General features: G+C 48.8%; 10 protein-coding genes across 11 annotated transcripts; 4 read left to right on the plus strand and 6 right to left on the minus strand.

The window, feature by feature from the left end:
• Positions 1–9383: 9383 nt before the first annotated feature.
• Positions 9384–10275, plus strand: AAFC00_004398 (uncharacterized protein; the record flags this gene model as incomplete). Its single annotated transcript, XM_069344038.1, has 5 exons — positions 9384–9480; positions 9535–9635; positions 9686–9742; positions 9797–10093; positions 10147–10275. The coding sequence occupies 5 exons, from the start codon at positions 9384–9386 to the stop codon at positions 10273–10275; spliced, it is 681 nt and encodes a 226-aa protein (XP_069204302.1).
• A 209-nt stretch (positions 10276–10484) lies between these two features.
• On the minus strand, positions 10485–11510 carry AAFC00_004399 (uncharacterized protein; the record flags this gene model as incomplete). Its single annotated transcript, XM_069344039.1, has 1 exon — positions 10485–11510. The coding sequence occupies one exon, from the start codon at positions 11508–11510 to the stop codon at positions 10485–10487; it is 1026 nt and encodes a 341-aa protein (XP_069204303.1).
• Positions 11511–15412: 3902 nt separating this feature from the next.
• Positions 15413–16890, plus strand: AAFC00_004400 (uncharacterized protein; the record flags this gene model as incomplete). Its single annotated transcript, XM_069348511.1, has 3 exons — positions 15413–15754; positions 15813–16477; positions 16557–16890. 3 exons carry the CDS (start codon positions 15413–15415, stop codon positions 16888–16890), a joined length of 1341 nt encoding a protein of 446 aa, XP_069204304.1.
• A 1159-nt stretch (positions 16891–18049) lies between these two features.
• On the minus strand, positions 18050–19191 carry AAFC00_004401 (uncharacterized protein; the record flags this gene model as incomplete). Its single annotated transcript, XM_069344040.1, has 6 exons — positions 18050–18210; positions 18287–18439; positions 18493–18787; positions 18840–18900; positions 18958–19106; positions 19159–19191. The coding sequence occupies 6 exons, from the start codon at positions 19189–19191 to the stop codon at positions 18050–18052; spliced, it is 852 nt and encodes a 283-aa protein (XP_069204305.1).
• Positions 19192–20098: 907 nt separating this feature from the next.
• AAFC00_004402 (uncharacterized protein) lies at positions 20099–21171 on the minus strand (the record flags this gene model as incomplete). The annotated part of the gene is made up of 3 exons (XM_069348512.1): positions 20099–20610; positions 20694–20985; positions 21103–21171. 3 exons carry the CDS (start codon positions 21169–21171, stop codon positions 20099–20101), a joined length of 873 nt encoding a protein of 290 aa, XP_069204306.1.
• Positions 21172–27180: 6009 nt separating this feature from the next.
• Positions 27181–27994, minus strand: AAFC00_004403 (uncharacterized protein; the record flags this gene model as incomplete). The annotated part of the gene is made up of 2 exons (XM_069344041.1): positions 27181–27686; positions 27790–27994. 2 exons carry the CDS (start codon positions 27992–27994, stop codon positions 27181–27183), a joined length of 711 nt encoding a protein of 236 aa, XP_069204307.1.
• A 6283-nt stretch (positions 27995–34277) lies between these two features.
• Positions 34278–36033, plus strand: AAFC00_004404 (uncharacterized protein; the record flags this gene model as incomplete). The annotated part of the gene is made up of 2 exons (XM_069344042.1): positions 34278–35805; positions 35879–36033. The coding sequence occupies 2 exons, from the start codon at positions 34278–34280 to the stop codon at positions 36031–36033; spliced, it is 1683 nt and encodes a 560-aa protein (XP_069204308.1).
• Positions 36034–37198: 1165 nt separating this feature from the next.
• AAFC00_004405 (uncharacterized protein) lies at positions 37199–39887 on the minus strand (the record flags this gene model as incomplete). Its single annotated transcript, XM_069344043.1, has 3 exons — positions 37199–39314; positions 39363–39682; positions 39762–39887. 3 exons carry the CDS (start codon positions 39885–39887, stop codon positions 37199–37201), a joined length of 2562 nt encoding a protein of 853 aa, XP_069204309.1.
• Positions 39888–40857: 970 nt separating this feature from the next.
• AAFC00_004406 (uncharacterized protein) lies at positions 40858–42523 on the plus strand (the record flags this gene model as incomplete). The annotated part of the gene is made up of 4 exons (XM_069344044.1): positions 40858–40968; positions 41016–41724; positions 41778–41960; positions 42015–42523. The coding sequence occupies 4 exons, from the start codon at positions 40858–40860 to the stop codon at positions 42521–42523; spliced, it is 1512 nt and encodes a 503-aa protein (XP_069204310.1).
• Positions 42524–48228: 5705 nt separating this feature from the next.
• AAFC00_004407 (uncharacterized protein) lies at positions 48229–49456 on the minus strand (the record flags this gene model as incomplete). 2 transcript variants are annotated; one of them, XM_069348161.1, is made up of 3 exons in its annotated part: positions 48229–48373; positions 48426–49300; positions 49355–49456. In XM_069348161.1, 3 exons carry the CDS (start codon positions 49454–49456, stop codon positions 48229–48231), a joined length of 1122 nt encoding a protein of 373 aa, XP_069204311.1. The 2 variants fall into 2 exon arrangements, with proteins under 2 accessions (XP_069204311.1, XP_069204312.1); XM_069348162.1 differs by having other exon boundaries at positions 49355–49417.
• Between the last annotated feature and the right edge of the window lie 2798 nt (positions 49457–52254).

A 52254-nucleotide genomic window follows, 5' to 3' on the forward strand; every position in this document is an offset into this window, starting at 1 on the left:
GAACCCATAGATTAACCTACAGACTGGGCAACTAGTTGATAGACTATAAGAGAAATGGAAAGCGAATGTCCTAGTAGTGAAAGCTGTTCTGAACTTCCTTCACAACACAGGAAGATTTGTAACTTAGAGAACACACACATGAGCGAGGAGGGGAAGCTAGAATGGAGTAAGGGCAAATGGAGACACGACAGGTAGATAGAAGGAGAGGGCTCATAGGTAGACTAGACAACCTCGTAGCCTGATTAATTAATCAATCAATCAATCAATCAATACTGGGTAGATGGCTGGTTGTCCTAGGCTGGGATATCTGACTTGATCGCTTGAATACGCAATGTCTGGCAACTTAATAACAACGTCTTTAATTGCTCGGCGAGTGTTAATGGGGATCTCTAGGTGGTGGTCCTTCAAATGTCGCTTGGCTTGACTGGGTACAACTGCATGTTCGCACTCCTTGCAAATTATGACTTGGTACTGTGCTAAATGGCTAAAAGTCTGCTTGAAACTATCCATCTCCATATGTATGATAATGACTTGTACTATTGTTTGATGTCTTAATGGGTATGTAATAATGTCCGACTTGGCTGGGATGCGACATACTTGTGACAACTGAGCTCCTGGTATGTGCGCTGGGCTTTTGGAACATTAAATGTCGCTCAATCTGCTTAACTTTATAAAGCTACCTACCCTCTCAATCTACATTGCTACTTCTGAAACTCTGGTTGCACGTATCGATTTAGCGGTTTTATATTACTATCAAGTTTGATAAAGATCAGCCATATACTTCTCAAACAATCTTCCGTCTATTTTCTAATGAATCTACCGTAAGCCAAGACTTAGACCCTGCCAAGCTACCACCAAAATTCAATGAATGTTCCGAACATTCATCGGGGCATTGTAGTTAGACTAGCGGAGCTATCGGCTTTATAAACGACTATACTGCGTAAGTAACTAGACCGACTGCAGAGGACAACACCCGCGTGATTTAAAGTACTATTATCTTAAAAGCGGAATTATAGGCAGCAGAGAGTAGAGCAATATTTAAAGTAAATAAGACAGGTTTCGTCCACTTCACCTAATAGGATAAGAGAAGGCTAGCTAGACATCTGCTAATCTTTAACAAGACAGAGATCTATAACTAAGACTAAATAAAGATCCTTAAGGTCACCTTAAACAGAATGCTCTAAATAGATGGCTATATTAAAAAAGTAGCGATAGCAGCTATAGTTAAGTGTCTAGCGCTAGCAAGACTAAAGAGTATACGCTTAAACTAAATGTAGCAGCTGTATTACTTAGTAATTATACTTACTATAAACTACGTAGCGTCTTCCTAGTTCAGTAGAGGTAAGTAAGGAACAGAACGACATATTAATAAACTACAGCGAGTTTAGAAGCTAAGAGCTTAACTTATAACAAGGTCCTTTAAACGAGTGTTAGCAGTAGTTCTCGAAGTAGAAGCCTTTCTTAAACTAGTAATAGACAGACTAGTAAGGAAGATAATTAAACACCTACAGACTATCTTTATAATAAAGAAGGATAATTTAGCGTAGTTAAGTATTTATTACATTAAATTTAAAGGAGAAACGTAGTAGTCCTTATTACATAGGACTTAGTAGCAGTATAAAGCGAGATATACTTTAAAAAACGGCTTAACATAAATACTACTACAGCTGTAAATAGCACCTTTATAGTAAGACCGGTTTACTTAATACGTTACAGATATAAATGAAGTAAGGAGACAGCTACGTACAGCATAGAATTACGGGCCTGTAGTTTTATATACTAATGCTTCTATGTAGAATAAGGTAAGCAGGTGTGCAGTAGTAAGAAAGGTTAGTTTATTTACACTACAAGTTGTAAATAAGGCGATTATCGGATAAGCTAAGACATACTCGGTCCTATCTGCGGAGCTATAAGCAATAAAGATAGCATTAAATTATATCCTTACCTCATATAGTCCGAACTGTAAGCATATAATTACTACAGATAGCTAAGAGGCACTTTAAGCTATAGTAAAGGGTAATAGTATTAAGCGAGGCAGGGAAGCACTTTAAGGCACCCTTTAAACGCTTCGAGACGCTGAATAGAGTAGACTTAACGTGACCTTTATTTAAGTACTAGCATATACAGGAAATGCAGGAAATAAATATACTTACTAAGCTGCTTAAACTACTATAAAGACAGGCACAAAACCATTTAAGAACTTTAACGTCTAAATTAAAGAGAGCAAGGTAGTTTAAATACTCCTTGTTAAGGACCTTATAAAACAAAGGCGTTTAAAAGCTTAAACACTAAGAACAAACAGATAGAGTTAATACACATAAAAGCTAAATGTAGTTCTCTTAAGTAAGCATACGCTTAAGCTTTATAAAGCGCTAAACTTTAAGCAAGCGGGTATTCTCGTATAAGTAAGAACAAACTATACTTATCTCCGATCCCATTTAATAAAGATTAGAGTTAAGGAAAGTAGTAAATGCGAATGCAGGCAAAAAGACAAGACAGTAGCTTATATGCTTCTCTAGTACTAGCGTTAAATAAGCATATAAGTAGAACTTAAGCAGATAGCAGGGAACAGATAAAGTAACTTGTCTTTTTTACTAAGAGGGTACAGTAAGAAAAGAGAAATGCACATAAATTAGCTAGTAAATAGCCCGCTTAAGTAGTAAAGACCGAATTTGAAAATAGTGAAAGCGATAGTCCAGTTTCTTTAACAGACAACCAGGATAGCAGCTATCCCTTTACAGCAACAGGAGGGTGGCGATTAAGGAACAAGGGGCGTTAAGGTTCTTCTTTTATTATCCGTGAGGCTAAGCAACAGACAAGAAAACGAGGGAACGACATTAGACAGCTTATACGGACGATAAGACTGTGAATAGCTTAGTAGACTAATCAATCAATCAATCAATCAATACTGGGTAGGTCTTTATCAGCACGAAGTCGATACATCATCTACCCCACAGGCGAGCATCTTTTTGATTGCCCCTCAACGATACAAGAACTCTACCGAATTAATTAAAAGCATCTTCATGGAATGACTGATCGAGCTTTACGAGGGATTGAATAGTGTTCCTGGGACCACGGCAAATTTGGATTCAGCGGCATTGCAATCCGAATCCTTAGGCCACCATCACTTAATCACCCAGCCTGTAAGACGCTATCATGGTCCTCAGTGTAGAGTCGAGATGGGTCGAATACTACCCTCCAGCTTTGCTCCAATGAATGAGATGAGAACCATTGACCATCACGTCTGATACAGACAACACTCAAATTGGTTGACCTTTGTCCTCAACCAATGGCTAATCCTCTCAATGTATCCATAGATCAAAACATAGGAAGGAAAGCAGTGGATCGGAGAGAGGTCTAGCTCGGACGGATAGGTATAGTCCTTCTCCAGTGAGATCAAGTAGACGCTCAGTCCTCAAGCGAGCATCTCGATGACCTTGAGTCTACCAGATCTATTTAGCAGCTATATGAATGATCTGTTCAGACCTACGCTACGTACCGAACGTGTGTCTCAGCAAGTATATCGGAGCTGTCAGAACAAACCGATTATAGTTTAGACGAAGACTGGCGCTGCGAGTATATCTATATCGATGCTTCCAGAGGAGTCTCTGTTCAAGAGTCTTGCTTCCATGATCAATTTGACAAAACAAGTAAGTGGAATTGTTTGCCACCATATAGAGGCGAAACCAAGCATTGTCGATAGATTCGATGTCGTAAAGTAAACGTGGTCGGTTCGGATAGAACAGTATGAGAGATTCCGAACAAATAGGAACATCAAACCATTACAAGCCGAGATGAAGACCAGAATAAGAAAGCATATCCAGACTTTCGAGATCCGACTTCCTGACTGATGAACAAATACCCTCGAGCGCGCGTGAGGTCTCTGCGATGCCTGTTGTTGCCCAGGACGAGGGTAGCCCATCTTTTCTTGTTGGTCGCTTCCTAATGTCAGAAAACCCACTGCTGGAGCGCCTCTGACCATTGCAATGATGTAGATGCTCAAGCAAAACGACAGGAACAGCATCAAAATGAATAGCATCGAGGCTTGTAAGTGCGACAGACGTGCTAGAGGTCAGGCTTTGGCTAGACATTGCCTCCCTGCATCGTCCGAAAGGTTCGCGAGCATGCGCAGCTGCTGTGAAGACGAGGTCATAGGCGAAGATGTAAATCAAAACTGTTTCGATGCAAAGATGTAGAACAGAGCCTTGGTTGATCTTTTCAGCTCGTGGGGAAGCGGCAGGGACTGCCTTGGTATCCTATTGTTTCCCCTGGCGTGATGAGAAAAGATTTGTGAGGCTCAAATCCGTAGGCATGAATGATGTCCTGGTCGGACGAAGATGCTGTGAAAGGCGCTCCCAAGCTGCATTCAATCTCACCCACTCGAAACATTCCAACCGCATCAGCGATGTGGATCCAGGAAACACGAGCTTTTCGGGCAGCAATTATTCTCAAGTTGATCTACACAACGATCCTGACGATCTCTTGTGGTCATATTATTGATTATTTATGCGAAGACCAGTAGCCATAATAAATGGATCCTGCTGACCCCACGGTGTTGTTTACAGGGAAACCCTGTTTGCCTCCAGTGTAGAGTCAGTTTCTCGGCACGTGACTGCAGCGTCAAGTTGAGGTTAATGACGTCTGTGGCTGGACACATGTGTATACAGATACCTTAGCTTCCATAGACACGATGGCGGCTTGTAATCATATAGTAATCACTGCAGCAAGAACAGACTAGTATGGGCACTCAATCGCAGATGTTCCAGGCATCCACAAGGCGCAGCAAGGCGGCAGCCGACCATGGGCAACAACGAGTATCGAAGGAGACTGAGGGGGCGCGTGTCAATAGACCAAAGAAGCTGCGCGATAACGACAAGACCGACAACACAACAAGTGATGATGGTGCACTGTCCGATCAAAATCGTCGTCAGGAATCGTCCAAGCTGTCACAACAAGCGCTGGCGGCTCAACAGAAAGCTCAAGAGTTGAGACAGGCAGCCAATGGCGTCGCCGATCCTGACGAGCGCCAGCATCTGATGGAAGAAGCGATCAATAAACAAATCGAAGCCGAGTCGTTTGGCAAGACCGCCAGGTATCTACAGTCTGGAGCTTTTCAAGGTATGACTGTCGGGACCGGTATAGGTACAGTCCCTGGCCTGACATTGGGCACCCTGACTGGAACGCTAGTTGGTGGGACTGTGTCAATAATCACCGGCGGCCTTGGGGGCGCAGTAGGCGCAGCGACTGGAGCGATCCATGGGCCCTTTTGGGATTTGGGAAAAATCGCAGGAAGGGGAATCCGAAAGGTCACTGGTGATCTGCCAGGGTGGAAAGCGACAGGAGAGCAAAAGGCGGCACTAGAGAAGATGATTGGACAAGTGAATGAGCAGGAGGTCCCCAGCGAGGCAGATCTGTCGAACATGGCCAAGTGGGACAACCAAACGCAAAGTGATGAAAAGTCGCAAACATGGATGGAAACGGGCGCTTCATACCTGCCTTCCATGTCAGCGGAAAACAAGCCGAGTAAAAAAGCCTCAAGTGCACGTTCAAGAGAGAAGGAGAATACTACACCAGCATCTTCAGAGCAGGTGCATAAACCAAAACAGAGTAGCTTACAATCTGGACAACGAAGCAATGTCCAAGATCTTTCTCGAGACCCAGAGTACAAGCGAGGTCAGACTTCATCAAGAATCGCAAACAATCATACTCGTCAAGACGGCGACAAAGCCGTGAACCAAGATGCTGCCACTTCTCAACCAGCTCCAGGATCCAGGAGCCGCAAAGCGCCTCGCAAACTCCGTCGGCAGCAACCCGATTCTTCTGCAAAGTCAGAACAGGTTTCGTCGACAGGAAAACGCAAAACACCCCGTAAACTCGAGGTAAGGACTCGGGTTAGCAATGATTGAAAGAAATTCCATACGTCGAGATCTTTATATGTTATTCCGTAAGCGATGATAGCCTGAGTACGGAATGATCATCCCTTGTGTAAAACTGGCTTCTGTTCCAGCTATCGCCGCACGCCAACCGTGAGAAGCCTGTGGGTGCGACATGCTACTAGAGCCACCAACGATAAACATGATGTTCAATTCAACAATCTTGGGTGATACAACAAACGTCTGCTCGATGATGCGTCAAGAAACTAGACGAATTTAGTGCTTGGATATTGTTAGCGTCAGATCAAGCCCAGCAGCTTTCTTGCAACTAAATGTCTGCTGGAAAGCCGGCTAGGAATAACTTAAAGAATTCGGGTACTGTACTATCTTTAGCACGGAGCACCTGCACCCCGGATTCGCTGCCCAAGCATCATGATACCTCAGGCCTGCACTAACATGCTTGACCGCGTCGGGGCGCACAAATGGTCTCGTTGTCCCTAGATCTCTGACACATCTTGAGACAAACGCACAACACGGCTGCCGACTATGTACATCGCTCTGGCGTGATCTACTAGATGAGCTGAAATCAGATGTGGGGGTACTTGCAGTCGGGTCTGATCAAATGCGTCCGGATATCTTCCTCCGGCTCAGAGGATACCTCTATGAAGACTTGGAGTCAGACACGGACACGGCGACGAGCACAGACATGCCTATGGCTATGGATCTGGATTTCAGATCTGTATACACCGAGTATACTGATAATACAAAGCTACGTCTAGATTTTGCACCGGACAATTCTGCCTGGAGGCCCGGTAAATTGTTCGAAGTATCAGTCAGGAGAGGTAATTCTTCTTGGTCTCACCACATTGTCATTTCATTCTCATCTGTCCACAGAAAGCGCAGCAGTAACTTCCATAACGAATAAACCGTACATCCGGCAGTACCAGTCTCCCAACGCTAGACGTAGCATCGAAGAGAAGATAAAGGATTGTAGCCATATTCACAAGAGATGCGTATCTATTGCAGCTCATCCTCTACCGCGGCGAGTGATAGATGTCACAGAACCATGCCATTTCATTGAAAGCAGCCTGGTCTCACATTACGTAGCACTCAGCTACGGCTGGGGTGTTCAAGCGCAACCGGTGATGGCGACCAACGAGTCCCTTGCATCCCTACGAGAAAGATTGCCAATGTCGTAATTACCATCAGCGATCAGTGATGCAATCAATGTCACTCGAAACCTGGGGATCAGGTATTTGTGGGTTGATTCTCTGTGCATAACACAAGACAACCACAAAGATAAGAGCTTACAGATTGCGGATATTCTCTCTGTGTTTAGCAATGCTTATTTGACAATCCGTGCGGCCAGCATTAGAAGCTGCCTGGAGAGCTTTGTAAAGACAGACACCACCGAGAGATTAGCGCTGATGGACTTTGAGCTGCCATGTCGACTGCCAGACGGCTCAGTAGCGGACTTGATTTTTCAGCAACGCCCAAGTCTTCATGCTTTCTTTGAGGCAATCAATACGCGAGCCTGGACACTCGAAGAAAGCCTGCTTTCCCCTCGGGTGCTCATATTCGGGACAGAAACGCTGGCCTGGCTATGTCAAGAGGGTTATTGGACATTCGAATGTCATGGTCGCAAGCCCGAGGAGCTCGAACTGCATAATCTTCGACTGGACCAAATCCTCGTTCAGGGGGCTAAGACGAAAGCTTCACCTGGAAAGTATAACGACTTGCGTGCTTTGTGGAACTACATCATCGAGGACTACACACATCGCAAGACCACGTATCCAGGTGACAGATTCCGTGCGGTAGCGGGCCTTGCTAGACGGTTTCACGATGTCCTCGAGGATTATGGATACAAAGCTGGTCTTTGGCATGGTATTGTTGATGGCAGTCATAAAAAAAAGGTTTCTATTCCCGCAGCTGCTATGGATCGAGGACCCAAATCAGCGAGGAGAGAACAGCTGTGTTGACACATATGCCCCAACCTTGTCATGGGCGTCCGTGGGTAAGGCATTATTCTGGACTGGGCTCCCATTTTCTCTCATGGAAGAACCAGATCAAGATGGTACTGCAGAGATCCTAGAATGCGTCACACAGCCATTTACAGAGAACTTTGAGCTCGGTCGTATCAAGCATGCCTGGCTGACTTTGAAGAGTCCCGTGCGGTATCTAGAGCATGTTCGGGCGATTGTCAAGGACTCTGGAAATATCTGGCTTGCATTTGACGAGAATGTCTACGTACGGAGTCATTCGGATGATAGACTCATGCGTGTAGCAGCTGCAAGTGGAGGCACATTGGGAATATTGTTCCTACATTTGATCACGTTCGGGGGCCTCTTGCTTGTGCCGCGGTATAAAGGTGCCGAGGCAGAGGACGTCTTCGAGCGCGTCGGCTGTTTCTCTCTCAGGAACATGGGAGGAGACTCATGCACAGAGGCATGTGATGACTTTTTCAGACAGGGTAGTTTACGTCGCGTGAAGATTGTATAGCTGCACTGTTAAGTAGAACATGTCCAGCAAACAGATTGCCCCGCTCGACGATCTTGCTGTTCGTTAAGCGAAGCTGTGATGCCATACTTGGAAAAAGCTTATATGTGGCGACATATGCGGCTTCCAAGTTTAGCTTATGTTGAAGCATTCATAATATGGATCCCTGACTAGAATCAGAATCTCGTCGGTTAACTTAGACTAGACTATTCGTCTTCGCAGGTTGACATAGAAAGCTATGTCGGGGATATACCGGACATGTGAGAGCAAGCCGTGCGACGGCCATCTGCACACCTCAATGCAACAGGGTCGAGGAAGGTTTCTGTGTTGACTTCTATTAGTAAGATGGAAGTTTGCTATCAAAATTGCGATCGGTTGACAGGCTTCTACTGTACAATACAAATCCTGTATGAACTAATAAGGTTACCACGGTATCTTGAAACAAGAAATACTTCCGAAAAAAGCTGTACCTGACAGAGGACACCCTGATACAATAGTCAAAAGTCAGATGGAATTACAGTTCAATCTGCCCGTCCCGTTAGAGTGAAAGATCGACAAAGCTCCGACGCCGGCTGTCTCCGCAGCTGGCCAGGCCGTCCGGTTTCACTGAGTCAACACACGATCGGCCGGGGTTTAGGCATTCCAGTCCTTAAACGAACACTGTGGACTGTCAGACGCTAAGTCAATAATCCGGAGTTTGTCCTCTGCATATGACTGTGATATGTCTGAAGATGGTGAACATCAGCCATGACGAAGCTATTGATTTCTCCTTTAGGTTTGACCCGTAAGCGCCCCGCAAGCCGTCATGGTTCTTACTGAGTAAGAATTCTAGTGGGCGAGTCAAAACATGTTCTAATTTATAGTAACCCCGCCCTCTAGTGTGTCCTTTTTATGCGAGGAATGCTGGAGACCATTTATATATAAGGGTATATAAACTCGATAAGTCTTTCGAGTGTCCATAGACAAAATTACCATCTCTCATTCTCGATCCGTTCTTCCAATCCTTCGTTCGATATGTTCTTCTCCAACCTTGCCGTCGGCGCCACTGTCGCACTCTCGATGACCGCTGCTGGCAGTCCCATCGAGAGCCGCGCAACCTGCTCCGCTTACAGTATGTTTGATAAAGTGACATGAGATGGTCAGGCAGACACTGATGATGTTGCAGCTATCATCAGCACTCGTGGAACCGGCGAGCTCCAGGGACCATCTGCTGGGTTTCGTACCATGAACAGCAACATCTTGTCTCAAGTCCCTGGCGGTCAGGTGGTATGTAGTTCTTACTGTATTATTGACATGATCTGATTGCTGGACCTTAGTACAACACTGTTTACCCTGCCGGAGCCGATCAGATCTCCACCCAAGGCACGAACGACGTAAGTTCTGTCGTGTATGCAGAAGCGAAAAAGGATAGGAGCTGAACAGTCTAGATTGTCAACCATGTGCAATCGACTCTTGCTAGCGACGCGAACCACTGCTTCATCCTCGAGGGATACTCTCAGGGTGCTGCTGCCACCGTCAACGCACTCCCCAGACTCACGGGAGCCTCGTTTACCGCAGTCAAGGGCGTCTTCCTCATTGGAGACCCAGAGCACAAGGCCGGACTCGCTTGCAATGTCGACGGCAATGGCGGTACCACGACTAAGAACGTCAACGGCCTCTCGGCGTTGATCTCGTCTGGAATTCCTGCAGACTGGGTGTCCAAGACTCAGGACGTTTGCATCTACGTAAGTTGTCATGTCTTGATTATATGTGAAGAAGACGGAGCTGATGTCAGCAGGGTGACGGTGTTTGCGACACCACACACGGCTATGGAATCAACGCTCAGCACTTGAGCTATCCATACAACAGCAATGTCCAGAGCATGGGAACCAAGTTTGCCACTGGCAAGTTGACTGCCACCAACTAAGAGGGGGTTTTGCGGATGAAATGTGGGGTTACAGTACATTAGGTCATTTGTTTCATTTGTCTAAGGTCTGGTAGCAGCAGATTGTACAAGCTGCATGTTGTTTGCTGATGTGTCTTGCACTCTAAAGCGGCTTGTCCGTTCCGTAGCCGAAGCTTAAATCCCACACATTGCAAGGTCTATTTATATGAATACATAAAGCCCGTGACAGTTCACAAGGCAAAGGCGAGTGCAGCAGCAACCACGGCGGCACCAGTGGTGGCTCCGTTCTTGATGGCACCACCAGTGTAGGCGCCCATCGTACCTGTAGGGCTTCCGGTAGCGACGACCGCAGTACCGTTGGCCGAGTTGATGGCGGCGGACGAGACAAGGGTACCGACAGCAGAAGAGGTCGATGCGGCAGGAGCCTTCCAGAGCGAGGAAGCGAGGAAGCCATTGCAGAGACCGTTGTTGCAGCTGTTGGTGGCGCACTGAGAGTCGGAAGTGCATGCGGCGTTGAACTTGCCGCAGGACTTGATCTGACCAGCGGTGCTGGCGAAACACTGAGCTCCGCCGGCGCACTGTTCAGTGGTGGAGCATTCCGCGCCCAGCGACAGAGATCCGGCAGCAGCGACGACGGTGGAGAATGGAGCTGGCAGGGCGCCGCCTGCTGTGACGGGAGCGGAAGCAGAAGTGGCGGCAGCGGACGAGATTATGTACAGAGAAGAAGCTAGGAATCCGCTACAGATACCACTGACACAGGTGTTGGTGGCACACTGGCTGTCGCCCTGGCACTCGGCGTTGAAAGATCCGCAGGTCTTGATGGTGCCGGCGGTGGTGCCGTAGCATTGAGCGCCGGCGGCACACTGGTCAGACGAAGAACATTCGACACCGAGTCCAAGAGAGCCGGAAGCAGCAGCAGCGGCACTGGTAGTGGCAGGGGCCGACGAGGCTGATGCTACGGAAGATGAAGCGGTGGCCGAGGCGGAAGTGATTCTGTACAAGGAAGTAGCGAGGAACCCGCTGCAGATGCCATTGTCGCAAGTGTTGGTAGCACACTGATCATCTCTGGAACATTGGGCATTAAAGGAGCCACATGTCTTGATGGTGCCTGATGTGGTGCCGTAGCAGTGGGCACCGCCGGCACACTGACTGTCTTCAGAGCATTGAGCCCCGAGTCCGAGGGTTTCGCTGGTGTTTTGAGCTGCGACGCTGACACTGGAGACGGCGACTACGAGAGCGAGGATTGAGGAACGCATGGTTTTGGAGGAGATGGGAGATGCGAGAAGAAGAATTGGGCTGGATACATCTTTTCACAGACACGCAGTCCATCATACCTTATATACATTGTGAGTGCTTGAGTATTGTCTTCATGGTGGTCACTGAATGGATCTATTGATAGACATTGTTCGTATAGAGCATCGATCAGTCCCAAGTCGAAGGTCGTATCCAGCCCCTTTGGCCCCTTGGCCGACGTCATTTCCCTCTGGATCTCTTCGTGTCTCCCGTGCAGAAACCGTTCCCCAAAGTCATAGACAAAAGCAGATCTATTCTTGTAACGGGAGTCTGCTTGCTCGCAGCATAGCGTACTGTCATTAATACATGATCTGTTGTATAAGGGACGCGAGGTGTCGACAGGACGACGATGCTATGGATAATCAAAGTAGCGGTCCAGGTCAAAGAGAGCATGGGGCAGGCCTTGGCGCACCGCCTCTCATCTATTATTCAGCACACAGGATCACGTGACACCCTGTCGTCCGACGCATCTCGCGCGTCGCTTTGCCTTTCGTCTTTCACTCTTACCGTCACTGAGGCCATCTTACCACGACATTATCCATCGCATTCCCGACACTTGCCTCTCATTTATTGTCAGACATCTGATCTGCATCTCTCATTTTTCGTATTCAGACGCTCATGCAGGAGAGAAAAGATGCCACTCGACCTGTGATCCAGCCGTTCGTTGTCGCCTGGTGGTCGCCTTAGTGTTGCCTCACTGGCTGTCCTCGCCGCTGCCTCGCTGCTGCCTCATATCGTTGCCTCACCGTCGCCTCATCACTGCCATATTGCTGCCATACTGTCGCCTCCCTGTCGGCATGTCACGCTCCCACCGCCCCCATTCTTTCCTCATCTTCTCATGCCGCCCCTGTCCTCTCTGTACCGTCTGTGGCTAGACTTGCAAAGAGCACAGAGTCAAGGCTCGCCGTACACATGGTCATGCAACCGGGACAACCAGACAGTGGACACAAGCCGCATACGCGTGCGCGTCTCAAGGTACACGTATCGTCGGAGCTCGTCTCACTGGGTCAATGGCAAAGTCTCTCAATCTACGCAAGGCGGTTGTCCAGACTTCATCAGCAGACCATGTGTATTACACTGAGCGTCGCACGAGATCTCGGGGTTTGTAGACGATCCGAAAGGCATCGTCGGCCGATGATTCTGGGCGCTGACCTCTCGCGAGGGACTTTCGTCGACTCTAGCTGGGACGGCGTGCGGCTTGACCACTAGTCTGCTTGTCTGCTTTTCTCCTCGACTGCTTGTATCTGAGCCAAGGCCGAGTCCATCTTGTTGTTTGAAGGTCATCAGCGCTGACCCCTGCTCACGCGTCGCAGGTTGCCCTCCTCGCTCTCGGACTGATGACCATGACCTCTCCGCCGCCCCCGCCGCCGCCATCTGGACTTGCACCCAGACAGGCCGTGAGAAGAGCCTCGGGATCAACGACGGCGCCTCGTCGTGCTCACCCGTCGCCGACATACACTTGAGCGAGACACAACGGACGTTCTCTTGCAGACTGCGCGTGGCGCTACGAGTCAAAAGGCAATCACAAAAGCATCTTCCTGTATCTCGTCGTCGAGTCGAGACACATGACCGGCGTGCGGCTCGCCACAGACACGGACATAGCACAAGACGTCGTCAACACCTTCGTCCAGGCCAAGAGCTGTGCTTCCTCGGCAGATGTATTGGGGTTCTGCTTGACCCTTTCGAGTCCACCGATACTTGTCGGACCAAAGGCCTCTCTGAGCCTGCGGACGCCCTCGTCAAAAGACATCATGGAAGCAACAATGTCACTCGCCCAAGCCACTCGCTTGACCATCTATTTCCCCTGCAGTCCTGCAAATCGCCATGTCTTGTCACGTTTGCCTCAGACGATCCACCGCGGACTGGCGTCAAGCCTGCCTCCGATAGGCACATTGTACGGCGGAAAAGGCGGCAGAATCATCCGGACTCCAGGCGAGTTCCTACAAACACGCTCGGACGAAAGAGAGGACACGTGGGACGTACCGCCTGCTTACGACCAGGTTGCTTCTTCGACCTCTGCTCAACCGGGCGTCACCAAGAAGCGCTCACGGGCTGCTCTCGCTACCTCAGACTCTGATGAACCTTGTCCGAGAAAGAGAGACTTCAAGCGCCAAGACGAGTCACAATCCTGGTCGCTGTCGCCTGGAATCGACCTTACGTGGAAGCTTGCTGTGACGAATCAGCTAGCGTCTCTAGCTGCCCAGATAGCCAGCATGCAGCAGGCATCGCCGTCTCGTCATACACAAATGGTCGATGCCGCAGCCCGAACAGACGCCGCCGACACGGCTTCTCCGACGTCGAGTACCTGCAGCACAGTCGAGGACAGCGTCGAGGATCGTCTGGCCCTTGCCGAGAACACCATCGTCGCCCTTCGGAGAGACGTCGCCATGTCATCGGCCACGCTCAAGAACGAAATTCTGGATTCCATGCAAGACGTCGTCGAGGATGCCGTGACGCACGCCGTACACACCATGTCCAGCGAGCTCGACCAGCGCTGCATCGCTCGATTCGATGAACTGGACGGTCTCACAGACGAACTCAACAGCCGTCAAAACGATGTCCAAGAGGAGACGCATGAATTACTCGACGATATGCTCAGCGGTGTCAAGCTCGAGATGCGCGATTTCATCAAGGATGAGATGGAAGAAGTCCAGGACACTTTCGCCGACCGCGTCAAGGCGCGCATCAGGTATGCCGCAAGCCGCACCGTCATGCACGTCGACTTCGAAGACGACGATGAACAGTAGATTCCATTGTCCCAGACACCTCATGGAACCCATCGCGTGCAGCATCTCTGTGTATCAAGTACAACGACAAAAGCATGTGATGCTTCGACACGGCAAGTCAGCCGATATGTAGCCTGAGAGGTAGGTCGTCTCGGTCCGGCATGTGAATTCCATCATGCCATCTGTCGTACACTTATGCTCGTATAGTGAAATCAGGGCTCTGCACTCTGATTTGCATAATAATCATCGATCCCGGCCAAGCATTTCGCTCATGTTTGTGAGCTGTGAACCTGTCCCTCTGTCCGCCAAGCAGCTGCTCAATCACCAACTACCTTGAATGTTTCGCAATCGGAATGAAATACCCATATCACGCCATGTTGGCAACGTCGCATGTCCTAGTTTCAGTTGTCATCATCAGCGTCGGGCAGCAGACAGCCATTGACAGACACGAGTGGGATATTTGAAGTAACAATGTTACAGGCGCGAAAAGACATCAACAGTCACCCATTCGCCGACCCCATCACTGAACAACCATTGAACAATACTTCATCCTCATTGTGACCGCCACGCATCTGGTATAATCTTCCTTCGATAGCCTGTATTTCTGCTTGAAGAATCTAGGAGGCCATGAGCCGCCCGATGGCTGAATGGTATGAGTTTACCTTGAACGTGATGGCAATGTCAACAGACCTGCCATCCAAGGGCGAATCAACTTACCGAGACAGCCACTCGCCAAGTCACACACACTAGCGCACCTATATCTTTTCTGCTTCCTGTAGAAGCGACAAACGCCTTCTTGCGACCGGTATACCTTAGATAAGACAGTCACATCTGATGGCTTCTCATGTCGAAAAAGCGGCAAGCATCGCAAAAGCCGAAGCTTAGCACTCCAGTCCGCATATCATTATAGGGCTCGCACCCTGAAATCCTGTCAACAAACGTTGACACTAACAGAAGAATTCCGGTAGAGGCGTTATACCAAGTCAAAATTCAATAGCAAGGGAAAACGGCCAAACAATGGATATCCCAAAGTTTGCAACAACTTAGGCGTCATCGTCAATACGATATCTATATAGAGCCTCTGCTGATCTCCATACACGGCATGAAACCGCTTCCCACTTTAGTGACTCCGCCCTGCCATGCGGCCTGTACGCACTCTAGCAGCCGGTCTTTCGACCCTTGCGCTGACCCTTGCCTCTGCACAACTCCTCGACATTGCCGGTATAGATGCGGCAGGTCCCCCGCTTCTAGTCGTCCCTGCCCTGGCCACTGCCAGGCAGACGGTGAGCGTACTGCCGGTTGCAGCACAGGTTTCAGCAGCCGCTGCCACCGTCTCTGCCGCTCTCGCCACGAGTGATCTCAATCTTCCATCCACGCCTGTGGAAAAGCGTGAAGGCAGCTGTGCCAAATTGGCAACAGGAGCAGGTCCGGTTGCATCGCCTGATACCCCTGCCGCCTTTTTGGCCAACAACGTCCTCTGGGTATGATATTTGAAAAACCACAGTCCAACGATAGTCGTGTTGATGTAATCACGTTCAGGGTCTAGCTCTGGATGCTGCTACGCCTTACGGATACTCCCAGGTGTTCAGTAATCTTACTGCCTCAATCATTACTAGTAATTACAGGGGACTTTTTACCATGAGCTCTTACGATCCAGCCATCTGCCAAAAACACTGCGATGCCGATTCGAGTTGTCTCGCTTTCAACATATATGCCGAGCGCGATCCAGCCATCAATCCGAACACAGCAGACTGCCCAAACCCCAATAGCACGACCAACTATGGCTGCACCTTGTGGGGCGTCCCTGTCACGGCGTCCCAAGCCACCAATGTCGGACAATGGCGCGCCTCATTCAAAGTTCTCATCGCAGCCTCCAATGCCTACAATAAGGACGCTGTGCCCCCTACTATTGCTAACTTCACTGGTCCGACAAGGCTGCCCGCAGCGATCGACGCTGTCTATCTCAACGGATACATCACCTACATGGGCTTCTACTATTTCCCATTCTCTCAAAACAGCAGTTATAACCCAGCGTTGTGTGCTGCCGCATGCAGCCAGCAAACGGCCTTCGACATGACCCAGCCGGACCCTGCTGGATATTTCATGGCGTGCAACTCATTCGTCGCTTACATTACGAGCAAGAACGGCGTGCCACAGGGCCTCTACTGCGCCAACTACAACTATACATGGGGCCCTTCCTTCGCGTAAGTTGCTCCAGGAAGACAATTGATGTCTCAGGGCGTTGTCAGCGTCAACAAAGCTAACGAGTGGCTGCTGTCATAGAACAAACTATGGACGAGAAGCCAACGGCGACCGTTACACCATCACCAACGTCTATCAATATTACCGCACTAATCCCATAGCGGGTAAGGTTAATGCATCCTCGGTATCCTCTACTGCTGTGTTGTCCTCGACGTCCTCCAGTACCACGCTGGTCTCAATATCCTCGACATTGTCGTCGATATCTTCCTCGACATTGTCAAGGATCTCCTCTACTACGTCATCAACGATATTATCCTTGGCTTTGTCCTCGTCACTGTCCGCGATGTCGTCCACTACACTATCCACGGCATTCACCTCGATCACTTCTACTAGAACAAACTCCACCTTCTCATGACAAGAAGGCTTACGACGGAAACGGATTTCAACGTGTAGAAACTACTATAGATGACATAGGGGACTGCGATAGTCCGAGAATGACTTAATAATGTGTAGCAAAGTGTTTACTAATTCATGCATACTGCTGCTCCTTCATGAATCCTCGCACCACATCTACTGGTATAGTAGCCACGCTTTCATGAACATGCTTGTCATCGGAACGCTTTCAGGTGCTTTATTTGTATATTGCGATATTGATGCGTGATGGGTGAAACTGTGAGGAGGACTCGTCAAGTATTGTCTTCGAGTCGATCAATCCCATATAGCAAGAAAATGGCGATCGAGGTATCACGAGGACACCAACAGGAGCGTGATAGTCGTTATATAGAACATCATTTCATCGGCGAAAGTTATAGACTGAATGCCACCTGCAGTGATAATCGGGATAGGATATGTGCGTCGCTAGTAAATCCCAGCGGACAGGCGTTGCAGCGTTGGTAATATCATTCTGGGATCCGAGGAAAAGGAGGCAACAACCACGTGTCTCGCATAAGGATGTCGGCTCCTCCAAACTATCTGCAGTAACCCCTGCATCCAGATGAACGGCACCAGCAAGGTAGCACGCGTTAGTGATGTACCTTGGCGTTTATCAGGGTCTTCGATTGTCTTCAATTGATTATCGACAAATTTACACAGCGCTCCGTTAGAGGCCACCGAGCATCTTCGACACGCTCGTAGTCGTCACACACATCTGCAATTACACTACGTGGTCGGCATTCCCGACGATCTTTGTCTCGTCAAGTACTATTCTCTTCATCCTGATGAGCTAATGGATAATCATCCGAGTCTTGATCGTGCTGACGGGATTGGTGTGACCCCCCAGCTGACCGTCAGACAATTGACAGATTACTTCCTATGTGTCTTGGTTCCCCATATCTACTCGCAATTATCATTACAGTGATCTTACTTGACAATGTACAGTAAATTTTATTGAATTAGGATTGTGCTCGCATGAATCTAATATTCGTGCAAGTATCTAGTCGCTCATGGCTCAACCTTGCCTTGTCTTTGTTCAAGATGTCCACATCGAATTTTTTTGCTAGTACCCGGTGAAGAATTTATTGTCCAGCCTAGCTATATGACAACGGACTTGACTGTAACGACATGATCCTCTGCGCCTAGATATCTGCACTCTTCTGCGTGTTGACCACATACTGCTCGTGAGCTTCTTGGTCAGATGCGTGACGTGCGTTCCAGGTGCGCTTTTCAAGCAGCGGCTTGAGGCCAGGAACAGACACTGCAGCGATCGCCGTAGCCATTTCGAGGGTACTCAAGATATCTATGTCCGTGTAAGTATACAAAACAAAACGTGACTGCTGACTATAGCAGCCGGGACGTGGGCAATATAAACTCACAAACCAAGTTCGGTTGGCCCTCGTCAGTGTTGAGAGTGATGAAGCGGATCATGCAAACCAGTGCAGGGATCACACCGAGCGAGAAGGTGAAGTAGATGGCCGCTTTGTGCTCTTTCTTCATGTTGGGAAGAAGAAACAAAGGCAGAGTATAGACTGCGACCGAGTAAGTCTCCGCTGAACATATCAGGGACCCCGACTGAACTTACCAAACACATATGAAGAGAGGTTGAGGGAGAAGTTGATGTAGAATGGGTCGTCCGCATAAAACACACTACAGGCATCAGGGTCCTGTGACCATTGGACCGAAACGTTTCCACCGCAATAGAATGTGTCAATCCAAAGGACAACGATATAGGCACAGCAGACGTAAGCCGTGACACCATACACGAACTTTCGCAGGACCGGACGATCTCTTGGGAAAACTCCCCAGTAGAAGGCCAGCATACTCATCTTTGGGAATCCCATGCCGACATCATAAAAGTAGTTGGATGCGAATGAGACCTAGACTGTGTCAGCACGATCAATCAATGGTACACTTTGATACTTTACTTACCTTGGACAATTTCACTGACGACACCCAGTTGTCCATGTCGCCATATGCATAGGTCAAGGTGCTGTGGTGCTGCGTCAGTGACTATGACTAAACGCTGATAGGTACTCGATCAACTTACTCGCATGTTATTAATCCCAGTGAGTCGACCGCTGAGAAGAGAAGGATATATTCTGACAGTCGAAGTCGTTGACGTTCAACAAATAACCGGGTATACACGCGCAGCGCGACAAAACACCAAGCAGCGACAAGAAGAATCCATTCTGCTATCTATTGCGTTGTCAGACATGAAACACTTGGAAGCAACACCAACGCCACGAACCATGCAGTCCTTGCCATCAATGAAGTGGCCCATCTTGAGAGAATGGATGCAGGGGTATGCTCAGGACAAAAATGCGGAACGAAAGTGATGGATATGCAGGCCAGCCGACTGTTATAAACTGTGTTCACTGGCGACATGTGTGGCAACCGTGGACTTATAGAATGGACATATAATTTCTCCGGGAGCCGCGTCTTCCATTGTTCGGCGGGATGGCACCGTCCTATATTCGCTTCAGCTACCGAGCTGCTGCGTTTTCCAAAGTCATATATCCCATATAGTCTATTGGCAGGCTCTTCTCAACAAGACGAGCCATGGGTTTCAACAACATGTCGGTCGGATAGGTTTATGCGTTTGCAATATGGCAGCGTCCCCACATGGTCTGGAAATTGATTACAACGAAGCGCAGACTATTCATGATCCCTGCACGATCACGCTTTCGCTTACTTATCCGTACGACGGCAGCTTCGTTACCAGTCCATCGGTACTACTAGTGCAGCAGTGCAACAAGTCCTGTAACATGATCTCTTGCGCCATTGCGACACTTGGATCTGCGAGTCAATCACGGTTCGTGGAAAATAGATTCGGGGAATATGTCGCATGTTCCCCAGCGCCACTGGTCCACTTCTCCCGTGATGAACCACACTACCCACCACCCACCACCTCTAGTTTGCACTAGTTAGAGACATTACACTAAGCATAGCACATGAGCAGAGCAGTACCCAACTATCTTTCGCAAATTGCAGGAAATCGATTCTCGAGTCGAGGACTGACCAAAGCTCGCTATGTGATGAAGGTGGGAGCGGAAAATTGTTTTTGATGTGCGTGCTATACCATGCGATCTACTAGCGTCCATCCAGCTGAGAAGTACGATAAGCCTTCTCGATCTGCCAGAGCGACGCAACAACCAGCTGACTGGTGTCATACTTGTACATGGGGCAGATCAATCACTCTGGAAGCGTGATTTGTCGTCTACCCACACACGAGCCGCACAATCCGTGCGCGATGTGCTGTCTATTGGTCTCGAAGAGACATTGACCTCCTCCGTCTTATATATGGCATGCATATCATGATTGCAATTCAGCTCGACATCGCTGGCCGTGTCGTCGACGGGAGGATCCATGTTACGAAAACCACCGTGCGACGACAACATGTGACGAGATCCACCAGAGTAATAGCCATTCGAGCGCGATCTAGAACCAGGTGTTGTGCGATTGGCGTGGCGGCCAAGCAGTGGTTTCAGCGCCGGGAGAGACACGACTATGATTGCGACTGCCATCTCTGCCATCGACCAAGCGTAGACGCCGTTCCAACCGGAGCCGATGTCGATGCTGATGAAGCGGCCAAGGTTGACCATGATGGTTATGACACCAAGCGCAAATGTTACTATCAGACCATACAGTTGCTTGCGCTTGAGGTGAAGGTGGCGAAGTAGCGGAAAAGGAAGAGTAAAGACTGATAAGTTTACCCGAGTATGTTAGTCAACATTATCGCTGATACAATTACGGAAACGGGAAACAGCCTAGGATCATACATACTCAATATATCAGAGGAGAAATTAAGAGCCCAGTCAATCTGGAAGACAAGTAATGAGTTGAACGTCGAACAAGCTCCCTCTTTGAGAGACCAATTATCCGGCACATGATGGCAGAAGAAAGTATCCAGTAGGCAAGTAGTGATAGCGCATGACAAGGTAAAGGCAGTGACGAAGTACAGAAATCGTCGTAGGTGAGGCATTGTTACTGGAATGAGTTTGAAGTAAAGAGCGAGAAGCGTCGCCTTTGGAAAGTACATGCCGGTGTCGTAGAAGTAATTAGAGGCAAATGATAACTGCAAAGTGCATCGTCAGTCGATGCGCAGCAATTGTGCGAAGACAAAATGAGATGGACATTGAAAGCATGTGGCCTACAACGTCTCGCGAGGCCTTCCAAACAATTGTCGGCTCACCTTTAGTAGGACGATCTCATTGGCCTCCTGGGATGCAGTCACCTCCTCGCTGTCATTAGATAGGTCCATGCCTCCAACCGTGTAGGTCCAAGTGTCGCCTTAGTTCTCTCGTCAGCCATTTATCAAGGTGCATGTGATGTGAGCAGTACGAACATATAATAAGCCCGAGACACACCAATGCTGAGCATGCCAGGAAGGCGTCTGAAACAACGACTCGTCGTTGCTCTTGTCGGAGGATCCTGACACCTATTCGAAGTCCGACCAGAGTATATGCTAATCCAAAGAGCGTCCATTCAATGGCCTAGTATGTATGAGAACAATGAGATAATTTCAGCCATGACATATACCCTAATGCTTACCATGACAGACCGTCCAGACAAGTCTGACACCATGTTTTACAATTCAGTGGGCTTTCGTGAGTAGGTGAACCGAGCAGTCGATCAACGACAGCGTGGGTGAGGAGTCAAGTACGAATGCAACGAAAGAATGAATAGCACTTTCACCACCACCAAGCCAAAGACAAGGGAAGTGCTTGCATATGAGTAGGCGTCCTTTATGCAAGGTACAGTGGGGTTTGCAAAGCGTGTCATGGCTTCGCTACTGGTAGCCACGATACATGTGATGGTGTGTAAGAATACCGCATTCCAGCAATTCGGGTTCACGTCCAACTGGTCGCAACATTTCGATGTTTCGTCCTGCCGAGTAGAGCTAGAATCGGCCAATCGACGATCACAACAGGCCATAAAGGCCTGTTCTTCGCGATTATACTAGGCGAATTAGCGTCGCGTCTCCGCAGTATATATTGATGCTCATTCAGGTCGAAACACTCGGTTAGCGGTAGCCACATCGTGAGTAAGGGTCCTGCCTAATCGACTATAGGCTTGCGGCACCCGGCACAAGATACTAGCTAAGATTGCCAACGCGATATAGACCTAGCTAGGATCAAAAGGATTGACTTCTAGCGCTGGCTGGACCGCTGCCCGAGTTTCTTACTGCGATGCGGCTAGTTTTTGAAAGACGAGTCGAGATCAAAAGCTGAGGATGACTAGATGATGGAAACCCTGTCAGAAGGAACAAAGACAAGGTGCAGCGCAACCGGGTCTGGACTGTGGCATAGGTCAGTCTACATTTCTCTTCATATTAATATGCATATTGGTTGCAGGGCGGTGCATATGCTGCAGCGGCCATTCCATCTTGCAAATTGTTCACTCGGTGCAGCACTCGGCAGCAGTCTCGGATAGCGGATGAATCAAGAATATGGAGGGGCGGCAGAGTATCGGTGATTCTTCATTAACGGAACTTAGGGCCCTGACTTCCATACCCGACGCTAATTCTAAACGATCCAATTAACGATTAGCCAATGCGTCCACCATGGTTGAAAGCGGGTAAGCTGGCCGTGAAAGACTACGCCACGGGTGAATAACGATAATTGCTTGAGGTCGATGCCAGAGCCTGTGTAGCTTTTCACTTGCGTAGCTTTCCACTTGTGTTCCGATTTATTATTGCGAAGAATTGCACAGTGAAACCAATTCTATCATGAGCGCGAGAGACTGACTCGTCGCTGGGTACGAGGCTGTGTCGCAGTTGGTCAAGCTAAGGTAAGAAGGTAGCCTGGTCTCTTCGACCGCGATTGCTATAGCGCGAAGACGCCACCAGGTGAATCATGGAAGAAAAGGAGTTTCCGAAGTACACACTAAGTGCTGATCTACAAAAATGACATATAGACAGTGCCAGTAGGGAAGTGTGCGGCATCTGAGAATGTGAAACATGGAGGAATCTGTGCAGGCGCTTGTCGAGCTCCACATCCGTGAGGGTTTACGACATGCGCGTGATACAAAACGTTCTGCAAATCATGAACCTGTAATTGCCAACACATGTCTCAGTCGTGCAATTGTTCAATGATGCGACACGAGCGAAGAACACTTAAGCTTTGAATGTGATGTCGAGGCACCAAGAATAGAAACGATATCGTGAATTCTCTCGCCACTATTTGAGAAACGCAGGCCATTGTGTTCATTCCCATTTTCGCGCCAGATCCAGTCCAGCCCATGGCATTGCGAATTCTCAAAAGTTTTGCTCGGTGCCAAAGGATTCTCACAGATATGCTGCAACCGATCTTCGAGTTCCGTTAGCGATCCTCTTCGATCGTCATATATCCTTCATCTCTTTCTCAATTGTGCGTGTCCAGCTCAGCATGTCATCATTATTCGTATATTCGTGATACTGCCACAGTTTCTCGATACATATCAGTCTACACCTTCATTATTCTTCTTGGTTTAGCAAGAGCAGGAACAGGATCGGCAACAAACATGTAGTTACCACGTCGTCGGCGCTAGCTTAGCTTATCGTAAATACCAGTCTGGCTACAGTCGCGCGCTCCGAGGATTACTTGCAACCTCTGTGCTACACACGAACGATAGTGGGAAATCCAGAGGCAATTTACATGTTATTCATCTATGACCATGATGCTGTACGTTCACAAGGTCGAGTCATGACCGGCATAGTAGGTTTCGAAGTATATAGGCGCTATTCGGCCAGATATCATCAGGTAGCACTGCAGGCGGTCAAGTTCTGGACGATACGATGGCTTTTGTGATATGGGAACATCCGTACTCGAGCTCCGATTATACAGAGACAAGTTTATTACATCACAGGCTAGGGACGTGACAGCCTGTCGTTGCAAGAAGCAGCATATCATGTCCTCCACCGTCCAAGTCCTTGCACCTACGGATCTCTAACAGTGGCAACTATCACGCGCGACCAATGTGGTAAAGGTGCCTGGTCTTTTGCCTAATGAGAGGTAGCTCCAATTCCGGTGTGAGTGTGAGATCTCATATCCATAAGTTCTCTTGCGTCAGACCTTTGGGAGGAGAAACGATTCTATATTAGAACAGTGGGAGACATAGAAAGGGATAGACACAATGTCTACCTGACCGTCTTAGTATGTCGACAGCGGAGGGGATTTCTGCCAAATAGCGCAACATGGGTGGCGTGGCAAGGGTCATCTGTGTAGTGTTCTGAATTTAAATAATAAAATTTGGGCAGCCTCCGAACCCACTGATCTACATCTCTTCATGCAAGCCGGTCGATTGTGACAAAGTGGACCTGTCTCGGCATCATGCTGCTCTGCTCTTGACCTCGAAGAAGTACTAACGACTACAACATCGTGTCGTCTGTATTGGTATATATAGATATAGCCACGCAGCCAGAGTGATGGATCTATGGTCCACCATATGTTACTTTCTCGACCGCTTAGTACAGTTGACGATTGCAACCTCTAATCGACCGGAGATATTGTGTTCGGTACGACTCGCTGCATGAACGCGTCCCTCGGACTTGATAGTGAACAGAGACAATGATGTTCCTCGGAACTGCATCAAGATAATACACCTTATGAAGATAAGACGTTGTGCCAGAATACTTCGTAATGAGAGTAGTCCCTGATACTAAAGATCCACAAAGTAGACTGGGGATGCAGTTTCCAAGCGATGATGATCTGCATGTGAAGATGTTTCAAGTCTCGACCTGTGTCTATAGGATTCCACGATGTCAGGGTAGATATGCTGCGCCAATTTACACGAAAGCAGACCAGATGTTACATAGGGTAATCAGAGGATATACGGCACTCCGTAAAAATTGATTCAGACGTTCTCTGAAAGCTCAAGTCCGTCAGACACCTTGTTCGATGCTGACGTAGCGCTCAGATCTGCACGACCGGTCTTGCTTCAACATCACAAGGTTGAAAGATTGAGACTTCTCCGAAGTTTTCGCTGTGCCGCAAAATGTTTTCTCGAAGAGAAGGCGCGAGAGGTCTAGCTTCCTACGTTGATGAATTCAACACTGAAGTTCGTGATTCTTGAAGGACTCTCCGTCTCAAGAGAAACACTCGTCCTCATAAGATCTTGGACCAATGATGACTTTCGTACACCTTCTGTTGGATACGCTCGAATATCATGCCAGAGATGTCGACTTAGGATCTAAGCAGCAGTCCGTATCTATAGCAGATACGGAGAGGTCACCTGATGAGGAGTCCTGCCTCACTCTATGCTTCCTGTGTAAAATTCTCTGAGCAGCGTCGATCATATCGATGGCTTTCTGAAAAGATGGCACAGAACGAGCGCGGAAAACTATGCTTCTACTGTGGCAGGGCACGATGTAGTTTGGCATTATTGCTTTGTATATCAGATAAGGTCATGCCTCTTACAAAGATCCATGCTCATCTCCGATCTTGATCTGAACAATGCGAATATTGATAGTGAGCTATGATGTGGTCGAGGCGTCCTTCTGCTATACTTGTTTTGCTTTCCATTCAGAGATGTCGTGACCCTGTCCTTTGCATTGAAACGAGGCTCAGGAACACAATGTTGTAATCAGGCAGATGCTTATGCAAACTACAGACATCAGAGGGCAACAGTGGCAGATGAAGCACAGTCTAGTGGCTAGCAAGAGTTGATTGCAACATTGAGCAATTGCTTCGATGTTCTTTTTCACTAGTGGAGAGCAGTACATGATGACTATCTGACACGACCTTGCCGCTTTACTGATCATCTTACTTGTTGGGGAGCCCTTGTCTCTGTATCAATGCAAGTAAGGTGGCCCAATGCCAAACTATGTCTAGACAACGTGCATACTGAGCCAGCCTTATATCCGGTTATATGACCGGTCATCAGAGACATGCCGACTGGTCGTCGCTAGTATCCAGATCTCACCTGCCCTTGATATTACGTTCTCTCACAACAACGTATTGATAATGTTCCTACTGACCGGGCTCCACATATACCGCTACATTGTCACAGCTTCCAGATGGTCGGAAATGATTCATCCATGATCTCATCCTCATACATTGGTATGTCTATCTAGGAAGTCTTAAGGAGGCTCTTTACTACAGCGATTGCGAGGCCACGATGAGACCGAACCATCCATACATTTCCCAGAAAGTATCGGAGTGTATAAGATGCGCGACAGAAGTTCTCACAACACAGTCTACCTGTGCAGCCCTACAAATTCCTCTCGTATCAATGCTTCCCAATACGATACCTAGAAGGTGTGCTCCCGCAAGCAGGAAGATAAGATGAGACTATTATCGGCCGGACTAATCAAGTAGCGATGCAGGACGTGATTTCCGGACTGTCTGTGATATTTACCCCCGGGAAATCATGTCGAACCATGACTCCGCTCATCTTTACACTCTGTAAGCATCCCAGCGTCATTCGATGTCACTTTTTACTATCGATCGTACTTGTGTACCAGACTCGCGGATATTTGAAGACATAGATACACGGCTCGAAGGGCTGACGGACTGCGGCTTGCATGGTCTTTGACTGAAGAACAATATCAGCTCCAAGGGTGTTGACTCTTGCAGCAGACCATATACTCTCTCTGATCTTCTTCGCTAGAACCTTCACTTTTGCTTGTGGGCTACTTTCGGCCTTTTATGTGCGGCGTCTCTGCACCCAACCTGGGTCGATCGTAATAAGAGCATGAGTTGCGTGTTTCAGAAGGCCCCACATTAAAGCTTTACTGTCTGGAAATAGCCACGATCTATGCACCGATCCGATTGCGTCAGCGCAGTTCAGGATGCTTTCGTACCTGAATGCTAATCACGTTAACGTTTGGAGCTAAGGCTAGAATGCGGTCCGCCAAGATCGAAGCACGACTACAGACACATATTGATCAATCGAGCTCTGGAGGAGGTATTTATATCAGTGGAAGACATGTGATGGCAAACACATCGGACTACATCTTTACTTGCATGACAGGGCCTTCGTGTTAGAGCTTAAAGCAACATGCTGCTGGATAGTATGAAGAGTTCTGCGCGTCGGACCCTATCGTGTCTCCGTGGCAGCTTTGCGGAAAAACCTCTACCCTAAATTCAAGCGTAAGCGCAACAAAATTTTGATGCATCACAACCAATATCACATGACGCTCGACATCGAATGGGCCCAAGGTTGATCCATTATTGAGTTCTATCAGACCTGAGCTAACACCGGGTTTTCCGACACATCCACCATGCTCCCACCATCAACCAACAGATCCACCAACCTCCGTCCTTCGACATTTCCATATAGCCACGGCCACTTAAGCGGGGCAGTAGCCAGTCTTGGGAGGCTCGCAGCCACCAGCGCATCCCTTGTACATCTGGCAAGGGTGGCTGACATCGGCACAGTTGTTCTTGAGGGTAGCGGTGTCTCCGTAGTTGGAGTTGATTCCAGCAAGGACTCCACCGTTCTTGGCAGTGACACCCTCGATGTAGACGTTGCGCTTGCATTGGCTCTTGCAGTTTCCGCAGGATCTGTAGAGCTTGCCGTAGTCCTCGACATAGTAGTTGAGAATGTTGACGGTACCGCAGCCGTTGTGCTGGATAACCTTGTCCTTGGCGTGGTAGGCTCCACCACCCAGGATAGTGCTCTCGGTGCCAGGCTTGTCGTTCTTGATGGAGATGGCGTCCTCGCAGACGTCCTCGAACCAGACGAACTCGAGGTTGCAGTGACCGTCGCAGTGGACACCTTCAGCCTGGTTGGCACCGATGATGGCGTTCTTCAGAGTGGCACCAGCGTGCAGGAGGAACACGGCGTCAGCAGAGCCTGACTTGTGAATTAGCTATGTCCATTGTAATTATGATTGCAAGGTCTGACTCTGGCTTCCTATAGAAGAAGCCAGGGTTTGGCAAAGGTGAAGATGACTTACCGCCCTCGGACTGGCCACTGCAGGCACCACTACCACGATCGTATCGTGCCCATTTGCCATCGTAGACCTGACCAGCAGCGACCTCGATGACTTTGCTACTAGTCTTAGTAGAAGTTGCTTTGGGGACACCACCAGTGTATCCGTTGCAAGCAAAAACAGCAGGAAGGAGAGCAAGAGCACTCGCAAGTTGAATGAATGACACCATGTTGACTTTTAACGTAAAGAGACGAAGAGAAAAGAGTGAATCGAAGTGAATGTTGTGTTATGTTGGGGATAGAGTCAGTTCATACGTTCCATGAGAGCAGTATATATATCTTCTACATAGGTCTCTTCTGCGCACTATCGATACTCGCTTACCGTAGGTATATTTCTGTCGGGAATGACTTTGTTTCATCCATATGGACGTGTTTCAATTGGCAAGCCATCATCGCTTGCTAGAGTATACAGAACACAGCTCTAGACAACCATCTATAACACAATGTTAGGTGTAGCGTAGCTCTAGACAAATTCACAATACGCCGGATAGACAAAGCATGCGAGCCGCTGAAACGCCAAGTCTGCGCGGCAGCTCGAAACCAAGACTTCACTCTATACCAAGACCTAGGCATGCCAAGAACTATGGTTTTTTCGGACATTTTCTGCCAATCTGCAGTACAAACGGATCGTGGCAAGCGCTTTGCTCTCATTCTTCACCGACATGAAGGGAGTGATCCTTCCTGCAACCGGTAGGTGCTTGCATAGGAGTCCAACATAAGCCTCAACGCTGTCGGAGCTTTTCTTGGAATGCACTCCGCCGAAAGCGTATTGCATTGGCTACCGGCTCGAAAAGTCAATGGCAAGCGACGAATGATGCAAGATACTGATACAGTAATACCAAGCTCTATCAAGCCTCACATGCAGTCAATGGGTGTGTACCATGAAGGATATCATCAAAAAGATCGAAATGGCTCTACAGCGTGATATCGATAACGGTGCCCCAGGTCTGGTAAATCCGGGGAATAGGAGGGGGATGGAATATCCCAAAACTGAGCTCGCAGAAAAATCAGAACTTTACATCAGACAGTGGATCGATCTTCTCTGTCAGGACCACCTGAACCCGATTTTAATGGGGTGTGGATGCGATGTGGCGCGATGTGTCACTGGGTTGGTCAAACATGGCAGCATTTCCGGCATTGTGTGACTGGAACCTCGGCGGTGGCATTTTGGACTAGTAATCTAGTAGGCGAACGCCGATCCAGCTGATTATGACCAATGCTGCCCCCTTGAAGATGTCGATCCACTGACACATGCTCATAGTGGCCCAATAGGTGCACCATAAACGCCACGTAAAAGCGTGCATCACCGAGTGAACAAGACAAACATGATCTGGCTATGAGCTGAGTTTTCACTGTGTTCTAATACAAGACTCGGACCGAGACACAAATGCCTACAAAGTTCCGACTGTTACGCGGTAAGTTTTCTTGCCCAAGGTACCCCAGAAATTAGCGCTCGGCTTTTGTTTCCCGCCAAGATCGGACATGCCCTGATTTCCACTAGCGCGAACCCCTACGCCACGAGACGAGCTACAATGTATGTTATGTGACACATACACTGCGGTGTGCCCATTGTTTGCATGTCTCGAATGCTGTTGACTGAATGTTTCGCATTGCTTCGATAATGTATATTGGTATCGATAAGGATGTAAGGCTTACCTAGCAGCTGCCATGAGGCGTCGAGATGGACAGGAAAGAACTGATCCACCTTCTCCGCCCTTTCATCAATGCTGGGACGACACAGTACGCTGACGTCCACAACTCTCGGTCAATCCAGTGGGGCGAGCTACATTATCATATCGCTCTGTCCATTGTAGAATCGGGGTCTCCCGATCCCGGACCAAAGCCTACCACATTTAAAAGACCAAGGCTTTGCTAAACCGAGTAGACAGTAATGGATGGTATCTGTAAATTAACCCGGCTATGTTCAGCTCTCACTATCCGTTGTCTCTTATCGAGTTGTGAGCACTCGAAGAGTAAAGGTGTTACCAGCTCAATCGCCGACGAGCCCCACTATAGGAGACAGTATTCTCAGGATCCCCCTCTTGATCATGTGTAGCACGCACAGCATCTATATGTCGATCTCACCTCCTCGGCCATCATAGCTGAGCGCTTCACCTCTATGCGTGCTCACTTTCCTCCCATCTGTACTTACTCATCGACAATGGATAGTATCTTGTATCCTCTATTGTTACAAGTCTACAGCTAGCTATGTTATCATCATCTGTATATATTTCATCTGTTTCCATACACAGCTAGTTTCCGAAAAGACTGAAATGACTACGGCCCCTTGCAAAGCCATCATCACACTGTGGTTCGAGGCTCATGCATGCCAATGCTGGGCAATAACCCTTCATCTACTCTGGAACTTTGCTGATGAACAGACAGTCCGGACGCGCGTAATTACTTATTCCTATAATCTGTCACCATCATCAATCCAGGAAGTTGGTGAGCCTTTGTCAATGAAAGACCAATGTAACGTCTTCCCCGATACCTCCGGTCTGTCCTTTGTACAAACGCTATGGCCTACGACATCTCGCAATTCGAGTAGGATCGAGACATAAGTATCAAACTCTTACATCAAACCTCTGACTGCGAAGAGAGCACGTACAAACTCCGAGGTAAGCCTGCTGGTCCAGACCGCATTCTGCCTAGCGATAACACCATGCTATTCTCATATACAATCGGCATGATGTCCAATGAGAGCTACGGGCAGGGACTATGCATCCTGGATCTGTCTTGGAACCTTGGTTCTACAGCGAAATGAGATCATGCGGTAAGGGACAATCACGTTTGCCCAGAGGTCTTTACGAAGAAAAAACCACTCCTTCTTTGCCAGATGCGATTCCGGCCAGCCCGGTCGATGGAAATTGCCGTGCCATTTAGAGTAGCCAACGGTGGGTGCGGTGACAATCTCTATGCTCGATTGCAGGCGGACTGCTTCGTCGTAGACGTGATCATGTTATTTCATCTTGTACCAATATCAGGAACGCGAGCATAGCTCATCAAAGCATGAATTATTTCATTGAGATTTCTAGTCAGCTCACCATGGTCACTTCCTCAGCTTCACGTACAAATTTTGTATGATTCATTGATGCCCATCAATGTCACTTTGGTGCTGGTGCTAAGTAGTGAACTGTTTCGTTATTTCATGAAGCTATCTGGTCTGGCTCTTTGACGCTCATCTAGCAAATTGAAGTGTGAGTCACCTGGCACATCTAAGACATCATCAGGTTCCCACCGAGTTCGATTGCATTAGCTTATTGTGACATCTCGGACTTCCATGTGCCTCTGAATTTTGTCCTTCTCCCGCCTGACACGGGTTGCACGACTAATCAACGACAGCAGGTCATAGAGTGAGTATATACACTCATATGAGTGTCCCGTATCTATCACAAGGACACGAACAGCTAACAATCAGTGGTAACAGGTTCCCCTAGCTTTGGGACAGGGTCCCCGACCGTCACTACGAGACGACACTAACGGCTCGATAGACGGTACAGTGACACAAAAAGCTCCCGCGAAGCCCTGTCTCCGTGAAATTGAGATCTTTGCGTCATGGAAAGTCATACGAGGAGCATTGCCGTGGAAGCCAAGTTGAAAAGAATCGACCATAGCAAAGTGGACATGATCAGGGTGAGATACCACATTGCTCCATCACTCGAAGAGCGTCACCATACATGACCACCTACCTTGGTGTACAACCATGACTGGGCCAATGGGTGGAGTAAGTTGAGTATCACTGTTTTGCGCAAGCCTCTGGAGACAATCCGCTAGCATGAGCAAACGGGGCATCCTGGGCAGATTGCGAAAGCGGATAGTATTGACGACTTGTCCACATGGATGCAAGTGGGCTGCAAATCTTACTGTCTACCTTAGACCGCTCTTCGGCCTTGTCCCAAGTGCGGAATTGATCCAGCCCTCCCCGTCTAAGTCGGCTCAGAAATTTCTCATTCTTCAATTCCTCCTTTGCAATACCAAAGACGACAAGATAAATCGGACCAAGATCGTATGGGCCACACGGTCTCGCATCCTCATTCGCCATAAGTTTTTCTTGGGAATCCTTGGAGACAGCTTTTCATAACTGTTTCAACAGTGATGTTCTCACAAGGCTCGCAAGGTCGTCGGGAATTCATCCCCTCTCGCGCATTAGCTTGCTAATATTCGTCAACCTTGGGAACCTCACAGTCACGCATCTCGTCCAATCTCAACAGTGTTCAAAGTCTTCTTGACGAGACCGGCTTCAATGGCGGCAAGGTACGGCGGGCTGATGTACAGCTCGTCTGTCGTTGACAGAGTACGTGACTCCGCTGCACGTTAGGGTCCTCAAAGATTTTGCAGAGGTCGTATAATAGCACATGGATCTTTGGGTTCAATGATCAGTGCAAGGGTGAATATCGCAGTTTTCAAGTACTCCGTTGTGCTGACCCTTGTACCACAGATTGCGATTTACCCGGAACCTGATCCCGTGGCACTCACAGAGTCCTCGAGGTTTACAGCTGGCTTTCTTTTGTTAAGCATGATGATTAGTTGTCGACAAGTCCAGGTCTCGAAGTACTTGATAAAGGTCCATATGATTAATATGAATGGAGCGAGTTTTCCCCAGTCACGTGAGGGAAAACTAAGTGCAAATAGGCATCCATACACATGCCAAGGCTTGACGATAATTACGTTGTTGTGAGAAATTAGGTTGAGTCATAATAGTGCGCATCTAAATGATGGTGCAGCATATCTGTCTGCATGCGACAAGGAACTTGAGTGAGATCAAACACTGTATGCTGGGGCACTGCTCGAGTCACGATATCTTGAGTCATGGAGAGCCATCGGAGACTGCGAGTGGTTTGGATCGCGCGAGTCGTGATAGTATGGTCCTAGCGTGTCCCGAGTCCAAAGCTAGCGTTGTTCCATGTGCCGAACTACTGTAGCTCTCGTGGGGCACAAAGCACCCTGCTATAATAATAGTTGAAGGATTTGAGTGGCTGTCCAGATTTATAAGGTACTCAGCACTGCGCTTGGATATCTGCATGATCCACCTTTGGGAGAGGCCACTTCCACCTTAAAAGGTGCCGCCGACGTCTGCCGAAAGGAGCGATCTAGCCACCGTTGCTACCAGCTCATCCATCTGGTCATCACTCCCACCAGGCTACACACCTATGGGGAAAGGTAAGATATTCTGCTTGGGTGACAGCGACTGCGAATCATACGGACATGGTGTCGGCGGCGGTGGCATATTGTATTGACATAACGCTTGTAACGGCCCAAGTATCTACCTTAATCTCGCGATGCGATCACATATTAATAGCGTTCTGTGTCAACCAAACGCTGAACGACTCCGGGAGGGCGCGTCGAAAACAATCTCCATACAGGTTTGGGAGGTATACGCCGGAGCAGGCCAGGCTCTTGATGGCGTTTGCGGGGTTACCGTTCCCCCATTATGTACCTGCACAAGGCTGACTCCTTCGATGATATTTTCTCGTTCCGGAGTATTCCTAGGATCAATCGTATGACGATCAAGCACGTGCTAGATATAAACCCAATTCGACGTTCGCGCTCAACAAGATTGCCGGGAAATGCGGAGTCAGCACCCGCAATTGGTCCAGGGCGCTCGGCAGCAGTATCTGTTCGTGGCTAGTCGCTGATGAAAAAGCCGACGCCACCGGACATCGGCGGAAGAGTCGTGTTCGATGTGCACCAAATTAATGCTAATTCGTCCCCACTTTACCTCTTTTCACCCCCAAAAGACACGCCAAGCATCTGCCCACCTGCAAAACAATGATGGTTACATGCACTTCTGGAACAGAGATTGCTTTCTACTGACCTAAACCTCCCCACCGCCCCGGTTGTTCGCTCTAGCAATATGCAAGTACACAATCTCAACGATTGGCGGCTCCCAGAATCTCAAGAATACGATCGAACTATATCTCTATCATTGATTCGTCAATTGGCTTCGGCCGACGAATCCAACTTACTTGCTCCATTAGATTTTCTTCTCCCGCGCGTCATGCGTAGTAATGCACTCAATCCCGTTACGAAAATTGTTCGGTCTCGGATATCCACTAGACACCCACTAGCGGATATGTGAAATATTGTACTATACTGTAGGTATAGACCCGACAACCCCGGAACTCAACGCGAGTCTTAGTCACAGTGTGTGGAAGGACTGATGGACGTGGAACTGTCACTACTACTGGCCCCACATATGAGCATACCATCAGATCACAAAGCAGACCACCCATTAATCAATGCACTTCTAGAGCTTACCAAGCTACCAAATAGATCTTCGAGCCTGCGGCTGGATTCAGATCATCTACGCCGCTAGCTGTGTTCACTTTGGCAAACGTCCATGAGTTTCTCATCGTGTATATATACTTATGAAGCAACGGACTCCCACATAATCTTCCGTTCTTCATTCTCATTCGGCTCTAGATACGAGAAAGAAAGAAAGGAGAAACAATCATGAAGTTTCAGACAGCTGCTTCCCTGCTTGCCTTGGGACATCTTGCCGTCTCCCAATCCACCAATTCCTCATCGGCCACCTTGAGCGGACCCATTGCAAATATCACCAATGGAACCATCATTGGCAAATACGTTGCCGAGTATGATCAAGATCAATTTCTAGGCATTCCTTTCGCCCAGCCCCCAGTCGGCGGTCTACGCTTCAACCTACCACAGGCAGTGAACGAGACCTGGGAGCAACCGCTGAACGCGACAGAGTATGGTCCGATCTGCGTCAATTACCCCCTCGGTCTCCCCCTTGACCCTCTAGATATCACCTATGCCCAGAGCGAGGATTGTTTGACGCTGAACGTGGTCCGTCCTGCTGGCATTGACCCCAATCGTCGCCTTCCTGTTCTGGTATATATCTTCGGTGGTGGTTTCCAGGAAGGCGGCAGTGCTGATGGCCGGTACAACACTTCTTACATGGTCCGCAATTCCGTCGATATGGATCAACCCACCATCATGGTGACTATCAACTATCGTCTAGCAGGATGGGGTTTCTTGGCCGGCGAAGCTTTCAAGAATGAAGGCCTTCTCAACCTCGCAATCCAAGACCAGCGGTTGGCCCTGCGCTGGATCCAAGAAAACATTGAGGCTTTCGGTGGTGATAAGAGCAGAGTCACCATTCAAGGAGAGTCTGCCGGCGCTATTTCTATTGGGTACCACATGCTCGCCTACGACGGCCGTGACGACGGTTTGTTCTCTGCAGCCATCTGTCAGAGCGGCGGCCCCTGGTTCTTTGGTACCTACCCCTCGAGTGAGGCACAAGAGACGACCTACCAAGCTATGCTGAATGCGACCAACTGCACAACCGCAATCGACTCTGTAGCATGTCTTCGTGCTGCGCCCTTCGATGTCCTGAATGCAACAATCGCAAGCTTGTCTTTCTTGCCAGTCGTGGACGGTGGTCTGGTCCCTTCGTACAACTCTATCGCCCTCAAGAAGGGCAACTTTGTCAAGGTCCCGCTTCTGATCGGCACAAACACAAATGAAGGCACCTTGTTCGCTGGTTCCGGCGTCAACACTTCAAAGGAATTCAGATCTTTCGTTCAGTATGCCGGCTATGTCGGAGTGAACAATAACAAGACCATCGATCTGGTAGTTGATGCATATCCTTTGCTTCCCGAGGATAATGTCACTCTTCCCGCTCCTTATGGTGCCCAATTCGTGCGTGCTGCAAGATACACCGGCGACGCCATGTTCATTGCCGGCCGCCGTTACACATGCGAGCTCTGGACCAGCTACGGTGTACCTTGCTACAGCTACCGCTTCGACACTCTTCCTGCAGATACACCCCCTGTGACATTTGGAGCTGCTCATTTCGAGGATGTCGCCTTTGTCTTCAACAACGTCATTGGCACTGGAATGGACGCTAGCGCGTTCAATGTCACCTCTCCCTTGAGAGAGCGTTATGTCGCTTTGTCGAACGTCATGAGCCGCATGTGGGTGAGCTTTGCAGGTACTCATGACCCAAACAACCACCGTGGTAAGTCTCCATTTCTCTTGACGCTCATCTAGTCCGAGCGCAGCAACATTTTGACCTAACATGTGCAATATAGTCGATAACTTCACCACCCACTGGCCCCTTTACGCTCTCGACGAACCTCAAAACATAGTCCTCAACGGCAGCTCTGGGGTCTATATCGAAGCAGACGACTTCCGCAAGGCGCCCATGAAGCTTCTGATCGATAGCGCGCTGAGCTATTCTCGCTAGGTCATCTTGGGAGGAGGAAGACGAAATGTATATATAGAATTTTTTAAGATCTGGCTCTTCTATCATTGTAGGTCTTTGACCTTGAGACATATGACGATCTCGATTGTCAGGGCACTAATTCATATCTAATCCATCTAAATGCTGTCCCGCAAACGTGTGTAATAACATGTACATAGGTCTTGTTCAGCTTCGGGAGCAGCTTTGGAAGAGCACATCGGTGATCAGATTAGATCTACCACTGTGACAATTGCAGAGCACAAAGGCCGTATGTCGCAATCCCAAAGTCGATATATTATAGTAAGACTAGCAATATAAGTACGTACGGCCACAGGCAGTTGAAAACTGGGCATCCCGTCCGCTCTGCCAGACATAAGCAGTTGACCGGCTGATTAGTACTACGGTGGGTGACCACGTGGGAATCCCAGCTGCTGTACGTTATACTTGTGTTTTGATGACAGTGTATCATGAAGGTTCGAGGACAAGGTGAAATTTAGGAGGCGAGAAAATTTTGTTCCCGGAATCTTCAAGCCAAGAGGAAGGCCTCAGGCATGCTGTTTCCACCGCAGGGAGTTCTGATTTTATGTTTGGTGATGTCATGAAACTCGGCTGCCAGAGGGCAACCCTGTTCATAATCCACTCAAAAAGATCACGAGTGGATCGTGGTCCTAACAATACAAGGCGATCTTCTGACGACTCTGTAGGAATCTTGACCTCTTCATATACGTACTCCATCAATACTATGTGGGTTTTTCGATGTCGGAATCTATTATGCCATAATAAAAATGGAGACAACATGATAATCAAGACCCGTGGTATACAGGTTTTCGAGCGAAAGCTGAGCTATCGGACAGAAAATGAATACTCCATCATCAGAACACTAAACATTCCCCACCGTCTTACCTGCCCTCTTTTATGATGATTTGGTAAGTTTGTGGTCGGGCCTGAGGCTATGGTGCACCGCAACATGTCTCAAGCTTTTCGTCCTGAGCTCGGAGGGCGACCCTGTCCATTCTTGCAATTGAATGCTCACAAGATTTTCTCTTAGCTGAACTCTGCTAGTCTCTTGGGAGATTTTGCCTAAAGATCAAATTAAAGCTTGAGTCACTCTGAGTCTTTTTAAGCAGATTAGCATATTTGAATCGTAGATTGAACGATCACAAGAGCCTCAAGGGTCCCAGTGCATATCTCGTCGTATCTCGACCTGTTGCACCAGCATATTCTTGTCCCCAGCGTGCTTGCCGATACCTACCTCGTACATCCCCGAGCGCAATCTCCATTCACCATCAATCCAATTCGCCATATCCCTGAATTGTAGGTCAAGCTCAAGAGTCGACACAGCTCCGGGCTCGACTTCCTCTGTCTTCGAAAACGCCATGAGACCTTTCGCCGACGGCTGATCTTTTGGCCAGACATAGACTTGTACAACATCCTGGCCGGCGCGGGGCCCAGTGTTTGTCACCGTCAATGAGGCTGTCCATCTGTCGCTTTGTTGATGGACGCGCAAGTTTCTCACCTCGAATGATGTGTAGCCAAGGCCAAACCCGAACCACCACAGCGGCTGGACAGCGGCACCAAGATACCAGCGATATCCGATCTTGGAGCTCTCTTTGTATATGACCTTCCCGTCAACACCAGGCCATGATTCTTTGTCTATAGCGAATGGTAGGTCCGAGTAGGTGCGGGGCCAAGTGAACGGCAGGCGTCCCGCCGGACTCTGGATTCCAAGGAGCACATCTGCGAGCGCATTGCCAGCCTCTTGTCCGCCGTACCATGCTTGTAGCACCGTGTGCGCACTGTCAATCCAAGGCATTTCCACTGCTGAGCCGGACTGATTGACCACAATGATGCGTTCCGGATGTGAGACAGTAGAAAGAATATCTTGAACCAGGCGGTCCTGCTCTCCCGGTAAATTCATCGTCTGCCGATCATATCCTTCACTCTCCCACTCCTCGTTTAGTCCGACAACGATAACTGTGAGATCACTTTCTTTGGCAAGAGCCACGGCACCCTCGATAGTGTCTGATGACTCTTCGCAGTAGCCTAGTCTCGATGACGGCTGTGCTCCATATACGTGCATAGGCTCTATGGCAGCCGGATCACTCTCCACGTCCGTTTCCTTGATCCTGCTCCAAGCCACCAGTACGACGCTATACCTCTGTCCTTTCTTCAGGTGGATCGTTTCCCGGCACTCTACACTCCCGAAGGAATAAAAGGTTTCTCCTGCCGCAGTCCATTCAGAATTGTCTATCAGGAGCTTGCCGTCAATAAAGAGCCTCGCGCCGCCGACGCTGGATACACTGAAGATGTGTTCACCTGTCGAGGCAGGAGTAAGAGTGGACGTCAATCTCAAAGAGTACGGCTTGCCGCCGTCTCTCAGTGCAGCAGGACCAGAGTCAAAAAGATCGATACTGGAGCTGTTGCGATGCTGAGTTTCGAAGATTCCTCCGCTACAGTCTGTTGATGCGAAGAAGTCGATTCTCAGCATGGCTTCAGATCCTTCCCATTGTGTTGGTGATAGTAATGGTGTCCACTTGTAGGCTGGACAGCCTGCTGCGAAATGTAAGTCCACGTTGGCGTCCAGTTCTGTTAGCTTCCTCTTAAAGGACTCGAGCGGGTGCGTTAGGTACTGCGGGTTCATCGCGGCAGATCCACCACCGTTAGCTGCTCCAATCGCTGCATTTGGACCGATAAAGGAGATCTTCTTGCCACCGAAGACATCCAGCTTCAAGGGTAACACGTCAAGATCGTTCTTTAGTAGAACCATTCCGTCTGCGGCTATCTGCCGTAGGGTCTGTAGATCTTCGGGGCTAGTCCACGTTTCCTCTGCGCGGTTCCTGGTGGCGGCGACTTCGTCTTTCGAAAGGCCCAAGAGGTTCAATCGCTGAGCTAATGACAATAATCGACCACAAGATTCGTCAATCGATGCTTCAAGGCTCTTTGATGGCAAGGCCGCTCGAATCTTTCCACCCCTTCGCAAAGGTGGACCTGGCATCTCCAGATCACAGCCGGCCATAAGACTTTCGACTGTAGAATTAGTTCCTCCCCAATCACTCATCACAAGGCCCTTGAAGCCCCACTGTTTGCGCAATACCTGGTTCACCAGATATTCATTCATATCCATATGGACACCGTTGACACAATTGTACGCAGTCATGAAACAACCAGGTGGTGAGGCTGACTTCACCAGCATCTCGAAAGGTCGAAGATAAATCTCTCTAAGTGCCTTCTCGTCGATCTCGGCATTGGTGGCGAATCGATCATGCTCCTGCTCATTCGCCACACTTATCGATTAGCGGATGAGTAATGCTGCGGGCCTGAAGCCGACCTACAAATGCTTTGCGGTAGCTACCACCATTCCATCTTCCTGAAGGCCAGTCACATATTCAATTGCAAGTTGGCCACTCAGAAGAGGATCTTCTGAGAACGACTCAAAATTGCGGCCACCGAGCGGATTGCGCAGACAGCACACGGTAGGTGCTAGAAGAATCTGTGCGGCCTTGGAACGAGTCTCGCGACTTAGGAGCCTTCCCAGTTTCCTTACATTGGACTTGGACCAAGTAGCAGATTGGACTACTGGAGCAGGAAGAAGTGCTGCCTTAGGTCCGTCGACTGAAAGACTCCCACGAGCTCCGGCTGGTCCATCGGTAGTCTGTAGAATAGTCTCACTAAGCAAGCTAAATTGGAGGCACGAAGACATCGCCAAGGATGCGACACGAGGTGCGACTGACCTTGATCGAACCAATGCCTAGTCGTTCAATATCCTGGGTTTGCCAGCCGTCAGCTCCGCCTAGCAACGATATCTTTTCGTCTAATGACAAGCTGGCTAGCAGCTCACGTATCGTATCATCCAGCATGTTGTGATCCAGATCCTGTATCGACAGCTGCGTTCTCTAATCGATGAATCGAATACCATCTTCTTTATGTCTGCTAGCCCGACACTGGGCCGGCCAAGTAGCCCGATGCAGCGACGCATCGACAACGATGAGTAGATCACTGTTCCTCATTCTTCGCGTGTGCATATGCTGGACATTATGTCCGCAAGTGGGGATAGTAATGCAAAGCACAAATCGCCGTATCTACGTAGTGTAGTGATATGCCAGAAATGGCATATCTACCGCAAAGTACTTGCTCTTGAGTTGTGTGGCACGTCAAGTTAAGTTCGGCAGTGGAGATAGGCCAGCCAACTGTCAATCCTTAGATAAGGCGGATGCGGCAGCCCAGTTCGTGCACGGATCCTGCAGCATGGCTTTGCCACGTTATTATGCTCTATGATTGGTGTTCCAACTATCTGCGAGTCATTCGGCAAGTAAATAGGGAAAGTTGTCGCATGGCCGCACGGCACAAATGTGCGACTAGCATCCCTGATTACGCGAGTCAGTTTGATTGACTCAAGTATCACAGTATCCATCCCCCATACTCCCCCACTTATCCACCCCCCGGTGCTGATAAGAGTTGGGATATCAGCGAGTCATGTCCATAATGCCTTGTGCCACGCAGCTTTTAGGACGTCCTATCGGACCATCGAATCAATATAGACTTAGCAAGGGACTACTTGCCGCAACCGACATGCTTATCTATCCGGTGGGATATCGTACAACATGGCTGAGGAACCTACATCAAGCCCTGTCCACCAAACATCGGCTTAAACGTCCTTAGGAGGCGTTCATTTTGATAATATCTGTTTCTTAGTCTAGACAGATTATTCACATATAGAGGAGCACACGTGCTGTCGTATGTCTCTTCGAATTCAGCTCACACACATAAGTGCCGGTCTCATAGCATTGTGCACTGTATACTCGTGATATCCTCGGCCCAGTTGACAGGATGGGTAGCCAAGGAGAGAAGCTTGACAAGAATGGACTTTACTTACTGGCCATGTTATGTTGGGTGTCTACCTTGAACTCGGCGACACAGGGTTATGACTCGGCGATGATGGTAACAGTCCATGTTCCTGCGTGTGAATTCATACTGACTGGTCGTAGAACGGCTTACAAATCTTGCCTTCCTATGCAGAATATTTTAGATTGACTACGGCGACCACATCATTGAATGTCGCTATTGTCTTCGTCGGCTCGGTCATCGCTACACCTTTCGCTGGTATTCTTTGCGACAAATGGGGTAGGAAGGTCGGTATGAGTGTCACTGCCTTCATTGCCCTCACGGGCGCAACGATCCAGGCAGCTGCTGTCCATGAGGCCATGTTCTGCATTGGGCGACTCATCATCGGCATCTCCGTCACTACTGGCTCGACGGCAGCCCCTGCATACGTGTCCGAGGTCAGCCATCCAAAGTACCGAGTGCTTCTGACTGGTTTATGCGGCGCAGCATGGTACGTCGGAAGTGTCATGGCAGCTGCAATCACCTTTGGAACACAATATCTGGACAACACATGGAGTTGGAGAGCTCCATCCTTGTTACAGTTCTTTCCTTCGGTCTGCTGTCTCGTGGTCATCCCATTCATCCCAGAGAGTCCTCGTTGGCTTGTCTACCAAGATCGTCATGAGGAAGCTCTGGCCGTCTTGCTCAAGTATCATGGAAATGGAGACCCGGAATCACCAATCGTGACGCTCGAATATCAAGAGATCGTTCAAACGCTGGAACATGAGAAGTCGGTACAGAAGGCAAACTTCAAAGCTTTGGTAGCGACGAGGCCGAACAGATGGCGTTTCGGTGTTGTAGCAGCAGTCTCTAGTAAGCCATCGCGCAAGACAGGGTTTATCTTCGGTGATACTGACAATCGAAAGTTTTTTGCCAGATTTCCGGCAACAACATCATCAGTTATTACCTTGGGTCAGTCTTGACAGCTGCGGGCGTCACTGGCGTTCAAACTCAACTGGCGATCAACATTGGTCTCAGTGTGTTCAATTTAATCATGGCCATCATTGGCAGTGGTTTCTGCGATCGAGTTGGCAGACGACCTTCTTTTCGTAAGCTTCTCTCGCCACAGTCCCGTGTACTTTCCACTGATTGATGGTCCATAGTCATCTCGACAACTGCAATGGCCTTTATGCTTGTTATTGTCGGTGTTCTGAATGCGGTCTATGCGAACAAAATCTCCACTGCAGGCTCGGCAGCTCAGATCCTCATGATCTTCATATTCTACGGCTGCTATTCGCTAGTCTGGACACCTCTTGCCTACCTGTATCCGTTGGAGGTTCTTTCGTTCTCGTTGCGCGCGAGCGGAATGGCCTCATACAATGGTCTGTGCTACCTCGCCGCATTCTTCAACACCTACATCATTCCTTACGCGATGGAGTGGTCAAGCTGGAAATTCTACATCATTTCCGCAGCTTGGTGCTTGGTGGAAGTTGCGATCATGTGGTTCTACTTTCCAGAGACCAAAGCCATGACTCTGGAAGAAGTTGATATCATCTTCGATGGTGTGAGACATGCGGAGGTGGACATGAAGGTCATCATTGGCGAGGAAGTCTTGCCGAAGGGTGGTGGTGATTCTACAGTCGTCGAATACCCCACGTCTGCCAAAGATTGACGATTCTGTGCTTCAAACCGAGGAATGATAGACTGCCAATTCCAGTCCGTAATGATCCGTAATGATCCGTAATGATCCGTAATGATCAAATATCTCACATCAATGCTATGAAATTAGTGTTTCCATCGATGTGTAGTAGTAAACAGTCGAATGCAGAGGTGTTGTGACGAGTCCAAATAAAAGAGAATATTGGAGAAAAACAAAAACATACGGCAGCTGGGATTCCCACGTGGTCACCCACCGTAGTACTAATCAGCCGGTCAACTGCTTATGTCTGGCAGAGCGGACGGGATGCCCAGTTTTCAGCTGCCTGTGGCCGTATGTAAGGTTGTGCAACGAGATAGGCCCTTATATACTCTGATATATGAGCTTAATCTTCAAGTCAAGTTGATGATGTCCACTACGATACCAGTATGATGGACACCGTAGCAGCAATGTAGAGCGTCTGAAAGCGGCACATTCAGGGTCCAAGTGTAGATGCTCAGTGTCTGTGCCAAGAGTGCGAAAGCCATTGCAGCAAAAGTCGAGGTAGTAACGTCATCTTCATGCCAAGACGGCCAGACCCATCATGGCAGAAGCCATACGAGTTCGTCTCATAATGCACTCAGATATGCTGGGCAGCCTTACGCTTACGATAGTAAATCCGAGCATGCTGTATGAGATCAAGATATGAGAGCTCATAACTAGGACGACGATGTCTGCTGATCATCTACTTGAGCGTAGGTGGCCCGAGGTAGTGTCTTATGGATGAGAGCCGGATCTCGATTACGCAGAGCGTCAAGGCTGTGTCCCCGAGCCCTCACATCAGTAGGTTGTCATTGCACTGCTACCATGGCCCTGTACTCAGGTGGTCACGAGTCCGACATCAGCACAACTAGAATTAGGCTCCACGCATCGGCTCTCTACAGGCGACATGTCAAGAACGTCGCAGTGTGATCTTGAGACAGACACGATTAACGGTGGCCTGAATCTTCAGCAAGCCACGTTGTGCGCGAAGCAGAGACCGAGACAGAGTATGTGGGGCTACGAGAACGTTCCCGTGGAGCAAGAGAGAGTGCTATTTTGGCATCATTCGAGTATGCAAAGGCCAAGGTTAGGATAGACAAACACATATGGGATACAGAACGAACCAGTGTTCACTGCATTCGCCGTTGACGAACAATGCTTCCAGACAGGTCTAGAGAAGACTGTCTCTGATGCCAAAGGTTAGCGGGACGAAGTGCTAACCAGGTCCAAGTCAATATTGCAACGGTAGCGGTCGAGGTCTCACGTTGAAACCCGAAGACGAGTGACGTTGGACAACCTAAGCCAAAATGAGATGGTCTTGGCACCAGATTTGGCAGCAATTCTGCAGAGCTGAGGTCCGCCTAATCTACACACATCCAAGATGGGACCTAAGGACGAGCACAATACAACACAAAAAGATGCTGAATTACTCCTTTGCTACGTGCCTCAGCAGCATCTCTAGGGAGTTCTAGGAGAGAAAGTCCCTTCGTGACAATCGCCCTCCTACGGTAGAGGGTTAACTCTCGATGAATGACAATGTACTTGTCCCAGTCTCTCGCTGCATGACATTCACACAGCGCGTTGGACTATATACAGTGAGGACGACGACGGAAGAGTGTTTGAAAAGTATGGAGATATACTCTCAATCGAAGCGTCGATTCGTGTAGCAAGAGCTTCACTAGTGCGTGGCCTCTCTGCACTGTTTGCTTCGACCATTCCTATATCGCAGACATCTCAATGGTCGCGCACATGGATGATGGCTGTCTTTACTATATCGCCAAACTTAACTGCTCGTATTGTCTCACACGCGCGTGAGAACATTATCTGTTGCCGGAGTTTTGCAGGCTCATGCTATGCTAGATTGCGTGAACCACATCGACGACAAAAGCCAGCCCAGACTGGGCTCACTGCATCGACGAACGACATGAAAGGTATATACAGATGACTCTGCCAGACCTTGGAATCAATACATCTACTCAAGCATCTTCCATCCACAGTCTTTCTTTAACAACCATATCTGCTCACTACGAGTCACATCCATTAAAAAATCCATTAGACAATCTCTTGAGAGCCACTCTATTTCGAAGACTTGTACTAAACTATCCATTCTTTTTTGGCCACCAATTGCTATCACTATTCATTTTAAGGTTAGGGGAGCTGGTGGGTGTTTAATTGGCGCTGTTTTTGGGTCTTATCATTCATATGTACATACTTTTTCCTAGTCTAAATAAACATTTCCGCTTGAACCAGCCCTATGTCTTTTTGCGAATGATAGAAATGAATGCAGAGAAGACCTCCTGCAGCTTCGGTCTTACTTAGCGATTATGGAGTCACCCAGCAGACTTCGAGTCATGCGCATCGTTGAGCGTGCGCGCCCATGTGAAGCATGACTAGAGCACTGTGAGGCAAGTGCTTCTTAAGTGTATCTCATCTCCGCAGAGCCAGCACGTACCTTATCCAGACGACCTCTAATGCAAGATACAACTACACTCTAATCACTCCAAGAGATACTTCAGTCTCTCAATGCCGTCTCCTAAGTTTCCTATGAGGATCAACTGGAGAAGAGACCCAGGTGTAACACCTTGTACACTGTATAATGGGCCTGAGCTTGAGTCTGCTATCTATTCTACCTTATCTCGCACAATCTCAAACGAATGTGACGTTCATGATGTCGCTCCGACCGACAGTAATCAGATGCTCACAGGTCTTCTATCTTGATGTTACACTATCCCTTAGACAGTCATATGTCTTCCTGATGTAAGACTGATCCTCTATACAGGAGAGGCGTTCTACAAAGACTTGCGTCCACTCTACAGGACCGCATTCCCTAACGCCTCGATCAGGCCACTTGCATACGCCTCGGTGGAATGCAAAGTGATTGCGTTTCCAGAACTCAAATCGGCTGGCAGCCATGAAGATGAAATCGATCCACTCTACAGAGTATGTTCAGCTGCAGTTGTACTGGAGATCCTCGACGACGATGGTACTCCGACTAAAGTGGCTGGTCGACGTGGCACAGTTGTTGTCACGAATCTGCTGAAAAGACTGCAGCCCACTATCAGATATCCCGTCGGCGACGTGGCCGAGTGGGTCGATTATGACTCTGGACTATTCCGCTTGTGAGGCCGTAGTGGTGTCGGCCTGAAGATCGGTACAGCTTTGCTTGATATCGCCCTCATCCGTAGGCTTGCAACACAAGTGATTGGGGAAGGTGTTGCAAATAGCTTCCAGACTATAATCCGCAGGCAGGAGAGACAGAACTTGGTACTCTTCAGGACTGCTGCAGACCCACCTGCGGAAGCTGCTGCAATTCCTCGCAAACTCGAACAAGCCATCATAGAGGCGAGCCCTCCATGGGCAGAAAATCGAGACGAAGGCCATATTGCGCCAATTGAAGTAGAGTGGGTCCCGTTTGACGACCTTGTATTTGTCGAAGCGAGCGGAAAACTGAAGGATGTTATCGATGAGCGATTCTGATCGAAGTGATTCTCGAGACGCAATGCTATCCTTGTGATACAAGCCCCGACATTTCTATGTCTAGTTGCGCTAGTCTAGGTTCATAGCTCTATGAGTATCAATTTCAGGCTCTCCACTTACAAGGAATGACAAAACAGCAGTGGTCAGCAAATGGTGACAGTGCCTGGCGCAGCGTGCGATTGGAGAGAGGGGTGTTGATCCTACAGGAACAGATTCAACTTCATCTACTGCTGTTTCAGTCGTCGTAATCTGTGAGGAGGCAGGCTACTAGACCAATCGTGAGAGGTGTTTTAGCCCGCATGCAGGCGCAAAGAGTCCAGCTCCCAACCTATATGCTCGGGTTATTATGTCTCCAATTAGCCTACAAGGTTCGATCTAACCAAATGTAAGTGACGCGGCACCTCGAGAGGGGCTGTTGTCCCAATCGATCGCGTGATCGCTTTCAAGGCTGAATGCACCTTTCAAGGTCTATAAATTTGAGGACTGCCGTGAGTTAACCGACTCCAAGCGTCGACTACCGTCCATCCCTCACGTCCAACTTACCATCACTCAAGATGCTCAAGAATCTTTCTGTTACCTCAGTCCATGAAACCCGCGGCCTCGATCAGTTGATCAAGGGACTGCGTGGGAAAAGCCTGGACGGGCTGCCTATGACTTTCGCTCAGACTATGTGACCTCTCCTACCACTGCTATGCTCGAGTCAATCGTACACACGACTCTCCTCGATGATGTCATGATGAAGGATCCCACAACAAACTCCTTGCAAGACTTCATGGCAGGATTGACCGGTCAGGAGGACGCGCTTCTCGTGCTTTCGGGGACGATGGGGAACCACGCTGCTCTTTGGACTTCTCGGACGTCCCCCTTACAGCATTCTGTGCGATCGACGCAGCCACATCATGAATATGGAAGGCGGAGGTGCGGCCACTTCATGCGGTGCTCTCATACAGGGCGTCTCGCTCTTGAACGGTCATCATCTGACGCTTGACGACGTCAAGGCCAATGCTAAGCTCCGCCATGAGGTGTACGATTGCCCGACCGCGGTCATCAGCCTGGAAAACACTCTTTCGGGAACTATCATGCCACTCGCAGATGTCCGTGCAATCTCGCACTGGGCTCACAGCCAAAATCCTCCGATTCATATGCATCTAGATGGAGCTCGGATCTGGGAGGCTGTGGCCGCTGGGGTGGGAGTCTCAAGGACTTTATCTTATGCTTTGACAGTGCTTCGCTCTGCTTCACCAAGGGGTTGGGCGCAAGCATTGGTTCTGTTGTGCTTGGGAGTTCGGCATTCATCAAACGTGCTCGTTGGATCCGGAAGCTACTCGGTGGAGGCTTGCGTCAGGCGGGCATCATTGCTGCTCCAGCCAGAACCGCAGTGGAAGATGTCTGCCTAGGTGGGCGCCTACGTATGGCTCAAGACTCCGCTCAGCGGATGTCTAAACTGTGGCAAAACCTTGGTGGCAAATTGCGGATTCCGACGGAGACCAATATGATTTGGCTTGATCTGAAAGCCGCTGGTGTCGATGAGGATTCTTTTGCTGATATGGCGGAGAAGTATGGTATATTGATCATGCGGGACCGACTGCAGGGGCGGTTGGTCGTACACTATCAGATTTGCGAGGATGCGCTGCTGGCTTTGACTAATCTATTTGTCGATGTCTTGCGTAAGGGCAGTAGACACATGCAACAGGAGGATACACTGGGGGCCTGAATGCAGTTACTGGACTTTGCTCACGTGTCACATATTTCGGATGCATTTGAAAGGCTGATTACGTACTTATTTCCTGCTTGAAATTGCCATTATGTGCATAATACCGACGCAACCCGCTGCGACATCGCTTAACAAGTTCGTGACCTTGATCGTTGATGTTAGAAGTGTATGCATCAGCGCCTGTGAATGGCCTACGTAAATAAAGCTGTCCTGTATCTATAGGTGATCAACCATCTCGTTCCGCAGCATAGCTTTGGGAGAATGGACTCCACGTCCCCTTCTCGACACATACCCATGATATCGACGATCTTGAATCCACAAAGGTCGAGCAGCAGCTTGAGCAAACCAGTTCCCTCATATCGGAACTTCAAGTCCCACCGACTAGCGACGTCAAATACTCTATATAGCCGTCTATATACTGATTGAAGCCCGTAGCTTATCTTGCCGAAGACACAAATATCGCAGCACCATGTGGTCTCTGGTCCGTCCACATAGAAAGAAGCACATGTTACTTCTGTAAGTGGAAAGCATACGGACTATGCTGTCTCAATACTCTACCGAACTTGCCAAGAAGTAGCGCAGCTGGTAATCCCAACACCAATGCGAGAATTCCAAGAAGGCTACCCGACCAGCCATAGTGCAGTGTGGAATGTCTGAATAACATGAGTTTATATCTGCGAAAACAATCGATAAGACAATGCTTACAAATAAGGCGCGAACATCGGAAACGTAGAACCCGCAATGCATCTCACGGCCGAGACAGCAGCCAGCGCACTTGCCGAGTATCGGCCGTACGTGTCGATGATATAAGCGTTGACTGAGATTGTGCATGCGAGTGCACCAGCAACGAAGATCGCGATGCCGATATTTGGCATTATCCAGTGGAGATGAGCCTGAGCACTCCGGCCATACCAGAACATTCCTATTGAAGAGATGATTGTCGCTGAGATCATAATCGGAACTCTGAATTCTGGCAGACCTTCCCCGCCATTGCGTTTCGTGAGGGTACGATAGATTCTATCGATGATCAAGGTGCAGCATTCCGCTGCAAATGCAGAGCCAATGGCGATTGAGATGTAATTCAAACCCGATATTTCGATGGATTCCTCGTACACATCTCGCCAGAGATCGATGAAGTCTGCGTACAGGATGTATATGTTTCCATAGAGGTATCCGTTATACAGAGCGAGTACCTGTACAATTGGCTGAGTTGCGAGCAAGCGAAAGGGACGCACCAGGTTAGTGCGCAAAGCAGAAGTCGCTTTATCGTCAAGATAATCGAACTCGGTGTAGAAGATGGTCAGTCCAGTCTCGCGTTGCAACTTTGTGGCGGAGGCTTTCTTTCTGCGGAGCAGAAGCGGGGGATAAGTTTCCTCAAGGAACATTAGTCCAGATAGCTGAATGACGACGCTCAGTAGCGATGAGGCGAAGAATGTCCAGCGCCAAGTTGTGTGCTGAGAAATGAAGCCCCCAGCGATGGCACCAATCACGGGCGCCAATATTGGGGAACAACTGTATATTGCCACTGCTTTTCCACGATCTTTGGCACGAAAGCGATCGCTAAGTGTTCCGCCACCAATCTGTGTCCACTTCAGTTGACTTCGTAGCACGAGCTGCAGCAGGGCGTCACTCACTCCCAGCGTGGCACTGCCACATACTCCTGCAATGAATCGTAAAATTATGATAGCTTCTTTCATGTGCGCACCACCACAAGCAGCGTTGAATACGATGTACATCAGGTTCTAGACTTGGACAACCCTGACTCTGCCATAGATCTCTGAAAGTGGGCTGGCTACTAGAGGTCCACATGCGAAACCCAACAAGAAAATGGACAGAACCATCTGCTGGACAGCTGGCTGTCTAATCTCGAGCTCAGTAGCGATGGTCGGCAAGACTGGAGCAACAATAGTCGACGAAAGGGGACTCATGAAGACAAAAGAGCTCATGGCAAAAATGGCTTTCCATTTCCGCATCGATGTCCAGTTCTTTGGATCTTCTGGGTCACTTTCGCCATCCCACGTGATATGGCACAGTGTTAGCTTTTTGGTCCAATTTGTGTCCAAGAGATCCTACACTAAGCTTACACGACTTCTGTTCTGTGCACTACCAGGCGTTGTGACATCGGAGACGATATCAAGTTCATCCTGCTACGTCAAACACAAGGATCGGATGGACTAAATCGACGTGTTGAACGCAACTCACAGACATCATGAATGGCTTTGGAGGTGTCGAAAATATCACTTGTACCGAGCAAGCTATTCCGTTCAAGTATTGCTGTGGGACAAATTGGTGGCATGATCTCTATATCACGAGTCGCCGGAAAAATTGCTGGCTCGATGTCCTTATTATCTTCGCTCTCGCGTACTCACTCATTATTGTGCGAGCGCAGAACGCGCACGCCACGGAAATGTGGGCGATCTCCAGTAAGGCCAACAATACCGATGCCGATGGTGCCCCACTCCGCCTAGTTGATGGGATTATGTCCGAGATAAGTGAGACAATATACCAATTTGATGAAGCGAGACGAAGGGGGTGAATCGATTTTGACCATCGTATATTCGATGAAGGGTAGCATGCCAACATGGGCCACCAATCATGAAGCCTAGTAGCTGGTACCGAATAAACAAGCACTAAATGACAAGTACACGAGCTGTATTTGAACGATCATGGAGTTTGATTCATGACTGATTATTGATGTAAGCTTCAGACCTTGATCTCCATAAACATCTTGTCCATATGTCCTAGAGCATAAAGCAGGAACAACTCAATTCTGTTTCATTCAACAGATCATGCTAATGCAACCAGGCCATAGCTTTCCTCAACCTCAAGACATGGCCAGCGCCTCGTTTCACTTCATCATCGACATGAGGCTCAAGACGAAGGTGTCTTTGCTCATATCCGAACCTCTGGGTCTTCTCGGACTGTTGACTTGCTTCATGCAACCTGGCGCAGCTGACGTCTCGAGTTCGTCAAACCTTTCTTGACAGACTTCGGGACTGCTTATTCCTGATGTTTGCACTAGTCGATAGGGTGACGGCTGTATGTCATATTAGTGAATGGAGAACTGACGCCTTCCAAAGCTCCATACGTCTTTTATGATATCCGCTATACTCTGGTGTAGCTCTGCATGCTTCGCTGGTTGAGACATCTCGTCCGAGTGCGAGAGCGAAGATGTACTGCTTTCTGGTGGTGGTTTAGTGTTCTGTTGATTGTCAGGTTTATGTCGTAACTCTATCCCACGATTCCTCTGACTGCGATGACATGGAGAATCGGGATTCATGTGCTTCGTGTCAGCGTATATATGCTGACAGCCGACCGGAATTATGCAAGACCTCCGCACGTGTCAAAGCCATATGCATTTTTCTTACTCCGTCCACAAGACAATCAGAAATCGGGGTGGAGGTCGGGATATAACACAGACGTTGTTATCCCATGGTTTTGGAAAGAACGCCGATGCCGATGCCGACGCTCCGATGCCCACTAGTCCGACCTCCGACCCCGTCAACTCGATGCTTGCCCACGCTGTGCTGGAATGCAATCCGCCACCTTCCCTGCATCAGTACCTTTCAAACACTGATCTGTCTCTCACGCCGAGAAGCTGATGTCCTAGGTCATATCCTCTATTACTAACAGACGCAATGGTAGTCTAGCGTCGTGTGAGCCCTGTAGAAAAGCAAAAACGCGCTGTGACCACCGATCACCCATTTGTGGGCGATGTCTTCGCCGCGGTCCTGAAATTCGATGCTGGTATCATCCGAGTCCGCTGGCCAGGCACGGACAAGCCAGGCGCCAACGGAATAGTCGTTCCAGCTCCGAGGGTATTCACCCACTCAGTCCAAGCCACATAGTAGAGCATTCCCAGAGCTTCCGCTCTTGGCCTGTCATCTCACAAGATGACGAGACACAACTGAAAGCTCTTACGTCCGGGACATGGCATCCAAGAAATAGCGATGAACGACTGGGTGATTTGGCAAAAATCTCCAGAGAGTTGCGACATCTGCCGGTGCTTGAGAGTCTTGTCCAGGCGTACTTCGCAAGCAGTCAAGTTCCTCTAGTACCAGCAGCCTTGATTCTGTGTTTGCTCTCTTCAATTCATGACACCGGTCCGGCATCAGACATTGATGTACGGGGCTCTGCCGAGCACGATCACAACAATGAGATTATCTCACAGACCGCACGTGACTTACTGCGACGTTCCTCGACTGCTATCGTCTTGACATCTTCAATGACTCCAACGGAGTTCTGCATGCTATATTCTGGCCCAAACCTCCGTCTGGAGACTTTGGGTCTCATATACACGATTGCAGCGCGCTCTATACTCTACGGTAACACACTCCCTCAGCAGAGCCTTGACAAAATGGTTCAGGATACACTTTGGTGCAGCGATACGAGTTTGAGGCTTGCTCGAGATTTGGCTCCACAAATGAACGATGTCATCGTATGGCTGGCATTCGAGAATATGCAACTCGTCTCTCGCGTGAATGGAGACGCAAGTGAATCATACATCTGTAACAAGAAGAATGTCGCATACTGA

Source organism: Neodothiora populina (assembly GCF_041146345.1).
Source record: "Neodothiora populina strain CPC 39397 chromosome Unknown canker_contig_23, whole genome shotgun sequence".
In the NCBI taxonomy this organism is placed as follows: domain Eukaryota; kingdom Fungi; phylum Ascomycota; class Dothideomycetes; order Dothideales; family Dothioraceae; genus Neodothiora; species Neodothiora populina.